Below are 72,089 nucleotides of genomic sequence, written 5' to 3' on the forward strand. Positions count from 1 at the left end.
CCGCTTGTTGCAGTCGAGCAGCTTGACGTTTCTCGTCTAGCATGTACAGGTCTTGTCGTCGTTCTGCCTCGTTCGAGCCAGCGTCGAAATCGGTTACTCACAATGATTCACTCATAATCTCGAGTGGGAGCACCGCTTCTGTGTCGTATGTCAGGCTGAAGGGCGTGTCTCCCGTCCCTGGCCTTGCGGTAGTGCGGTACGACCACAATACTATTGGCAGTTCTTCCATCCATGCCCTTTTTGTCTTCATCAGGCGTTTCTTAAGCCCGTTCACGATGGTCTTGTTTGATATTTTGGTATGGTCGTTCGCCTGGGGGTGTGCGACTGAGGTAAAGCGACGATGGATTCGCTTCTCTTCACGCCATTCTTTGAAGGGAATTCCCTCAAACTGGGTGTCGTTGTTGCTTATTAGGACCTTGGGGGTGCCGAACCGAGTTAGGATGTACTTCCATATGAATCTGATCATCTGCATGCCCGTGACCGTGGCTAAGGCTCCGCTTCCATCCACTTCGTGAAGTAGTCGACCCGCGACCAGTAGGAACTTCAATCCCCCTGGGGTTTTCAAGAATGGTCCTATGATATCAATTCCCTATTGGTGGAAGGGCCATGGGCTGCTGATGCTGGTCATGGTCGTCGCTGGTTGGTTTTGGAACGGGGCGAATTTCTGGCATTGCGGGCATTTCTTTGTGACTCTCTCCGCGTCTTTGTACACGTTGGCCCAATATACCTCTAAACGTAGTATTTTTCCCGTGAGTTCACGTGTCCCCTTGTGTGCTCCAACTTCGCCCTAATGGCTTTCCTCCATGAGAACATGGCCTTATTTGTGTGAGATGCATCTGAGCCATGGTGCCAGATATCCTCTCTAGTACAGTTGCATGCCTTTTACGGCGAATTGGGGGGCTTTGATTTTTATCTGCTTAGCCTCTTCCGGGTCATCCGGTAGGATCCCATGATGCAGGTAATCTAGGTATGGCTTTGTTCAATCCGGGGATTCTGTCAAGGCATCGACTTGCTTGTTGTCGATGCTCCTTTCTCCAAGGACCTCTACTAGTACCTTCTTAGTTAGGTGGTCAAAGAACGTCGAGGCCAACTTGCTAAGAGCATCGTCTCTTGTATTATCCCCCTGGGTATTTGTTTTATTTCGAAGTTATTAAACGAATGTGCTAATTGTCGTGTCTTTTCCAGGTATCTTTGCATCCGTCGGTCTTTGGCTTCGTAAGTGCCATTGACCTGGTTGGTTATCAGTAGTGAATCACTGAAGGCCCTGAGATGTTTCGCTCCGACTTCTTGTGCCAACCGGAGGTCTGCGAGGAGTGCTTCGTACTCGGCCTCGTTGTTCGAAACCTGAAAGTCAAATCTAAAGGCGTATGTTATTTCATCTCCCTTGGGGTTTTTGAGGATTAGGCCCGCGCCTAAGCCTTCCTTGCTTGCGGCACCATCAGTGTGTAGTTCCTATATGTCTTTGCTGGCCTCGGGCTCTAGTGGGTCTGCCGGTAAGACCTTTGGTATTCCTCTAAGTGCATCTGCTATTTCTACTAAGAAGTCTGCTAAGGCCTGGGCCTTGATGTTGATCCGTGGGCGATAATCTATGTCGTCCTCTCCCAGTTCTATTGCCCATTTCGCCAATCGTCCTGACTTTTTAGGTCTCAGCAGGACCTGTTTTATTGGGAAGATGGTCGGCACTTCGATTTTGTGTGCTTGAAAGTAGCGCCATAGGCGTCTGGCTGTGTAAATTAGGGCCAATACTAGTTTTTCCAAGACTAAGTAGTTGATTTCGGGACCTTGTAATTCCCTGCTTACGAAATGTATTGGTGACTGCTTCTTATTTCTCTCTACTGTTAGTACTGATGAGATGGCTTCGTCGGCCGTTGTGAGGTATACATGTAAGGTTTCTCCTGGGAACGGGCTAGTCATCATTGGTAACTGACGAAGGTCCTCCTTTAAACATTGGAGGTCCGCGTCGGCCTCTGTCGTCCATTTGAAGTGATTCTTGTCGACACACCCTTTCAAAGAGTGGAAGAGTGGTAGGGCTTTTTCTGCCGATTTGGCTATGTACCTGCCCAGGGTGGTCAGCCTCCCGCTGATTTCCTGGACCCCTTTTACGTTGTGTGGTGTCTTGGAATCAAGGAATTCCTGGATCTTGACTTGGTTTGGTTTTATTACCTCTTTAGTTATTCGGTATCCTAGGAATTGGCCCTCTTCCACCTCGAAAGTGCATTTTCCCAGGTTGAGTTTCATCTGTGCTTGCGCATGGGTCTGGAGGGTCTGCTCGACGTCTTAGAGCAACATTTCTTCGCTGCGACTTTTAATGACCATGTCATCGACATATGCTTCCACATTATTTCCGATCTGCTCCGCAAAGACTTTATCCATCAGGCGCTGGTATGTCGCACTGGCGTTTTTAAGGCCGAATGGCATTTTTTGGTAGCAGAACATGCCTCGATCGGTGTGGAAGGCTGTCTTTTCCTCGTCTTCCCATCGCATCTAGACTTGGTGATAGCCTTTACATGCATCCAGAAAACATTTGAGTTGGAAGCCTTCCAGAGATTCGACCTTCTGGTCTATTTCCGGGAGGGGGTAATGGTCTTTTGGGCATGCATTATTCAGGTCGGAATAGTCGATGCACATCTTGTTGGATTAGTGTCTAAGCCCATAGCTATAACTGGTATGTACTTTACCTGACTTGGCATGGTCCATTTGGGTTGCACTTCACTGGAACAATTTATATGGATAGTCTTTCGAGAATAGTATGTTTATGATTTATATTAATATATTATAAGTTCTAATATATTAATATGGAATCATATTATTTAATTAGTATTGATCAAGAATTAATTTAGAATTAATTTAGTGATCACAAAGGAACTAATTAAATATGAACTCTTATATATATATATATATATATATATATATATATATATATATATATATATATATATATATATATATATATATGGAAGGGGCCAAGTTCATTTAGGTTGGGCTAAGCTTTCATGGATAGTCCATGGAGTGTTTAACCCATGGATCCTATGGAAATGAAAGGTCATGGGTATTAGGGTTTACATGAATGTAACCCTAATCCTCCATACTATATAAAGAGGTCTTTGGCACATGAAATGGCACTAGTGTGTGAGGATACAAGAGTGGGCCGATTTCTAGAAGTGCTTTCTATTCTCTCAAGTTTTCCAAGGTGTTTTTTGGTGATTTTTGATTCCACTTGAGGCTTCCACACTATTGGGGCTAAGCTCTTAATGGTTCAAGACCACAAGCTCCTTTAAAAGGTATGTCATCTAACTAGGCTTTTGTAGTATAGTTGCTCCATATTATGCTAGTTAGGATGAAACCTTGGAATATTGAATATTTGCATGTATAACAGAGAAAACATAGATCGAAGGTTTATAGGGTTGCATGTACACCATAGGAGTGTTAGAATGCTCAAAACCCATCAGTGGTATCAGATCCTAGGTTTGTTTTTAATTATACTTGATGCAACTTGTTTTTCAAAACCAAGAATCTGCCCAGACTGAAAACTCGACGAGTTCATGAGTTAAAGCATGAACTCGACGAGTTCCTTATAGAACTCGACGAGTTGGCCTTCCTGTTTGCATATTTTCGATGTTTTTGGCTGAAATTGGACTAGAATCATTACCCTAAGCTGTTTTTTGAACGTGTAAACTTGTTTTTGATGTGGTAATGATTATGGTAAACCAATTTCAAGGTTATTATCAAAATTTCAAGTTTTATATGTGTTTATGTAATTCTTGAAATTGTTGATATGATTGTTCATACACTTATGAGTTTTGGTAGATCATATGAATTATTTGCAAATTGTTGTTGGTTAATTCTTGATCTAAATGTGTTTTAATAGAGTCCATAATTTTTCCTCAAGTTATGGATTACCAAAAGTCATTTCTTTTAAAGATCCATTAAAAAGCCATAGGTTACATAATTGAAGAGTCTTTTCTCATAAATAGTTTTATGGACTCCATAACTTGTCCTCAAGTTATGGATGTTCAAGAGTCTCTTCATTAAAGTTTTTAAAACCTTAATTAAACTCATAAGTTATGAAAATCCAAAAGTTTTTGAATAGTTCAAAACTAACCCTCAAGTTTTGGAATTTGTAAAGTCTCACACACACTTTAATTCCAAACCCTAGAGTTTTAAAAGTTAAAATTCAACCCTTATACTTTATAGTATTATAAGTTAATAATATATATATATATATATATATATATATATATATATATATATATATAAGAACAAAGTCAGTCTTACCGTTAGTAGGCCTCATTCACGAAGCCGGTCTATGTGGGGGGTATAAGGTTACTGCCTATAAAATGGCAGTTTAATGGGTGTCCACTCTCACCCACCGCTTCCTTGACTGGTGGAGGGTCGTTAGCCGAACGGGTAGGACAAGGACTATAATTCTCATTATAAGTATAATGCTAAATATAAAGTAACTAAACCTTTTATAAATTCCGAATCTTAGTTACTTTAGGAAAATGTGAATTTGGTGCTAACCCATGAAATTACACTTTGCACTTTGCTTAAGTCGTTAGTGGAGCGTGTGTGGTTAACCGGCACACTAACCTGGATTTAACAAGGTAGGAAAAGGGTAACTTAATGTTTATCATAGGATCGGTGGAGCGCGTGTGGTTAACCGGCACATCGATTAAGTGATAAATATTAAGGGTACCAAGTACATTTGCATGGTTATTCACACCTTGTTTGGTGATCCTCGGCATCACAGTCACAAAACTTGAGAGGGTACAATCGAGATTGAAACATGCCATTGAAAAGTTCAATGAATCTCAAAAGATCTAGGAATTTCAAATCCAATTAAAACCTAATAAATTATTTCGTTTTTTTTATGATGGAAATTGGTGAATCGCCATTCGCCTACCTTCAAATATTTTATAGCTTGGATTACGGCATCCCTCTTCCAAGTTATAAAATATTGTGTTGGGTCCTAGCCTTAATATTTCATTTTGGGTGTTCTATTAAGGATTTAAATCAACTAACTTGAATTTCTCCCATTGTAGATGTCTGGTTCAGACAACTATGATCTTCCCAAATATCTTGGAACAAGCTTTCCTAATGAAGATCATTTCTCGCGATTGGTTCATGGAAATCATTCTTCTCTTCCTCCGCCTCCTCCATTTATTCTCCCTGACCCACAAGCCCGAAGACTTGAAAAGTTCAAGGTCACTCAAGCCCTACTAGCAATGAAACATAAAGATGGAAGACCTGTGTGTACTCATGTCTTAGGAATGAAGTCACACATTGATAGGTTGAGAATTTTGGGTGTCGTTGTTCCAAGGAAGTTGGCTATTGACTGGGTTCTTCAGTCACTTCCTGAGTCGTATAGTGAGTTTATTAAGAACTACTATGTGACAGATCACGACATGACCCTTATTGATCTTACCTATTTACTTGTTGCTGCTGAATCAGAAATGTTTTGGCGCACTGGGAAAGTAAATATTGGTGGAAGGTCTATTTCTCAAACTTCCATGGACATGGACAATGGTAACATTGAAAGTCCAGAAAAGCTTTCTCTTCCCAATGGAAAGGGATCGGCCTTGGTCAACCCGGTTGACCAAAAGGTAAAGAGAAAGGATAAGTCTGTATGTCTTTATTGTCAAGAGAAGGGACATTGAAAGCGAAGCTACACTAACTACCTGAAGGATCTGAGAGAAGGAAGAATCAAAAAGTTTGACTCTGCTTCAGGTAAGTCCACTATCTAACTCTGTTAAGTTCCTAATTGATTATTCTTAATACAAAACGTGACTAGGTTACATTTTGGTGTTTGGCAGGATCACGCAAAGGGAAGGAAGCTTGAAAGAAGAGTATGTTGAATCTGATCGCGAAGATGGATTTCAATCGCATGGTTCGAAGATCGGATTCTTGAGCTACTTCTTAGGAGTTATGATAGATTGCTAGGAAATATGTAATAGCATAAGTTTTCATTTAAAACTGCATTGTAAGGAAAAGTTTTTCCGCATTTTATAAATAAATAAAATTTTGTTTTACTTTATTTTATATCTCCTTGCAATGACATTTATGGAAAATTGATGTTTGTATGTTTGTAGCAATAATGGAAATGTGAATTTGATTCTTTTATTTGTGGTAATTTTACCAAACAAGGAAAGATTCTCATCACCTAAGTTTTCAATTGGACCGACACTTGGAATCATGCAAGTTGTATGATGAATGAGAATTTTTATCTTTGGAAAATTAAGACTAATTCCTTGTTCACATGTATATGTGAGTCAAGTGAAGGACTAAGGGATCGAGTACACATTCTTGTGCACTGGTCAAGTCCACCACAAAAGATCGATAAGACTATTCGTCGTGATTTACTAAAACTTAGTAAATATGGTTATACTTCCAAGTGTAAGTATAATTCTAAAACATTGGAAAAGTTTTGATGTATGGCAGAACGAATGAGAAGAATCAAATTTGGCAGAAAGATAAAAGTTTCTCAAATCTGAAAAATGGGAGAGTACTTTAGTATCATGTTTTATGATCATCTTAATGATTATGAAACCATATCACAATTGATTCTCTAAGGACATCTTAGTGCATTTGTTTGACTAAGAAGAGGAATCGTGAATTGTTGAATTGGTTAAATCAAAAGATGAATCATACTTAGTTCCAAAACAAGTCTTAGAGTCATACTCCAAGATTGTAATTTGAGTGACACATCTTCAAGAAGGTTTATTAACACTTATCAAATGTAAGAGTAAAATGTGTCCTACTCTTGTACATTTGAAATTGGTAAGTTGTGATATTTTGGATAAAACAGAGACCAACTAAGGTCAATTGTGTGAAGTGTTTGTCGTGATAAAAATCCGCACTATCTCTTGAATATTTGTTTGACAAGGCATGGTACTTGGCAAGAGAGTCTTATATGTCAAGAGGACAGTGGGAGTCTAAAAGATTCTGAAAGAGTTTCAAGAACTGATCAAGAATAAAAACCTGTAGTTCATCACTAGCACACGACTTGAGGTTTATAACCTATCGTGTTGACATATTACTATTTATGTGCTCATTCCAGTTAAAGTTGGCTTTGCATATGAGTTCTGAGAATTCTCAATTGGTTGCATAACAACTTGGAAGCAATGGCAGGCCCTTGTGCTGCCAGGTGGCAAGAATTTAAGATTGCACAAGTTCAGTCCATATGAGTTTGGATTTGTCACTAACCTTGTCTTGTGATTATGGTTTTGACAAATTCACATGGATAGGAACACATACACCATAAAATCTAAGTGTCATAAGGTTTCTCTCCGATTCATGAAAATGATGGTGAGGAAACGCTTTCACTAAGTAGATTTTAAGTAGATAGCAATTGTGATATTTTCATTCTCAAAGTCGTTAGTGGAGTGTGTGTGGTTAACCGGTACACTAACATGGACTTGTGAGAAATGGCAAAGGTCTAAACAATTGAGACTATGATTACGGCATCCCTTTTCATAGTTCTAATAGAAGTCCAGCTGATTTCTGAGTACATGTCAAAGCTTTTGGGAGCATAAGTGTTATGCTAATAATCATCATGTTAGTGGGAGCCTGATAATTATAATAAAAGTTGTTTTGCTATAATTAAGGGAGAGGAAATTATACTTCATTTCAAATCTAAAAGCTTAGATCGTGAGATTTTAATCAAATTTAGTCAAGTATATATATGAATGTTATGTTGGAATGGTTCAACATAAGGAAATTCTATATATGGGAACATTATTTGCATTCTAAAATTCGATTGTGATTACGGCATCCCTTTTCATAATCTGAATTATGAGAACATGGAAAATAGAAATAGAAATATTATAGCAAAAGACTGGTCTAGTATCATGTATTTATGTGAGACATCATGAATCATGTCCCATATACTTCAGATATAGGATCGATTACATGTGCTATAATATTCATCTGTTCTAAATTTTTCCAAAAGCCTATGGCATTAACAGGGAAAAAGTACTAGAACTGGATGTGACTAAAGTGATTAAGCAATTGTCGAGGACAATCTAAGGTTTACCAAAGATTGGTTGCTCAGGGACAGTTGGAAGTATAGTGTAAATTTTGGAAGGACCATATTGACATATTCTGAAAGGAGGCAACTCTTGTTCAGAAGTGATAGTCAAAATGAGAATATGGAAATGTCTCCATGGGTGGAAACTATTCAATCTGTGTAATATTAGAAAACTTAATGCGTGAAGGATGTTCAAAGCAATGTACTTCGAATATGAGACTTCGTTTCCATGGAGTTGATCTCCATTGGAATACTCTGTAATGTCTGTTGACAAGTCTTTGTGACTTTGTGCATAATCATTACAGAGGATTAGCGCATATAAGTTTAAAGTCTAACAGATTTCGGTAAATGGCAGGATTTTGGAATTCTTGCATTTGCGGTAAGGATTTGGGATTCTGAAATGAGAATAATTGGAATTATGTTCAATCAATCTATTCCACAAAGTAAAGATCATAGAAACATAGTATGCATACTTGGTGTATGGCATGACTATTGTTTAGAAAACATAGTGTACATGCTTAGAGCATGGGACAACTATTGTTTTAATTCAAGTATAAAGTTGATAAATTTGAAACAGTATACAATGAATGATGTGTAATCAATATGGTGATAAATAAAAGGTGTTCTATTTATATTCATAAGTTCCGAGACCATATTGGATTCGATTATTCTTGTGTTTCACTTTTCATGTTTTGACTTCCAGAATAACTAGGTCATTCTTCCTGAATGACTAAGTTGTTCAAACCATCTACAGTCGATAATACGTTGGAAGTAGGTATTAAGGCAAGACTGTCATGAAGCTGGTTTGTAGATGTCTAAGGTACTGGACATGGCAAGAGTTGCTACAACATTCATGAGTGCTCATAAGTTCTGAGTATTGGATTAAACCCACATACATTTGAATCACTTCATGGATTTTATCATGAGTGATCATGAGACGATAATATCTTATATTCTTCAAACCTAGAGATATGAGTTGTTGACTATGAGTTGGTTATACATTGATTGCACGAAAACGCATTAGCTAACTCGATGTTATAAAACGTGCCTTTTTGTATGATTCAACAAGTAGTAGAACAAGCATATGAGTCGAAGTTTATCCATTCCTTTTACCTTTGATGGAATAAAAGCGATATATGTGGGCCCCTCGATGATTTAGTGATGACACCCCGAAGTGCTTGGCCAAGCCTGGACTGATTTGATTTATTCAATTAGTCGGTCGTCAAAAATCGGAAATCGGGAAACAACAAATGGACAGAGAGAATGATTATAATCCATGTCTCAGTCCATATGATATCTAGAATGGAGGAATATATGATCTCTTATCTAATGGAAAAGTCATTGACTAAGGTCAGAGTTCGACAGCGGCTTTAAGAGCTACGATTGCTAGTCGGGTTTTGGAGTCATACGCAATAATAGTTGGATTAGTGTCTAAGACCATAACTATAATTGGTATGTACTTGACCCGACGTGGCATGGTCCATTTGGGTTGCACTTCACCGGAACAATTTATATGGATAGTCTTTTGAGAATAGTATGTTTATGATTTATATTAATATATTATAAGTTCTAATATATTAATATGGAATCATATTATTTAATTAGTATTGATCAAGAATTAATTTAGTGTTAAAAAAGGAACTAACTAAATATGGACTCTTATATATATATATATATATATATATATATATATATATATATATATATATATATATATATATATATATATATATATATATATATATATATATATATATATATATATATATATATATATATAGGGAAATGATCAAATGAGAACACCTAAAAGGTTGAGAACGCGAGAACAATTCTGGACCAATCAATATATAAGGGCATATTAGTAATTGTATATTTTAATTAAATTAAAATAAAATAAAATTCAATCAAATTCCCTTAAATTTAGGAGCAGTTACCAAAAAAGAAATAAATATTCAATTTTTTATTTTTCTTATTAATGGAATATAAAAAAAAAATTTACCAAAATTTATCTTAAAACTGAAAAAAAAAATTAAGAAAATCAATTTTTTTATTCTATTTCACGGTTTTTTTTTTTTCAAAAAAATGAATAGAAATCGAACCCTAAATTAATACATTTGTATTCACAAATGAATTTTTTTCAAAAAACCTGATACTTCTCCAATCATTCTCCAATCACAAATGAATACACATCAATTTACAAGTAATCCAATTCCTTTTTTTAATCGACTGAAAAATAAAAAGAGTGTAAAAATTATCATTTCTTCATAAAAAGAATACCTCTAATCATAAATAAATACATTCATTAACACATGATTACACTGCTATTCACAAATGAATACACTGCTATTAACAAATGAGTTCCCTATTATTCACAAATGAATAAATGAATACCTCTAATCATAAATAAATATATTCATTCACACATGAATGCACTGCTATTCACAAATGAATACACTGCTATTCATAAATATATACACATTTTAACATTAATGAATTCATCAAAATATAATATAACTTACTTCTAAAAAAATATAGAACACAATACAATTTTTCATTCTCCTCTAGCTCAACTTTACCATTTGGTTTCCCATCAACTTTAGGAATAACTTTGATGTTAAGATCAACCACGGAGCTAGAAGCTTCAACAATTCGAGCATAAGACTTTTTGCTAACATCATTGACAAAAGTAACCACTGGGATGATTTTGATTTGGAATCATTATCAACAATCATCGGCTCATTATCCCATTTAAGATCCAAAAAACTAACTCCCTGTTTCATTTTCAAATCAGTCCCAGTATCTGATCCCATCTTCACATCATCATTTGAACCCTCATTCATTACTTCATCATTACCACTACCAGAATGCTTCACAATCGTCATAAGAATAAGAATCGTAACATGAGATGTTTCATGAACAGGGGACGTACCAGGAATTTTACCCAAAATACCCTTAGCATGGATTCCAGCATTCAAAGAAGGAGGCGATGAAGGTTGCGAACTGTCAGCCTTGGATTGGGAAGAATTGAACCCTTTAACCATATCAGAAGTAGCTTGTATCAAAACGAATCCCTTTTCTTCCACCAAATCATTGATCGTCTTATTATTTCCATAAATTTGAAAAGTATTCTGAATTTCAACGTTCTTACCACCATCGATAATTTTATCCATCGCTGCTAGTTCAGATTTGATAAAATTTGGATCAACATTCTCCTTGCCACATCCCGATTTGATTACATCTCTAACCCCATCTCGCAAAACATACTTTGAACCTTCCTCTTCACCAACAAAACAGAGAATCGATTGATTAACTGAAGCGTAACATATGTGTTGGTTGTTGTCATCGGAAGCCACGATACCGAAAGGTGTATCTATGTGTGTGTTCGTGTGTTGTTGGGAGGGCCAAGAAAGAAAGTGGATGAACATCAGAAAGAAATTGAAGTTGAGACTGGTTAAAATGGAAGCAATCAGGTCCGATGAACACAAATTGAGTTGTAGGAGTGCTCTTCCGCTGATTCTATGGCCTCCTCCGGCTCTGATATGTTCTATGAGATGAGGCGGTGAGATGAATAATTCTATGAGATTAGGTCAACAAAATAAAGCGACATGGAGTAATTATAGGAGTTTACAAAATTAGGGTAATGCTTATTTACCTTAATAGCCTTTACAATTTTTTTTAATTTAAAATTTAAAATTTAAATGTATTAATAATTAGAAAAATAGCAATTAATTATAGCCACACATCTTAAAACTTAGATGGTCCAGATCTGTTCTCGCGTTCTCAACCTTTTAGGTGTTCTCATTTGATCCTACTCTTATATATATATATATATATATATATATATATATATATATATATATATATATATATATATATATATATATATATATATATATATATGTGTGTGTGTGTGTGTGTATGTGTGTGTATGTGTGTGTGGAATGGGCCAAGTTCATTTAGGTTGGGCTAAGCTTTCATGGATAGTCCATGGAGTGTTTAACCCATGGATCCTATGGAAATGAAAGGTCATGGGTATTAGGGTTTACATGAATGTAACCCTAATCCTACATACTATATAAAGAGGTCTTTGGCACATGAAATGGCACTAGTGTGTGAGGATACAAGAGTGGGCCGATTTCTAGAAGTGTTTTCTATTCTCTCAAGTTTTTCAAGGTGTTTTTTGGTGATTTGTGATTCCACTTGAGGCTTCCACACTATTGGTGCTAAGCTCTTAAAGGTTCAAGACCACAAGCTCCATCAAAAGGTATGTCATCTAACTAGGCTTTTGTAGTATATTTGCTCCATATTCTGCTAGTTAGGATGAAACCTTGGAATATTGAATATTTGCATGTATAATAGAGAAAACATAGATCCAAGGTTTTTAGGGTTGCATGTACACCATAGGAGTGTTAGAATGCTCAAAACTCATCACATCCGCCGCGAGCCGTCATGTTTCTTTACCATTATCGGGTTTGCTATCCATGTAGGGAACATTGCTTCCCGAAGGATGCCTGCATCTACAAGCTTCGAGACCTCATCATTGATTGCCTTGTTTCTATCGCCTTCCTGCCCCTTTTTTTTTGCTTTATCGGAGTGCTGCTCGGTATGACGTTTAGATTGTGTTCGGTGATCTTTCGGTCCACTCCAATCATATCCGCAGGCTGCCATGCGAATACCCCGGTGAACTGTGTTAGTAGTGCAACTAGTTGAACTTTGGTTTCCGCCAATAGGTCAGCTCTCCGGTCTTTATTGCTTGTTCGGGCTGTTTACCATGTATCACGTGCTTTTCTAGTGGGTGGATTGCTTTAGATTTCTTTGGGGCGCTGACCATGTCTAATGTCACCATGATTTGGTGGCACGTCTGCCTGTGCGGAGTGTCGACGACAATGGTTGCTGATCCGGACCATGTACCAAATTTTACTGTGTCGTGAATTTTTGACAGCACTGCTTGCAGCTCGAAGAGCGATGGGCGTCCTAACAGTATGTTTTGTTCTGCTGGGTGGCGTATCATGGAGAATTCGATTATTCGTGTCATGCTCTCTCTCCCGTCGTAACTGACTAATGTTAGTAGGGGTGTATTGTTCCGAGGGGCTATAGGCTTTGTCCCGTAAAACCGACTAGAGGTCCACCTGTTGAGGGCTTCAATTCTTCCTTCCAGACCTCTGACATTTTCCGGAAGTAATGTTCGTATAGGATATCCGTGCTACTGCCATTATCTATGTAGATGCGGTGGATTTGTTTGTGACGTATGCACACGGTTATGAGAAGCGGGTCCCTGGGATTCCAATCTTGCGGTCTCGGGTCTTCCGTGGAGAAGCCAATGCTGTTGATTCGTCGGGTCAGTGTTTTGACGCTGTAGTTTGCCTCATGTCACTCATGTTTGTTGCACGATCTGTTGATCGTAAGCACTATGCCTGCCATTGTTGCTATTCTGATGTCGGCTCTTTGTTGACTAGGAAGGTAAGCAACAAGTACCCTACACTCGTCGCTAATTCATTGACAGTGTTGGTCGGCCCAATGCTTGGCGTCGGACGTCTAAGCCTGCTGGTTGACGGCGTTTCTCTGGCGGGTCCGGTGATGTCATTTTATGGCGGTGTAATTCTTGTGTTTACCATCATGGACATGTATAGTTGTCTATCGGGTTGTGCCTTACTGGGTGCACGTCTGGATTATGCCAACTGTTGTGATATGTCTTTGGTTTAACTCCTTCTCTTTGAGGGATGGGAATGAAGGGCCTGAGAATCACAGCAAAGAAAACAAAATCGTCAGTTGTCGTCCGGGAGACAGTCCCGGAACGAGGCTCCGACGATCAAGTCAGTTTGTTTTCATCGAGGATGAAAGGATGTTAGATAAGAGTTTAAGGGTGGTGAGTTTTCGATCACTTTTCTTGGAGGATAAGGGACCATTTTATACATGTGGTTGGGGGAACAGATCCCCAACATCATCTTTTACCTTTTCAGGTTTGGCAGGGATGGACGTGTTGGGTTTTAGTTCAAAAATAGTTTCATAAACTAGAAAAATATGGCAACGGAAAACTTTAACTTTTTAAATAACATAAACATTTTATACCCACCAAGGATCTTCTTTCAAGTTATAGAGTATTTAAACACCAACCAAAGGAAGGATGAATAAATAACAACCTTTGTAGTTCTTTGGGTCCTCTTGGGTGGCGTGGAAGTAGATAAAGAATGTGGAACCTTTGAGACACCAACAATGACTCAACTTGATGTAGATGCTAGTCCAAAACTCTTAAACCCTTAAGCTTTAAGTTCATAACCAATATGAACTTAAAGAGGGCATGAAGATGCAAGTGTTCTTCAAGTTTTCTAACCAAAACTAGAGAGAATGAGGGTGAAGGAAGAACTTTCGGCCATTTGCATCAAGAAGAAGAATGAATCCACTAGCCAAATGCAGCCCCCTTATTTATATTCATAAAGTGAAAGTATTAACCATTAGGTCTTAACACTTTAAGCACATATGTCCCCATGTAATAAACATGTCTCCCATGCTTCATTTCTTTTGAATAAACTAATGGAAAGCCCATAACTCTTTTTCTTTATTTAATTTTCGCAAATTCTATATATAAAAAGAAGAGTTTGTTTAAATTTTATAAACTCAAGTTTTATAAAATATAAACTTTCTCTTTTGAGTAAAAGACAAAAGGGTTTTAACTAGTCCAAAAAGTTGTGCATGACTTATTAATTCATACCATATGAATTATGTAATGTTACTTGCTAATGAAAATTATTATTTCCATGAAATAAATAATTTCCAATTTAATTATAAAAGTATTGAAATCAATTTCTAATAAATAATCAATTGTATCAAGTTGTTGTTAGTGTGACCCATTAGTACCATATGTTAATTAGCAATATCACTTTAATATGACTCTTGAGCATACTAGACCTTTCAATCTCCCACTTGTGCAAGACTTATATTAGACTGATATAGATAGTGGTGAACGTCTAGCAACATTTCACTGCCCCCAACAACATACGACATTGTGCCATTATATCAACGCCCAATTCCAAAAAAGCTCAAAGCTACAATTGGTGTATAAGGTAAGTTTATCAGTTTTCCCTTTGCTACAGACATCATGTTGAACATGAGATTCGGATCGCGATCAATCTCATTAGGTTTTCAACTTTTGGTAAGGCGCCTTAGATATCTAACTCTCAACACATAAGAGGAACAAATCCCATCTTGACTGCATAAGCCTCTTGCATAGTTCACACCATACCTGAAAATGGATTTTATAACTGCCCAGTTAAGAAACAACATTTGACCATATCGAAGCATAGTACTCCCTACATTCAAGTCCCACTATGTATCTCAGGTATTAAGGATACAAATATGGTACCTTTTAATCAAGTATCATTCATGATAGCGATCCATGAAATTATCTTGATGTGGGTCAGTTCAATACTAGTTCTCTGACAAGTACCTATGAAACTTGGTTACAACCACTTACTTACTTTCAGATAGTGAGAGTCAACCGATCCAATTCATAGTCTTACTTCATAATTTCTCCATCAATTATAACCGACTATGAACCTTTAGAATAATAACATTATTCATGGATTAAACATGTTAATATAGAACACAACAAGTATTAATGTGATGACTACATCCCAATATATCATAACATTATCTAATAGTTGTTGTTATAATGTTCCAATATCCAAATACTAAATCCAAATCAAAAAAACCCATTTCTAGAATTATAAAGTCTTGTAGCTGAAGTGTGACCATTCATACTTAGCTCAAAGGAACGACTTTATCAATGGATCTGACAAAATTTAATTTGTGTGAATTCTATGAATACTATCATCTCTATACTTAACTTCACTCTTGGTATAGTTAAATATCTTGGAGAATATGATTGGTGTTCTTTCGTGAAATAGAGTCTCTTAGCTTGATTAAGTATACTCTCGAAGTCACAAATATTTTTATTCGATCTTTGAATGACAGAAATCAACATAGTTTTTCAATGATCCCATTCATCCAATCATATTTTAATTCAACTTCTAAAGTAATGTATTCTTATTTTGTAGTAGATTGTGTCATTATGTTTTGCTTGGACCTCATTCCAACAAGTCTTACCCTTCATTCCATAATGAAGTCAAAATCCAATTATAATTCATAATTGTTTGTATATGTTTCGAAATTAACATCTTGTGTAGCTCTTTCCATAAAGATCCTTTCTAAACTAATTATATCATATACATTCTCTTAATTCTTCTTAAGTACTCTTAGAATGTTTCATAGTCATCTTGTGACTTAACCATGTATTCAATCGGTATCATATGCTATGCTCATAGCATGATCATATACCAGGTCCTATGCATAATATGGCATACATGATGAATTCATTTGCCACACAAATAGAATATAAATCATTTTATCTAGTTCAAACCTATGAATTATTTACTTTTGAGGCTAGCTCAAAATGGTTCCATATGACAATGTCAAGAATTCACCAAAACAATCTTGTGTCTTGATCCCTTTCAAGATATTTCCAATATATGTGTAAGGACATAAAACTTATAACATTCCTTTTATCTATCCCTTATAGATTTTACATTCCAAGAATGTATCTTCTCCTACCTAAGTCTTTCATTTTAGAAACAATTTCCGAGTCAAGGTGAAAACGACCTTGCTTAGTCAGGGTGTGATCTCAAATGATTAAATATGTCTCATTCATAAAATATTAGGAATTTCACTATGCTCCCACTAGTTCTTAGTAAACAGACATGTTCTATTCATTTTGATATAAAAACATACCTTGTGGTTTTACATTGAAATGATGATTGCAATTTTGAGATTTTTGCTTTATATCCACAAGTGGATCTCAAGTTTTACACATTTTGTTTAGGATAACATGGATTAAGAAAACCTCAAGGCTAATTTATATATAGATATCTTCTAGTAGATGTCTATTAAGAAAAGCGGTCTTTCTCGAAATCTATTTACTATATCTCATATTAAGAATATGAATTTATAGTAAATAATATCCTTATTGATCTAATCATAGCTACTTGTGAAAAAAAAATTTGATCACAGTCAATGTCATGAGTATGATGAGGACCATATTAATGATATGAGTATGAGGAAATCCTTTTACTACAAGTCTTGCTTTAAATGTGTATGGTTATCCATGTAATTTATTCTTTCTAGAAGAATTATTTACTCCTTCTAGCCTTGATATAGGGATAAATTTTAATCAAGCTCATACTTGATTCTCATACATAGATTACATCTCATGTTTACGACTCTAAGTCCTTTATCAGATTCGAGATCTGACATAGCATCTTGGTACTTGATTGATTTTCCAGAAACCAACAATAAAAGCTTATCAATGAGAGATTCCACATTTCTCAAGTCATAGATGATTTCTACCAGTAATGCAAATAATTTGTATTTGTGAATAGCTATTATTCAATTTTTACAATCCTTGTTAAAACTAGTGTCAACTATTACTACATAAGGTTATGGTTCTTGAGCTGCTTCAAGTTCCATGTACCACCCACTTGCTTTGTCATTAGAAGCTTGCTTTCTACTAACTTACCTTACACAAGAATTAAAGAACTTATTCTTGGTGGGTTTTCATATGATAATCTAAGCCACATTTATAGTATTACACAAATATGTATTTAGTAGATTTTGGGTTTAGAAGCTTTAGTCCAACATCGACTTCAAATCCATAAAACATTAAGTAAGACGAGGATGGAGCCTTTCCATACTAAATCTTATAAAGTGTTTAATCTACTTATTAGTTGGTGTTTGTATTAAAGATACAATTAATAATGATTGAGGTCTTGTCCTAAAAAGATTAAAGGAGGATATTCCTACCGATTAGAAAGTAAATCATACCAAGTAAGATTTAATTCATCCTTTATTATCATTAAGTCCTTAGATGGTTCTTACCGGTTTGTATCTCAACTTTTAAAACCTTCAACAAAGATTTCATAATTATGCTTTACCACGTAAAATATAATTAAAACTACTATAGTTTTTAATAAAGTTGATTTGGTATCTTGTGCTTAATCTCAGACATACACCAAAGTGTATAGTTCCTTAATTATTTTCTCTACACTTTAGTGAAAATATCAATAGTAATTCTTCACCTAAAAATAAGGTTCACATATGTCAAATAAACTACATTATTTGCCTTCAAAGATCCCTTTCTTGAAGTTGGAATATGTGAATGTCATTTATATAATAAAGATAACAATGTCAAATATGAGTTTGATTTAAAACAAGTTTAAGTCAAAAGTGCTTGTATATAGAACTTGATTTTGTTTATAAAAATGTTGATATTTACTTTACAATTCTATTAAGAGATCTAGTCTCATAAATAGAACTTAATCATTTCTGAATATGAATATTATCGTTATGAAAAACGATTGAGTAAATTATCAAACTTTTGAATAAAATAATTGAGACATAAATTTAGACATGCTAAATTAAAACATTCATTGTTCCAAAACAATTATTTTTTTACATTACAAGTAATTTATGTTCTAAGCATAAATAATAAACTAAACTCCGAGAGTGTAGTTCCAACTTGGTTGTGCTCAGCTGGTTACTCTTCAATAAATATATGCAAGCCATTTGCAAATATTAGATTAACATTTAAGTACCAAGTACCTAAGTGTTATATGAAAAGTATGAGTTCTATCTAGTAGATACTAGAAATACTAGTCTCTTCCAAACTTTCTTTCCAAATAAGAGGAGTAAATCCTCTTCCAGTGTCCAGTTTCTTCACAAAAGAAACAAGATACATCTATGTGGGCTTTAGTAGATTTCTTGGGCTTAAAGGTGTTCAGTCCATAAAACATGGGCCTTTTAGATCACACAAGGTGATTCTTTTAGCATTGCATTATTCTAATGTTTAAACTAGCTTTAAATAAAATATCACTGTATTTATTGGAATATTGCTTAACCTGTTATATCATTAGATATATGTTTAAATTATCCAAGACTTCCTAGAAGTCATGAATAATTATTCCTAGCTTGATGTTAGAAACATATTTAGCATCACAGTGATGCCTTTAGTAGGTATCATGTTCAGGTTTAATTGCTCAAGGTAAAATAGTTTAGGACTAGGACCTTTAAGTGTATACAATTTCATATCTCTTATGAGATTGTCTCTTACGACATGAACCCATTCATTGAAGTTGTATCTATTGAATGTTATTGTTTTATTAAGTCATAAAAGAAAATGACAATTCATGATAATGAGAATGGATTATTTAACTACAAAATTTTAACAAAATTCATTTAGTATTTTCAATATTCAATCTTCAATAATCAATACCCTTTTAGTTTCCAAAAACATTAATTATCAAAGTCTAGGATCCAAGTTGCAAAACAAATAAATGGTTAGGTATCCTTTATCCTATCCATTTGAATTTAACCCAGCAGATATCGATTATCAATTATATCTTGCTATATAATTCCTAGATTTATGGGATCTCTAATAACAAATTTAATTAGACATGTTTGATCCATCTATGCGTCGTAACTCTCTTGCTTAGGTATCCTTTATCACAAAAGATTTCCGATCAAATCGTCCAATTTGAAAAACTTGTGTAATCAGCCTATAACTTGGTTATTGAAATCGTGAAGACACCCCAACCATCAAAAGATAACACTAAGCGGTTAGGTATCATTTATCACACTAGTGAATACAAGAGATGTGCGAGTGTTCTTCAAAAGGATTGCATAGATTTGAGGTTTGTAAAAAGGGTATTTATATGTTTTATAATTCTAGTTTAAAAACATATGATATCATGGTTATTACATGTATATAATAAACCATGGTATCAATTTTCAAAAGAAAATCATTTTTAAAGTAACTATATAAAAAGCAAGTTTTTATATAATTTGACGCAATTCAACTTTAATAACCGGTATTAAGTTTGAGTGTATTTGAACCTTTTATATCTTTAATAAAACTTCATTTTATTATTTATATATTTGGAGTTTGTATAAGTTACAAAAATCACAATTTTAAAACTTATAATGGAGTATTTCAAAATTTATCGTTATTAACTATTTTATAAAACCAGTTTTTATTTTAAAATAATAACTTGTTACATCTTATGTCTAATTTTGAAAACCCAAACTCCATGTGATGTTTATTTTGTCCAAAATTATTTTTGCATGTGAAAAAACTAATTTATCAACCACACATAATAATTGTAAAAAATAAACAACACAAACATGCATAAAAAGATATGTGCACAAACATAGCCAACTAATGATATTTTTGTGAGCCAACACAAAAGATGTCAAGTCTATTCCTAAAGGGACATTTAAAGGGACCAAAAATCTTCTTGTAATGTTGTTGAAGTAGCTCTCACTTGAGTAAACACAAATTTCTTGCAAAAGATAGGAAAAACTTCTTGAAGACTAAAATTCAACAATTGTCGCTAAAAGTCCAACAGCCCTTTGTAAAAAAACATTAGCGCCACTTTTCAGAAAATGTCACTAAAAATCCTGCACACCTTTTAGACTTGAAAATTGCTCTTTTTTTCTTCAAAAATGGTTCCAACTTGATTTCTTATTACATTTTATACAAATAAATTAATTCTAAAAACTAATCTATTACTTTACAAAAATAACCAAGAAAAGCTAATCTATTTAATTATTACATACCATATGAATAAATAAATTATTACAACCATTTTATAACAAAAATAACCAACACAACAACATAACAACACATTGGTCCTTGGATAGTTTATGCATATCATATACATCAATATGCATATCAAACAACCTTTGTTTTTCTAAGACAACTTTAAATGACAAAAGATGCATGAAACTTTTGTCACATAAAATAAATAACAATTATAAAGTTGTCATAGAAAATATGTATGAACTTATTTTTATACAAAAAAAGTTATCCATATTCTCCAAAAACGAAGATTTCCAAAAAAAAACAAAAATCTAACCAAACTTGCAAGGTGGCTCTGATACCAATTGGTGGGTTTTAGTTCAAAAATAGTTTCATAAACTAGAAAAATATGGCAACGGAAGGCTTTAATTTTTGAAATAACATAAACATTTTATACCCACCAAGGATCTTCTAGCAAGTTATAGAAAGATTAAACACCAACCAAAGGAAGGATGAAGAAATAACAACCTTTGTAGTTCTTTGGGTCCTCTTGGGAGGCTTGGAAGTTGATGAAGAACGTGGAACCTTTGAGACACCAACAATGACTCAACTTGATGTAGATGCTAGTCCAAAACTCTTAAACCCTTAAGCTTTAAGTTCATAACCAATATGAACTTAAAGAGGGCATGAAGATACAAGTGTTCTTCAAGTTTTCTAACCAAAACTAGAGAGAATGAGGGAGAAGGGAGAACTTTCGGCCACTTGCATCAAGAAGAAGAATGAATCCACTAGCCAAATGCAAGCCCCTTATTTCTATGCATAAAGTGAAAGTATTAACCATTAGGTTTTAACACTTTAAGCACATATGTCCCCATGTCATAAACATGTCTCCCATGCTTCATTTCTTTTAAATAAACTAATGGAAAGCCCATAACTCTTTTTCTATATTTAATTTTCAGAAATTCTATATATAAAAAGAAGAGTTTGTTTAAATTTTATAAACTCAAGTTTTATAAAATATAAACTTTGTCTTTTGAGTAAAAGACAAAAGGGTTTCAACTAGTCCAAAAAGTTGTGCATGACTTATTATTTCATACCATATGAATTATGTAATGTTACTTGCTAATGAAATTTATTATTTCCATGAAATAAATAATTTTCAATTTAATTATAAGAGTTTATTGAATATTTATTGAAATCAATTTCTATAAATAATAAATTGTATCAAATTGTTGTTAGTGTGACCCATTAGTATCATATGTTAATTAGCAATATCACTTTAATATCACTTTAATATTTAATATCACTTTAATATGTTGTTAGTGGTCTTAAGGATAATTATGGACCAATAGATAAATAGAATGAATGGTCATGAGTTGAAGTTCTATGATATTACTATGAGATATCATGTACTATATAATCACATAAATTTTAGTATAAGGGTATTTAAGTCAATTAAACTACATTTAAAAAAGAAAATTTCGGATTTTTAGGGGTAATTAATTCTCGTAATTTTAAAAAATCTGATTTTAAAAGATAATAATTCTTTTATTTTGGGTCATACTTACAGAATATGTTTATGAGTATCTTGAAACATTCTTGAACCATAAAAGAATAAATATTCTCACAGGATACATATTTTGATGGAATGAACTTCTTGAAGAATAACAAATTCTTGAATCGTCACATGAAGAATAAAAACAAAAATTACACTAATTCTTAAAGAATATGGGTAACAATTGATAAGAATTACATTTATTGTTAAAGAATAAAACTAAGAACGATTAAAAATTGAAAAAAAATATCAAAATTTAACAAAAGACACTAATACATTCTAAAAGAATATTGTTGCTAAGAATCACTTTTAATTATGTGGTCCGTTCTTCAAGCATCTGAAGACCTGTGAATTGCACCAAAATCCGTAACCAAGAATTGTAGAAAATGCACAAATTAGTGACGAAATATCATGATTTCATTCCGATAGAATTTAAATTCGTGATTCCATTCTGATAGAACTGGATTCAATTATGGCAGAATGACCCCTCACCATTATTATATATCAATGCAAAATGAAAATTTAGAATGTTAAACAAACCAAAAAAGGGAATGTAACATGTAAGAAAGTAAAAGAAATATAAAAAAATGAAACAAACCATTAATTTGAATGGTGGAGATAGTCCAGATGGGTGTGGGGATCTTCATTTTTTATTTACATATGAACATAGCACAAATTAGTATAAGAAAAAGCGTTCAATCAACTAAAAAAACAAAATAACAAAGCTAGAAATAAAGATTTAATAGTATAACAAAAATCACAATTCACAAACGAATAAAAAAATCAAGCCTTATATGTTTTCTGTGGAAATGTAATAGATGAAGAAATTTTTTTTGTTAGGTTCAAAAGTTGGTGAAAAACACAATAATACTTAAAAATGTTAAAAGACCAATATGAAAATGGTAAACCACAAGATATTTGTATTCATTGAAGCAAATTAACAAACACATGGTGATCAAAATTAGTAGCCATATCATGTAAAATTATGAAAATAAATAGGGTTGAGATAATTTACCTGGTTTCCTAATTAAAAAGTTACCATCATATTTTGTAACAAACAAAAATAATTTTCAAGTTCCAATCAAAATATCTGAAGCCTAAAAAAATTATTACTAGAAACATAAAAAATTACCTTACACGTGTGTATGTTTTTTTGTATAAAGATTCATATATGCCATTACACAAAAAATAAAAGCTTTAGTTTCATCGAAAATGAGGATGAGGATGTATACATCATTGAAATTTTTCCAAAGAATCTAAAAATACACAAATACACTGGAATTTTGAGTAAGTCAACATCTAAACAAAAAAAATCAAAAAAAAAATCTCAATTTCACAAATAGCAAGAGTATATGACTAATTTAGTTCTAATCATGAACACGAAACTAACAAAAAACCATGTAGGGAAAAAGATTCAATAGCATTTAATAATATAAATTTTCAAGAAATTAAAACGGAGAGTTAATAATTGAAAGAATGTGATACTTACTTCTCTTGAGATTTTTTTTAACAAACCTTAACAATTAAATCAAACTTCAAATCAGTTTAATGCATAAATCAATCTAAAATATGAAATATTACCTATTGGATTGTTACGGTTGCAGGGTTGTTGCTGTAAAATACAAAGCAGGTTGCAAACTTTGAATTAAAAAGAGAGACATGGATAGGCGGGGAGAGATCGACAGTGGCACGAAGGAGACAGAAGTAGCCGATGAATGACGGTGGTATAAAGAGGTAGAAGCGGCTGACAGTGGAGAGGAAAGATGAAGAAGTGGGCGACGGTGGAAATCTTCCAGGAAGAAATTGGGTCAAGGTCAAAGTGGTGGTGGGTAGAGTTTTAAAGCATTAAACTAATTTGTCTAAATTAAATTAAAGGGATTAAGGATTTAATTCTTTAATTACCAAAAATAGTTAATAGTTAAGATTACAATTTTACCCATATCCATGATTTTGAAATGATTGGTCCGTATTAATCCCTACATCCACACAATAATTATTCATCTATATATATATATATATATATATATATATATATATATATATATATATATATATATATATATATATATACTAGCCGTTTATCCGAGCCAAGCGACGGGTGGTGAATTACTTTTTTCAAAAGTTAGTTTCTAGAGGCAATTAGTTTTAATTCAATGATTAGTTTTTCTTTTACGAACAATATATGTGTTATTGTATTTGTCGCTTTTGTGTATACTGGATATATGTTTTCCTATGTTTGATCCATTGGGTAAAAAATAGATCATTTCTATTTCATGATAACATATTTGATTCCAAAGAAAACAAAATGTTTTATAAATAGCATTCACCATTTAAATATATCATAAATGTATGTAAATAATTGTATGACATTTTGGAAAATAGTTTCATTTATTGTTTAGTATTGAGGGTTTAGGGTTTATGGTTTATGATTAAGATATGAATACTTTTAGTCGGATAATAATTCATTTTGAAAATTAGTTTATCTTTGGTGGGCGTTAGTTTTAGTTTAGCAAGGAGTCCTCTTTCAATGAATGGTTATGTTTTAGAAACATGTTAATTACAAAAAACATGTGTATCGGCAAATAGTTTCTTTTAGAGTATAGATTTTGTGATTTGCATTTGAAGGTTAGGGTTTTGGTCTTAGAGTTTAAGGTTTAGCGTTTTCTAAAAATGAGTCAAATATAAGTTAGCTTTGTAACAAAACAAGCATAAATTAGGTCAAAAATTGATGATTTTAAATATTTTAATATTTTGTCATCTTTTTAAAATGGCATTAGTTTTTAATTTTGAATATTAAGTCGTATTGCTTTTAAAATTATAATATTGTATTGTTTTTAAATTAAACATACATCGCTATTTAATTTTATTGTTAAATTTTGTTTTCCATGCAGTAAATTGCTACCATATGTGTGAATATACGTGTGAATAAAGTTTATGTTCTCCGATCTCCAGTTTTGTTATTCAATATTTTTAATTATGAAAGAATTAATACTCAATGTAGATGTATCTCATGTTTTTTGTTATTTGGAAATCAATAGTATTAAATGGTATATATAATTATGATTTTGAAAATAGTATTTAAACAATTTTTATCAAACCCAATGAACTAAATTGTGAAGGAACTTCAAATGTTTACTTGAAATTACTCGTTAGAATTAAAAAAATAAACAAAAAAATGTCATCAAAAACTAACATTAACCATTAATTTAAATCTTTAAAACATTAACAATCGACATTACTGTGAGAATAAACAAAATAATAATAATAAAATCAAAATAAAAAACAAACAGAATCCTCATTTTATCTTCATAATCAAAAAAACAAAGAACATAATAAAGAAATGGGTTGCATTGAATTCACAAATCAAAACCCTCTGACTTTGGTTCTCCATTATCTGAACCTTGCATTTTCCAACTACAAAATTAATCAATGTCAGGTCTTTTTTTTACTCCAACTCCTTTGACATACCGAATTTATGCATAAAATTTTGCAGCCTGCTGCTCTAAGTTGCTCTGCAAAAAGTAGAAGTGTTTGGAAACGTACAAGCAATACAAAAAAACAGCTAAAACAAAAAAATAAATTAAAAGCAGACAACTCCTCTACTTGTTCTTAGACTGGAAGGAGTGTGAGGGAAGCTTCTCTCACTTTTGGTGGGCCATACCCCTCTTTCCCTCGCCTAAAAGCCAAGGAGTGGGTGGGAAGTCCTTCCCTCACTTTTTTTTTTTTTTAAATAAAATTAATTTTTTTGTTATGAATTATAATTTTTAAATTAATACTAAACATAAAACTTAATTAAAAATAAAAAGCATTTCATTAATTAAAATAAAACTTACATTAAACCTAACATATAAAAAAGTAGAAAATTAAAAAAAAACACACATAAACTAAAAATCAAACAAACCACCAACGACCTACGGAAAATATTTTTTCAGAATTTTTTCCCTCTTCTTCTTACGAGCTCGAGAGCCGGTCCCAAGAGATGATCGACGTTTTCCATCAAAAACTTCATGTCTTCCATTTCTTGTCTCTCCGCCCGCTCCTTTTTCCTTGTTTCTTCTTTTTCTTTGTCGAAAGCCAAACGTTCGGAGAAATTTAGATTATATCGATCAAACGACGATGTTATCTTCCGCATTTCGTCAATGTCCACGCTAAAATCAGATGCACTCGAAGAAGTCCCTTTTCCCTTTCTCTTCGCTTTGTCCCTACCCATTGGGCGTTCAATTTCTTCTAGCTCGCGTTCGTCGTCCTGATTTAAATCTAGACCGACCCGAGCATCGGAGGAGGTTGTGTAACCACTAGACCTCGTTTTCGTTCGCTTTGATTGTTGGACTCCAAAAATAAAATCCCGCTCGTATTTTTTCCACCTAGGACTTCGGACCAATAATTTCCAACAATCGTGCCACTTGAATGGTTTTCCGACTTCCTCAAGGTAAAACTGCAACGCTTCTTGAAGTATTTATTCGTCGCCTTGGCAGCTTTTTCGTTGGGTTTTTAGGTTGTTGTACAACCCGTTAATTTTTGAAACCCCCTTTGCTATTTCTCGAAAGTTCGAGTTAAGTTGATGTTTCGTACGGTAGTCGTCATATTTTCCTAGCTCCTCTCGAAATCGTTCTAAAATGTGAAACCAAAAATGTTCTCCCGGTTGTGCGTTTCCCTGAATCGAAGCTTCAGAAATATCAACCCAAGCTTTGACCAAAACTAGCTCTTCGTGTGGAACCCATGTTGTCGGCTTTTGTCTTCTCGGTTGTGCGACACCCTCGCGCACTTGTTTTTTCCTTTTTACGTCTTTGTGGTGGTGGTGTTGGTTGAGTTTCGGGAACCATGTCTTCTTCTTCCGCGTCATCCGATTCATCGACAAGTTTGTGGTGGTGTTGGGTTTGGGTTTGAGTTTCAGTTTGAGTTTGGGGTTGAGGTTGATTTGGCGATTGTTGATCCGGAAACACAACAAAGTTTGAAAACATTTGCGACGGAACATTTGGAACTTGCATCGGGTAATATTGGCCAACATTTTGGTATTGGAATTGTAGTGGGGATTGAATGGGAGCATCGAGTTGGGGGCGGTAAACTCCTTGCGGGGATGAATCGATAGCAAAAATGTTGCGAGGAGGGATGTTTATACTCGAACCATGGCTTTTTTTCCGTCGATCGGAACTTGGGGTTTGCTTGTCGGGATTCATTTTTTTTTGTTGATATAAAGTAGAGAGAATAGAGAATAGTGTGATGTTTTTAAGTTATATGTATATATTTATAGTAGTGGTAAAAAGATAAAAAAAATAAAAAATAAAAAAGAAAAGTAGCCGTTACAGCCACAAAAAAAAAAACACTTTTTACCGTTATTCAACGGTAGTTTCTTCAAAAAAAATAAAAATAAAAATAAAAATGTCGGCCAATCGCAACAAGAGAGAGAGAGAGCGGGAGAGGCTCCCCTCTCCGTTTCCCGCACACACCTTTCCCGCGCCGACAGTGCGGTTTTCCGCCGGGCGGGAAGCTTCCCGCTTCCTTTCCCCGCACCCGCTCCGTCCGGCCTTAGGGCTTGATCTTCAACTATTGGTAAATTATGGGGAGCTCTATAGGGTTGTTAACTTGGGTCGGCTTAAAGGAAGAGGTTGAATTCACCATAACAGAGAAACTGGGACAGGGGCAGTATCTTCCAACATGGGGAAAGCCAACAAACTTATGTGTGAGTAATCTAAAATCAACCAGAACATCATAGATTGTACTTTACCATCTTTTAACAATCAGTAAATGCAATAAGCAGTGAACTGGCGACAAAAGTTACCCACACCCATTCCAAGGGTAAATTGGTCCAGATTGCCCCTTAATGACTGGACCATGAAGCCATAAGCTAGAGGCCAAATTGTCAATCCTTGCATCTTTTAAACTATTGGACTTATTGTTGGTTACAAGACCTTGACAACTTGGAAATATTACCATTACCACACCTGTCAGACAAAAATATACAAGCTAATCAACTGCTTTTTCTGAAATAAACATTATATTTTTAATAAAAAAACGGAAAACAAATATGAATTTGTGAAAAAAAAATCAAAGTAAAAAAAGAGTTCAAAACCAGCTGATAGAATATGGTAACAACTAAGTTTTATTTTCTTAAAAAGAACTCCTAATATTAAAAAGGCCAGTTGTATCATTCATGTTCAAAGGAAAATATACAATTACTTGAGCCGGAAAAAAAATAACTATCAATTATTTTCATCCATTTTGAGCCAAGTAAATTAGCTTTCTTTTTCATGTATGGACTGAAGTATATGCAACATTGCTACCAAATAGTATTTTTGAACCATAATGGATTAAAAAAATAAAAACATATGTAGATGTTACTGTTAAAGAACTCAACTTTAATAAAGAGAAGATACTCTTTCAAAGTAGATTTGCCAAAGCATGTGTGGGTATTAAGAAGGTCCATAAATCAAACCCCAAATCCTAAATCTTCCTAATGTCATACTACTTCGAAACCCAAAATCAACAAATTTGCCAGGAAAATAAAGATTTTGGTTACATTTAGGTCTGATTCATGGTGAGAATGATAGATCAAATCATCAAACTTAAAATGTCAAAGATTAGAGACGTTTTGGGCTTGAATCGTTGTGAGGGAGACAGATTGAGACGTAGATTTTCAATAATATGCTTAGATTGTTACAATAGACAAAGCAACAAAAACCAGTAGGGGTAAACACAATGCCTTAACATTTTGTGTCAGATAGCATATCAAAAAGAGACTAATAGAGTGAACCAAAGGAGAATCAAAAAATTATTTTTAATCAGCTGATAAATATACATCTGATCTAGAAAAGAAAGTTATAGCATTATTAAGAGATGGACAGAAGAAAAGAAAGTAAACACAATTATTTTTAATCAGCTGATAAATATACATCTGATCTAGAATAGAAAGTTATACATCTGATCTAGAAAACAATTATACTCCTAATACGAAGAATGAATATAAATTAGTATTCCATGTATTAAGAATAATAAAAGTACCCGTATCTAGAAAAGAAAGTTATGGATTGATGACTAAAATTGAAGACCTTAGTTTAAGAGTTCTAAAATGGCATATATGCTATTAAGTCGTTGTGATCATGTTTTCTTGGATATATATCTAAAGTTTATCCCATTCATGAATAGAATATATATATATATATATATATATATATATATATATATATATATATATATATAACAAAGAATCTTCGTGTTAACATAACACATTGTAAAATTATAGCATTATTAAGAGATGCATAGAAGAAAAAGTGAAAAAAAAATATACAGCAAAGAACCTTCCTGTTAACTTAACACATATTGTAAAATTATAGCATTATTAAGAGATGCACAGAAGAAAAAGTGAAAAAAAAATAATGAACTTACCCCTCAACCTAAGGAGATCATAAGCAAAATCCTTGTGTGCATGTAATTCATCAATGTCCTTCCATCGACAGGTAACTGCAAAAGAAAAAAAACCAATCCCAATCAAATACAAATTAAGAAACCAATATTTTCCCAATATTACCCTCCAACACCATATTATGCAAAACCTTGACATTCCTTAAGACGAACTTTTGTCACATCATGTTATTGTACTACTCCTCGAGAAGCTTCAAGTTCTGGAATTGAATTTATTATGAGTTAAACATTATATGATAAGAAGTATTTATAAAAAACCAATTAAAGGGCAACATGGTCATTTCTCTTATGAAATATGGACCAAAATCATTGAAAAACTCCAAAAAAAGGGGTTGAATTATAACCCGATTCCTTTAGGGACCAAAACCGAAAAATATAATTAAACTCAAGTACCAAAAATGTACATCACTATACGGAAAGCAAGAAAAATAGAATTGCTTACCTAAAAGTACAACCCGGTGGGTTTTAAATTTGTCTTGTCTTTTCCTCCTTCATCTCCATTCCATTCATATGTAATTGAAACACAACATTTGTTAACTTTTTCGACTATATTATCATTAGGTAATATTAACATACCTGTTTCCAAAGACTTTGAATTTTTGAAACTGAATCAGAAAGGTATAGGCTTCCAACAAATAAAAATATAAAGAGATTTAATAGCATATTGTGCTTGCATCCATTTCTAGTTCCTGGAAGCATCAAAAATCAAAATACTAATACGAACAGACTCAAAGCTGCAACTACTATTAGCTTAATGCTTAAAAGAAATCAACAATTGGGGCTCTGATAGTTCGAGATTCAGAGAGATCTCCACAAAGAAAGATTAAAGTTCATAATTCCTGTCCTGCCCAAGCCGGCCCTAGCCCTTATTAAAGCATAAACGAAAAATCACCATACTAGGAAACTTAATCACAAAAAATAAAGTCTATAATTAACTTTAATTAAATTACTAATCGCCCCTTACGTTGCGTCTCTTATAAACTCGGCCCCATCTCCCCTTATTCGTATCAATACCCCGCCCCTGAAAATCCACCGTGTCCCCAAGGTGGAAATCAGGAAATTGAGCTTGTATAACTTCGATATCCTCCCAGGTCGCCTCAACCTCCGGTAAATCCTTCCATTTCACCAAAACTTCCCGCTTTCCTTGATGTTTCCTCAACTTCAACACTTGTTCCGGCACTACCTGTACTTCCATAGTCTCTTCAATCCTTCTGGTAAATAAGATAGAGCCTCCTGGTCACCAATCATCTTCTTGAGCTGAGAAACGTGAAAAACCGGATGGATGGTTGCGGAGGCTGGTAATGCCAGGCGATAGGCTAATTTCCTCACACGAGCTAAAATGCGAAAAGGACCATAAAAACGTGGTGCTAGTTTAGCATTACGCCTTCCAACCACCGTATTCTGCCTGTAAGGACGCAACTTCAAATAAACCAAGTCATCAACTTCATATTCCACATCTCTCCTTTTGTGATCAGCTCGGGCCTTCATCACCTGTTGTGTTTTTGCCAACTGTTCCTTGAGTTCCTCTAACACCCTATCTCTCTCCCACAGGTAATTATCTACCTCAAACGTGACTGCCGTGCAAAAATCATAATTGAGCAGACGAGGTGGGTCACGACCATACAAGATTTTAAAAGGAGTTTCTTTAACAGATGAATGATAGGATGTATTGTACCAATATTCCACCCATGGTAACCATTTCACCCACTGTTTTGGTTTACCTGACGCAAAACAATGCAAATATGTTTCTAAACTACGATTCACAACCTCGGTTTGACCGTCCGTCTGTGGGTGATAGGCGGTGCTATATTTCCACGTGGTACCTTGGAGTCGGAAGAGTTCTTTCCAGAAACGACTCAGAAATATTTTATCCCGATCCGACACCACTGACAAAGGAATACCATGTAACCGTACAATCTCACGAATGAATGTGTTGGCAACAGTAGTTGCTGTGAATGGATGCTTTAAAGGAATAAAATGAGCAGACTTACTGAGACGGTCAACCACAACCAAGATCACGCTATACCCTTCCGATTTTGGCAACCCTTCTATGAAATCCATGCTTAAATCCTCCCAGATCCGTTTTGGTAATTCTAGTGGTTGTAAAAGGCCTGCTGGTGCCAAATTCGAATACTTATTATGTTGACAAATGCCACATTTGGCTACCCGTTCCGCCACGTCCCGCCGCATGCCAACCCAATAAAATTCTCGTGCTAATCGATGGTAGGATTTTTGAGTACCTTCATGACCCCCCACCACACCCGCATGCGCCTCCTGGAATAAACGGTCAATCCAAGAAGAGTGGGAGGGCAACACCAAGCGATTCTGATAGAAAACCAATCCATCTCGAATCTCATATTCATTCATCTTCTCATCTCCGGCTTCGATTAAACTAATCATGGCTAAGACATCTGGGTCCCGTTTTAAATCTAATAACAAGTCACCCTTATTACTGGTGTGAGAAACCACGAGTTCAGACAACCGTACCCCATCACCTCGTCTCGACAAAGCGTCGGTTGCTCCATTCTCCTTCCCGAGTCGATATAAAATTTCAAAGTCATACCCAGATAGTTTCAAAATCCACTTCTGGTACTCTCCGGACACCACCCTCTGATCCAACAAGTACTTCAATGCTCGTTGGTCAGTGATCACTCGAAAACGTTTGCCCAACAAGTAGGGCCGCCATTTTTGAACAGCTAGAACAATGGCCATCAGTTCTCTTTCGTAGATCGACTTTTGTTGAGCACGCATTCCCAACACCTGACTAAAGTACGCCACGGGTCGCCCCTCTTGCATTAGTACCGCACCTAAACCATGACCCGATGCATCCGTCTCAATGACAAACTCCTTGGTGCAATCAGGGAGAGCTAAAACAGGAACCTGTGTCATTGTGTCTTGCAACTTTCGAAATGCGCGGGCTGCCTCCTCATTCCAATGAAACTGATCTTTTTTAAGTAGATCAGTGAGTGCCCTTGCGATTTTTCCATAACCTTGCACAAATTTACGGTAATATCCTGTTAGTCCGAGGAACCCTCGCAGCTCACGCACAGTCTTAGGCTCAGGCCATGAGGTCATAGCTGATATTTTCGCCGGATCAGCCATGACGCCGTCTTTTGTCACTATGTGCCCAAGGTATTCCACCTTATCTTGACCAAAAACACACTTCTTGCGATTACAAAACAGGCCCTCAGTTCTAAGGCAGCCAAAAACCCGTGTGAGATGCTCCCGATGCTCATCTATCGACCGACTGTAGATCAATATATCGTCAAAGAAAACGAGAACGAATTTATGCATATACCGTCGAAACACCTTGTTCATAAGTTCTTGAAACGTTGATGGGGCATTGGTCAACCCGAAGGGCATCACGAGGAATTCATAATGCCCTTCGTGGGTCCGGAATGCCGTCTTTTGAATATCTTCCGGTTTCATCCGAATTTGATGGTACCCGGATTTTAAGTCAAGTTTGCTGAAAATAACCGCGCCATGTAGTTCATCGAGCAATTCGTCAATAACAGGGATAGGAAACTTGTCTAATATTGTTGACTTGTTAAGAGCCCGGTAGTCGACGCAGAATTGCCAACTACCATCTTTCTTTTTCACTAATAGCACTGGACTGGAAAACGGACTAGAACTTGCTCGGATTACCCCTGCTGTAAGCATCTCCTCAATGAGTTTTTCCACCTTGTCCTTCTGCAGTTGGGGATATCGATAGGGTCGTATATTGATCGGTTCGGTCCCGACCCTCAGATTAATGGCATGCTCGTGTCCACGAGATGGGGGTAAACCTGCAGGTAGCATAAAAACATCAGCAAAATCAGTTAGTAAGTCGTCCAAAGCCGGTTGCACTTGTGATGATGGCCCCGTAGCAACAGCTAAATTCTGAAACTCGACCAAGTAACCCTCGGTTACTCCTGGCAGGTCGCGCACTAGCGCTTGTAACGATGTCTCTACTCTAGTCAACCCTGACTCCCCCTTTAGTGTAACCTTCTTTCCTTCTGCTACAAAAGACATAGTGAGTTCTCTCCAGTTAACGCATGTATCGCCTAGAGTGCGCAACCATTTAATTCCCAGAATTAAATCTGTACTTCCGAGCTCTAAAGGATAGAAATCACTTGTCATTTGGTAGCCTGGAAGAGACAAAACCACTCGTCTACACAACCCATAACTCTTTTCAAATTTCCCGCTGCCCATCATCATCCCTGTTTCACGCGTGTCTTTGACTGCGAGACCCAGATTTCCCACTAAAGGTAGTGAAATGAAGTTATGGGTCGCTCCACTGTCAATAAGTACCACTACCTCGTTCCTACTGATCTGCCCTCTGAGTTTCATGGTCTGCGGTGTAGTCAACCCCATAACCGAACTAGCCGAAACAGATATCATGTCAAGATGAGCATGCTCCGGGTCCTCTTCCTCCTCTTCACTACCTCCTTCCTCGACCAACAACACCTGTAATGTTTTTCCAGGGCATTTGTGTCCCGGTCCGAACTTTCCATCACAACGAAAACACAATCCTTTGGCTCGTTTTGCGGCTATTTCTGCTTCTGTCAACCGTTTAAAAGGTGCTTTAGAGATTGTGGTTACCTTCTGCTCAGGCCCCGCGATCTGGGCAAGCGGTTTGGCGAAACTAACATGAGGTCGAGTGGTGGCGCTCCTAGTAATCCCCTTATCGGTTATCGAATTTGTGCCCGAGTGGCTCTCATCAATCAACAATGCTAGTCTGATTGTTTAAATAAGGCCCACTGGTTGAGACTTAATCACTAATGTTCTTAACTCGGGTTTCAGTCCTTTAATGAAATTTCCTTCTAGAATTGGTTCAGGTATACCACTCAGCTGGGCTGCCAATGCTTCAAATCTGCCAACATACTCACGTGCAGTGTCTTCTTGAGTAAGTTTTAGGAACTGTTCATGTAAACTTCCATTTAGCGATGGTTGAAACCGGTCAAGCAATCTAATTTTGAGTTCGTCAACTACGGCATGGCGAACGCTGCTCATTCCAACAATACCAAGCCAACACTGGTCCTTCCAAACATAATACCGCGGCCCTGAGTTTTTCTGTAGACGAAACCAAACCCTGGATCTCAAGGAAACGTTCAACTTTGTATACCCATCCAAATGCATCTTCACCCTCAAATAATGGCATCTTTAGCTTTCGCAGGCGATAATCTATTCCCTGTACCCATCCTCCTCCAGTTCTGTGGCCACCCATAAGGTCTTGCTTGAATACATGGCCCTCGTTATAACCCCTGGGTTCATACTGGTCTTCCCCCCACCCTGTGTCCAAGTAGGTCTGTTTACCTCGACTGTTACTTGAGCCCGAGACGTCTCCGACAGTAAATGGTGTGGGTTGGCGCCATTGCTCCTCCCTTCCAAACTGGGCAAGGTGGGGCTGGTGTTGGAACCATCCGTCCGTCAGGTGTGTGGTCAATGTCGGAATCGGTATAGATGTCACTGACTGGAACAACGTTGGTGGTGGTCGGAAAGGTGGTGGTGGTGGTAGGCTCGATGATGGTAGCGGTGGTTGGGTCTGACTTGTTGATGAAGAAATCGGTGGTGGTAGGCTAGAAGTTTACGAAACCTTCAAGAGCAATCCCATCAGTTCCGCATGCCTTTGGTCTGCAATAGTCTATCTCTTTTCTGCATCTGCCTTGATCGAATTAATCTCCTACTTCATCTCCTCCAATCGGTCGCGATCACCATCGGAGGTCGAATCTTTGGTGCCTTCAGAACGAGTGACTGGTTTTGTCATGGACCTAATTTATAAACCGGATGAACAGTGACGTCGTGAACAGTGCTCCAGGAACGTCGCTCTGATACCAATTTGATACGAACAGACTCAAAGCTGCAACTACTATTAGCTTAATGCTTAAAAGAAATCAACAATTAGGGCTCTGATAGTTCGAGATTCAGAGAGATCTCCACAAAGAAAGATTAAAGTTCATAATTCCTATCCTGCCCAAGCCGGCCCTAGCCCTTATTAAAGCATAAACGAAAAATCACCATACTAGGAAACTTAATCACAAAAAATAAAGTCTATAATTAACTTTAATTAAATTACTAATCGCCCCTTGCGTTGCGTCTCTTATAAACTCGGCCCCATCTCCCCTGATTCGTATCAAATAAATACAAAGATAACATTTTAAAAGATCAGGTTTAGGCTTCCACCTAATATTAGGCATAGACTGATCTAAATTGCATGAAAAGTTTCATTGATTATTAAAAAGAGTTGGTCACGGACAATCAGTTGAGACTGTTCTTTCCTATCGAATATTAGGACATTTGTGAATAGAAAATAATAAATAAATAAATAATATGAAAAATTAAACCTGCTATTAAATTTCCGCTGAGAACAAAATGAAGAGTGTATTAGGAGTGAAAATTGCAACACCTAGAAGAACAACTGTTTTATATCCTAATAAAAACAAAAATTAGACATGTACCTACATTGACAACAGATTTCAAATCAGACAGATCAAAAAAGGAACTTCCCAAATGAATTTTTTTAAAAAGCTGTTAAACGCAAACACACACAGTAAACAAATCCTGAATACACACACCTAATTTTTATGTATAGTGAAGAGAGGAAAATTAAAAGGAAACACATACCTGATTCATTTCTTCTTTGAACTGGGAATTATGGCTTGTTTCGGAAGAGTGGTGGTGTCATGGCTATTGCCTTGATACCCACCACCAAAACCACCTTATACCGCCACCATCACATCCCATCTTAATCACCACCAACCACTATCCTCCACCACTAAAAATCATAACCCATTACAGCCTCCCCACTAAGACCACTCCGTGTGAACCTCCTATTGCAATTCTCTAAACAATAAAAAGAGAGGAATCAGGAGAGAGAGAGAGAGAGAGAGAGAGAGATTTTACCTATATTTGTATGTGAATTCGATGGGAGTAACCTGAAAAAAAAAATCAGGTTGTTGTAAAATATCAAAATTTGATCCTGTGAACCAGTAAATTCCTGTAACCAAAAATCGGAATCAAAACATGAGGGAGAGAGATGAATCAGAAAAGATTGGTCGAGATGATGTGAGAATCAGGTCAAATAGGAAAAAGATTGGAAAAACTTACCAGGTAAATGTCGATAACAACTAAGGAATGAAGGAGAGAAGATGAATCAGAAATCGATGGCTTATCATTGTCCTTGTCCTCACCTCTTCGCTGGTGGTGACGGTTAGGGTTGTTGAGACTGTTAGGGTTTCTCGTCATAACAGAGGTAGAAGAGGGGCAACAGAGGGGGGGATGGTGGAGGTAACTAAAGGTTAGGGTTTCCAGTGAATGGTGTGTAACGAAGAAGGTAACATAGGGATACCGGAGACGGAAGAGAGTAAGGAGAGAGATAGAGATGTTGCTGGTACGATGGTAGTTTGGGAAGGAGGAGAAGCCGCATAGCGGACGGCTTAGGGTTTCTTGTTTAATTCCCAAATCCATCCATCCTAGGCACTAAACCACAATAGAAAATCAAAATGTGGGCATGAAATCAAATAAACCGAAAATCCAAAAGGAAACAAACACTCAAAATTTAGTTTACCTGAAAAATAAATCAATAGAACCTGTTATGTGGCTTTCATCGATTCCATGGTGACCATAGACAGAGCAAGAAACAGTGAGTGGTGGTAGTGGGTTTATTAGACGATGGAAGGTAGTCCGTTTAGCAGCAAGGCAAGAATGGTTGTTGGCAGAGGCTATCAGATTTTGTGGTCAGGGTTTTCCATGGAACAAATTTGAGTGAGACACCATGGGAGAGTACAGGAGACCAACTTTATGTTCTTTCGGTGGAGAATGAGGCGAGATTCAGAGTTTGGTGCGGGGATCGGGTAGTAGAGTTGTTAAGGGGAGTCTTATGTTGACCGATTCAACTGCTCTTTGAGCGATTCAATTGGCGAATTTGAAGATAAATTTTTTGACATGTTCATTTTACAGATAAGATTTAGTTTTTGTTGACCGGATAAGATTTTTTTTGCATAAAATAAATGTACATAATGTAGTAAGGCTTGTACCTCTTAAAATTCAGCAAAACATGCTAAATGCTTATTAAGGTATAAAGATATATATATATATATATATATATATATATATATATATATATATATATATATATATATATATATATATATATCTCCATGCTTAACAAAAACCTCCCTTAAATGCCACATGTCCATCTTTTAGACCCGCTTCTGCCACGTGTCCATCTCTCCAGCAATTCTCTCTATTTTCTCCCGCCCAATTCATCATTCAATATAAAATCTGTAATCAAATTTGTATCCCTATAATTCAGCTGCCGAATTTGGTGCAGTTTCGGTTTTAATCATCTCTATTCCTAAACATCAGCGATTAATTTTTAAATACAAGATTGATTTTTAAATACATGATTCCATACCAATTCATCTTTTAGACCTTCCTTCCTTTTGATGTTGTCGATCCTTAAATCTCGCCAATCCCTTATCTTTCTTCGTTATTTCCTTTTTTTTTCAACCCTAATCTTCTTTTTCCTCTGCGATTGCAAGGAACCCCAGGTATCATCGTGCTCTGAATGGTTTCCATTATAGGTTTTCCATGATTTGTTGTTGATTTGTCTAATACACGTGAATAGTGTTTTTGCAGCTTCTCAGATTAGTGATCTGGCTATTTCAAGGTTTGTAATTTTTCAAGTTCGTATTAATCTTCTTGATAGCAACTATTTCTTCTTTGACTTTTAATTCAAAATTTGAAGCTTTGGATTTAATTTTTAAATTGAAAAAACTGAATGATGGTATGAATAAGGAAAAAACCCAATGATATGTTGTTAAAATGTGACAAGTTTGATTATGCACACTAAGTGCTCGATGAAATGCTTGAACAAGACATGGTCTCAATCATAAATGTTAAGGGAAGTTTGGATCATCTGTCATTCTATTGGTGATTCTGGATCGTATAGGAATGGTTCCAACTCTATTCAATCTCAAATGTTTCTCATGTTCCCTTTCTTTATTGCTCGGCCTCCACAACCTCATCACTCATGACTTATTGTCGCCATTTGCTCTCCTTCCCGAAAGAGGTCCATGTAAAGCCCTCCCTTTCACACACTCCACTGACACCGTCTACTCTTCCAAGTCATGAAACATTCTAATTGACAAAGAAAAAATGGGAACCAGAAGATTGCTGGTATTTATCATGGAAGGACCTTCAATTTCTCCTTTCAAGAGTATAGCCACGATGTTATATTCTTTTCTTCGTTATTATAGGTTTTGATAAGGCTAGACCTAGAATCTTATAACTGATGTTGAAACCATTTGCAGTTGGCTCATATAAAAAACTCTTTAAGCTTGAGAGATATGAAAAAGTATACCATTTGATTTTTTATCTAAGTACAAATTTTTTTTTGAATCAAACGGTGAGATAAATCATATGTATATACCATGCCATTAATTCATCTACTTTATTCTTGGGTTTTTATTTACATGTAGATTGGACAAGAACATCCAACAATGAATACCTAGATGTAATTGCAGAATGGTAATATAGTGGCACCAAAGAAGGTAATATTTCACATATTTCATGCAAAAGCAGGTTGTACAACTAGGAGGTTTTCATATTTCTTTTGGAAACTATATATTTATTTTAAAATATTCATTATGCTTTTTGGTTCATTAACAATGTATGCCCATTCATTTTTTTACAACTTTTATATATGGAGAGACTCATGAAACATGAAACAGAAAAAAATCATAAGCAAGTCAAAAAGTTATCACCTATCTTAATTCATGTTAGTAAATATATTTTTTTGACCAATTCATTCAAAAAGTTAACTTCTTTTCATAATGCATGTTTGTGAAAGATCAACATCTGAATCTGATTTGGGTATGTTCTATACGGATCATAATGAACTTTAATAGTATGATATCCATTTTATATCTCTCTTCCTGTCTAGAAACGTTTAAGCATATGTTTTGTTTAAATTTGATGTTTTTTTTTGTGGTTTGCTAGGATGCATCATGTGTTCTTGCACGATTTATCAATGTCAAGGGCAAGATAAACTATGTTATAGCCATGCCACCTTCTCTTATGTCAGGTGTCAAAATTGAAGGAAAACTTCATGTGATTAGTAAAATAAATGCCTTGGCATCTCTTACTTAAAATTCTAATGCTAGCTTTTAACAGTTATGCATTAAATTTATGAGGATTTTGTTTTACTACCTTTAATATACACTTGCACGCCAAAAGAAACAAAAGTAAAAAGACAGTATTCCCCATGATTTTCAATTTTAAAATTGGTAAATTATACTTTTTTGTCCAAATTTTATGATGGTTCATGTATTAGATTTTTTATTGACAAGGCTATCTTATTTTGTTTGTTGTGAATAATCATTTGTGAAAAAACATTCAGAATCACTATGTACATAATGAGGGGTATGAAAACATTGATGGTCTAGATCTAATTGACTTATTTATGTTTTTATAAACATATGCATATCCAGATTTTATATCAAGTATCTTTGAAACTGTTATTGCTTATTATTATTGTATTCATGAATCACTTCTTCACAACTATTTTCCAAAATACTAAGGTAAGTTCATCTGTTTCCAATGTATTCAGTTTTCAAAATGCATGTGAAGTTATATATGATTTACTTATTAAATGTAGGATTTTTTTAAAGCATCATACTTTGTTTCTTTTTGTTAACATGCCTTTTAATAGAGTGAGTTACATTTTCAGTTTTAGTCCTTAAAGGAATTGGATTGCAATTTTAGTTCTTATTTTGGAGTTTTCCTTATGATTTTGGTCTCTGGTACAAAAGAAATGACCATATTGTTATAACATTGTACTTTTGGGGTTTTTTCTTATTTACACATTGTGCCTTCAAATATCAATCCAAGCATGGCTTTGTACTTTTAAATCGTGGGCAAACTATTTCATCCATGGTATGTTGTACTTGGTAGAATTGCAAGCTATAAATGCACAAATAAACAATTAATACGTCTATATGTTTTGCATTTGTCCTATTTAGGCATCAAGTGAATATATGACATTGTGGTTTTGAGATGCACATACATTTGTTTACCCCCAAAAAAAGATAAGCATGAACACGTTTCATAATTAATCATTAAATTCAAAAAATCAAATTAAATAAAAAAAAAATTGCTTCAAAATCATAGCTCACGTTTGAAAATCTTTACATTTTAATATTCAAAAGTTGAAAAGGTAATGATAACCATATACTCTCTTTTTCTTTTGCCACTAAGTTTTTATTATTATTAATTATTTTATGAAAACATATGGCTGTGTTTGTGTATGTTTGAAGCCGATTTTTTGAAAACACATGATCGTTTAATTCATTTTATTTAATGTGAAATAAAAATATTTTATATGTTTAAAAGGTTTGTAACCGATCATCTCCTTTATCATATCATCATGGTCAAAACTATTGTGACAATAAACATGGATATATCTATCTTATAAAGATTATGAACAAATGTTTTTATTTATTTATAATACTTTATGTTAATGAGAGGGTTACATAACATATAAATACTTTAATTATTTATAGCTTATTATATATACTTAATCATATTCTAATAAGTCTTATATAATATTTTAATAATAGCATTCTAACATGTAAAATGTAAAACATAATTTTATTGTATATAAAGTGATATTTTACATGTTATATAATGTTAAATAAAAAAATTATTATAAATAAGAAATAACATCTTTTAAAAAAAGATTTTACATGGTTTTGTCTTTTTTAAATAAAAAGCGAAAATAGAATGCTAAAATGCACAAGAAATGAAATCACAATGCTATTTCCTATTTTTAAAATAATATAACTTTTCTATAAATAGAAGTACAATGCTATTAATAGAAATTGAAGTACAATGTTATTATCTAAATTTATTTAATAAGTTAACCGTGTAGCACACGGGTTATAACCTACTATATATATATATATATATATATATATATATATATATATATATATATATATATATATATATATATATATATATATATATATATATATATATTCAGTGTATTCATGTCAACATTTTTATTCTTATTTATAGATTTTTGATTATAAAGTTTGTAATCAAATATGATTGAACTTTTATCATAATATTATCAAATACATGTTATTTAATGATTCGCAAGTCGGCACTTATAGTACTTTTAGGTCGTATTTTATTGAAGTGATAAATTGGTAAAGTGATAAATTATTATTCTAGTTGTTTAGTAACACCTAAAGTCTTTTAAACTTGGTGTTCGTATTTTAAGAATCAACATGATATACGTTTTGATAAAAAAAAAAAATTGGAAACGAATAAAAGCAACGTTTTCATTAGTGATTTATAAATTTGATGTGTGAATTTGGATCCAACTCTTTACAACTGAAAATCCAAATTTGGCCCAACGTTTAAAAAAAAACATTTATGGCCCAAACTCTTGTATAATATAAAAATATAAAAAACCTTCAAAATCTTTTTAAGGCCCAAATAGTTTTGAATATGGCCCAGAAAGCCTACCCATTGAAATTATGGGCCAAAAACTCAAGAAAGGCATACAGATTATCCATCGCCTTCGGTAGAAGTCAACGACAAAACTGGTTATTCAAACTGGATTTGGATCCGTTCCGAAATCGGATTGAGTCGATACCAGTTTGTGTGAAGTTGGTTCAGTTTGGTGTGATTCGATCGGATTTAATTATGATGGATACGAACTGAACCACCGAAAAACCAAATTAAAAGGAAACTTCGGAAAACTGATTTGACCCGTTTACATGTGTTTGTTTAAAATTCTGTTAATAACCAAAAAGACTTTTTTGTGGAAAACCACTTTACCACTATACCCTAAAAATTAAACTGCTTATAAAACTAATTTGGACCGATTTGTTTGCCTCTGACCTCAAAAGACATATTTCCAATTTTACATTATCGTTATGCTAGGATAATAAATGTGACATTACAAAATCTTGTATAAAACCACACCATGAGCAGTATGATGATTACTGACTTTCGCATTGATTTCTTAATCCAATAATTACAAATATAGATACAAATACAATAAACAAATAGACAAAGCCCATGAGCCTAGTATACAATGTGGGCTAGGGAATTCGATGGATTGTGAATCACACTAACAAGGCCAAGCGCAACTTTGTCCCCGACAAAGTAAATGTCAGTATTTAGTGCACTGATGCTGAGCTTTGTTAGATGACACGTGTATTGCACTTGTAGTATACAAATCGTGGTTTTTGTAGTGAGGTATCTCAATTCTTGCATAAGATTGAGAATCCAACATGTTTTAGCGACAGTGTTTGCGACCTCGTAATATTTTGCATCCATGTTGGATCGGGAAATAAGTCTATGACGTTTGGAGGACCATGAGATGACGTTATCCCCTTAGGAAAACGTAATAACTAGATGTAAATCTCCGGATGGTCGGGCATCTACCCCAATCAGCATCAGAGTAAGCGGTAAAAAGTATATACATGAGGGGACATGTAGTTGGAGACCCTGAACTAGGGTACCACAAACATAATGCATGATTTAAGATCATGTAAATGTGGCTCTTTAGGATCATGCATGTATAAGCTGATATGTTGAACTATAAAAGAAATGTAAGGTCAGGTGAAGGTAAGATACTGAATATCACCGGCTAAGCTATGATATAAAGGTGGTTGTCAACGAGAGAACATGAGGCATCCAATTTTGAAGTGGTTTAACCGAGGACCTGTATGGATTTTAGTGAAGCATATTAGCCCTTTGTTGGATCTCAGTAGCATACTTTTGGTGAGACAATGAGGTATTGGTGGATGATCGAGTGGCTGAGATGCCCAAGAAGAAATTAAGTGGACGATGGTCTATCAAAACAAACTTACGATTGAGTTGGGTAATGATCTAGTGAAGTAAGTTAGTAGATAAGGTCGTGAGGTTGATGTAATCAATATATAATGGAAGGTACAATGTAGCATGTGTAGACTAATAAATATATAAAGAAGAATCTATATGGTTGTACTGAAAGCCAATGTGAGATGTATATTGAGTAAACATATGATACCATGCATGTAGGAGGTGTTTAAGGTCATATAAAGATCGATGCAGGTGACACATATGGTTCTGATATCAATGATAAAAAAAATCATGTTGGTTGATGTATGTATATCGTCATTTGAAGATGTCCTGAATAAAAGCATTCACCTCAAGTTGGTAGGCGGTGTACAACCAGACTAAAGATCTCATCATAATTGACCCCTACTATTGATTGTGACCGTTGGCTACCAGTCTGGCCATGTATCAGGGTATAGAACCATCCTCATTAAACTTATGGTGAAAGAGCTACATAGATCTGTCAACATTTAATCCTCATGGTCTCGTAACAAGTATGTAACTGCCATTTGAGATAAGAGCATGAAAATCATCATTCATTTCCTTTTGCAAGTTAGTGTTCTATATAGTTTGTATTTAGGATCTAGGTATGGGGGATATGGAATATGTATAGAGGATAATGCATCAGATAGTTTTGATAATCCTATTTTGTTTATGTGAGTGATCATGTAATGTATGGGTCGAGAGGTGATAATGGGTGGCACTGAGGATATGTGGAGAGTAGGTGAGGTCTCAGTTTTAATTGAGGATGATTTGTGAGTGGGATGGCTCTTAGGATTGGTTGTGGTTAAGTTGGTGGTGGTCTTGAGTTTAGGATGGTGTGATGATTCAGGTTAAGCCAATGATGTATGTGAGTCTGTGAATAGAGTGTATGGTCGGTGTTGGTGTAGAGGATAGTGTTGGTGTAGGAACTAGAAGAATAGTTGGGATGTTTTAGGAATGTCATCAAAGAGGGAGTATGAGTGTCTGTCGGTTGGGTTAACAAAATCGAATATAAATATAGAGTTGTCAAAGCAACATGGTTGGAAATAATGATTTTGAGAGAGGATATGTCAAGAAAACGATATTTGTAGTGGTTGCTTGGGTTCCTGATGAAGATACATGGCTATGTACTCGGTAGTAGTTTGTGATGAGTGAGGACATGAGGATAGTATAAACAACCAAAGAACCAAATGTAAGAGTATGTGGAGTGATGTTGGAATAAAGGATAGTAAGGGCTTTGATTATGGATAGATGAAGACGGTAGGATGTTTTGGTGTTCGGTTTCCATGTTGAGAGATTCTACTAACAGATTGGGGGTAGGTTGGAGTGGAAGAAGAGGTTCGCATGATCTTATTAATATTATGGAGCATTCGCTCAAATTTCCAGTTTTGTTGGGAGGTATGAGGACACAAGAAACATAATTGTAATCTGTTACACCCCCAAACCATGATGGCGGAAACATCTGGGGGTGGATGACTTCATGAACAGTATCACAACATAATGTACAATAGTGATCAAAGCAAATACAACCATCATAAATATGATTGAAAATGTTACATTGTTTCCAACTATTGTATGTTTCAAAACCAATTACATTATGATGACAAAATGAATAGTACGAAGCCGTAACGTCCCATCCTCAAAAGCCTTGTGACTACCTGTTTAACGGTTTCCTGAGAATATAAGTAGCTTTGAAAAGTGTCAACAATTAAGTTGGTAAGTTCATAAGTGTTTTGTATGAGAAAAATCTGTAATTATTTCCTTGTAAAAAGATAGTGTTTGTTCCCAAAAAATCCAATATTTCCTTAAAAATGAGTTGTAGTATTAAAAACCCTAAGACCAAAAATGTATAAGTATTTCTATACTTAAAATAGTATTACGTAGTTTTATTCTTATATAAAACCATTTGAACACATGTTACCCCGTAAACTAAATGTATTGTTGATTTCCCATGTGAGTTATTACAACCATGCTAAAACCGAAGTTGGCATGCTGCGACGTTCTTCAGGTATCAGAGTGTTAGACATTTGTCACTCCAGACCTGTCGCTCTAGCTGTAGCTAGCAGTTTAGGTGCGGGATTGTCAGTCCTGTTTAGATCTACACACAAGTATCACGCTCTCTTGCTGAGATTCTGGTTATAATTCAGGACTTTAGTGTGTACTCTAGTAGGTACGGTGAAGACTTTGTCTCACATAATTGTTTCAACAAGTTTACGTTTTGTGTAATGAAAACCCTTATATGTGTAAATATCACTTTTCCATAGTATTAATATAGTGTATAATAATTATATTATTTTATATAATTATTCGTCTTGTTCCGAAATGTTATAACAGTGTTAATGACCCATAAACTACACCTATTATAGTTTATTATAAATTTTTCGTTGTTCCTATATATATATATATATATATATATATATATATATATATATATATATATAGGTTAACATGTTTAGATGTTTATAAATAACATATATTATACATCTAACACAAGTATATGAACTTTTAGTATGATAAAATCAGTTTTCTAGTTTTTGTCTTTCTTTACGTCACCAAACGGTAAATATTGAATTATAAACTTTGTAAAATTTGTTTTTACCTTTTTCGTGACGTCTAAGTCAAGTTACATTATATGTTTAAAACAACATATTTTAGGTCAAATCTCACAAAAATGGTACCATAACCTGATTATGTCCATTTTTGTTATAAAACCCAAAATTTTACATAACATAATAGATTTTTAGGTTTTCTTTTTGTAAAACCAAATCATTGGTATTTATAACTAGTTTCATAAGATATGTCCAAAATAACATATTTTAATTTATATCCCACAAAAATGGTGTAATAACTTGGTTATAACCATTTTTGCTATAAAAGTCATATTATGTTCATAAAAACCATAGTTTTTTTTATAGTTTTGTTCTTTTTTTTATATGACTTTTTCTTAAGAATATATAGCATGTTTATACTCATTTTTTATAAATTTGTATATTAAACAACATACCACACATAAATGTTCTTAATACTAGGTAATAACATTATTTCATGTAGATAACATTTTTACACAACATGAAAATAAAGTATGTATAACAACTTGTACAATTATACAAGTTTACTTGTATTATCCCCCTAAAACTTGGATAAAGATGAAAATAAGGGGTATGAACTCACCTTGAGTGTGTTTCTTGGTGGATAAAGAGATGAAGATGAGAGATTTCAAGCTAAGAACACTTGAAGATTGGAAGATCCTATGGATTTTAACACATATTAATGTGTGTAATTGTAACAAAACTAGTATATATATGTATAGAATCACTAGATTAGTAAGGAAAACTTACCAAAAGATCAATAACCAACTTCTGCCAACTAGTCTTGAGAGAGAGAGAGAGAGAGAGAGAGAGAGAGAGAGAGAGAGAGAGAGAACTTGTCTTTGAGGGAGGAGATGAACAAAAAGATGAAGAAGATGGGAGGGGCGTTTCGGCTGAAATAAAGGGAAGAGAGGGAGGGAGGGTGAGGGGGTGGGGGGAGTAGGGAATGGTTTCTTGAATTTAATATTCAAGCATGACTATTTTAATTAAATAATAATACTTTTAAAAAAAGAGGTAATAATCATATAGGTTAAAATGTGTCTTTAGTTTATTTGTATAAAAAAATATATAATATTTAAAAGAGTTGGTGATTTTTATAAAAAGTGTCGTAAAAATAATGTATAATTACTTAATTTGAATCATCTAAATTCAAATTATTATAAAAATCATTATGATCCAAAATAATAACACATTACACGAAAGTTAGGATGATTCCTAATTCTTTTCGTTAAAGTTTGAATGTTTAAGTCGGGTATAAAATCTGTCGCATTTGGATTCACCAAAAATCTGAATATGTAACATTTGTTATGAGTTTTTCATGTAGTATAAGGTTTATGAACTCAGCTACATTGTGTTATGAATATTATTTATACATACATAATATATAATTGAATTATCGAATTTTTATGTTACTAACCCTAATTAGGGTTTATATTCAATAATTGTTAAAAATAGAGGTACTTTAAATTAAAACTTTCCAATAGTACATTATTAACATTAGGAAATATCACATTTCTCCTAAAATTCTAATACGAGTTGAGTTGACCTGGTTGACTTTTGTTGACTTTGTTTGACCGAAATTGACGGTTGTCACATCATCCCCCTGTTAGAAGGAATTTCGTTCCAAAATTAGCATTCCGAGTGGGTTCTCAAGAGTTAGGGAAAAGATGTGATTATTTCTGTTTCATTTGGTCCTCACGTTCCCAGGTAAATTCAGGTCCTTGCTTCGCGTTCCAACAGACCTTTACTATTGGTATGCGGCTTTTCTTCGTTCTTTTGACTACCCTGTCAATGATTTCCATAGGTTCCTCGACGAAGTGGAGACTTTCGTTAACTTCGATTTAGTCAATCGGAATGACGAGAGTCTCATCGGATAGGCATTTATTCAAGTTGGACACATGGAAAGTGGGGTGCACGTTGTTGAGTTCCTGCGGTAGCCGAAGTCTGTAAGCTCAAGGATCTCGAATGGCCCTATATACCTTGGATTTAGTTTCCCACGTTTTTCGAAACGTATCATTCCCTTCGAGTGTGAGACCTTCAACAATACGCGGTCTCCAACCTGGAATTCCAAGGGTTCGTGTTCCAACATACCTTTACTATTGGTATGTGGCTTTGCTTCGTTCTTTTGACTTCCTGTCCATGATTTCCACAGGTTCCTCGAAGAAGTGGAGACTCTCGTTTACTTCAATTTCGTCATGTGGAATGACGAGAGTCTCATCCGATAGGCATTTATTCAAGTTGGACACATAGAAAGTGGGGTGCACGTTGTTGAGTTCCTGCGGTAGCCGAAGTCTGTAAGCTACCGGGCCAATCTTGGCAAGGATCTCGAATGACCCTATATACCTTGGATTTAGTTTCCCATGTTTTTCGAAATGTATCATTCCCATCCAGGGTGAGACCTTCAACAATACGCGGTCTCCAACCTGGAATTCCAAGGGTTTGCGTCGTTTATCCGCATAACTCTTTTTTTGGTCTCGAGATGCTTTTAGTCGTTCACAGATCTGAACGATCTTCTCTGTCATTTCCCGTATGATCTCAGGGCCAGTAAGAGTGTTGTTAGGCACTTGTCCTCTAGCTAGCTGAGTGTTACCCACCTCAGCCCGGCACAGAGGTGATCTACACTTGCGCCCATAGAAGACTTCAAATGGAGCAACTTTAATGCTAGAGTGATAACTGTTGTTGTAAGAGAATTAGATGAGTGGTAAGTGGGTATCCCAAGCTTTACCGAAGTCTATCACACAAGCTCTCAACATGTCTTCCAGCGTTTGAATAGTTCTCTCACTTTGCCGTCGGTTTGTGGGTGATAGGTTGTACTCATGTCGAGTCTGGTTCCCAAGGACTTTTGTAGTGATTGCCAAAATCGTGAGGTAAACCTGCTATCTCTTTCATAGATAATGGATATTGGCACACCATGTAATCGTACAATCTCCTTGATGTACGTCCTTGTTAGTTTCTCCATTTTGTCTATCTCCTTTATTGGTAGGAAGTGCGCGTATTTGGTTAACCTATCGACAATTACCCATATGGTGCCAAGCCCACCAATTGTCTTGGGCAATTTAGTTATGAAGTCCATGGTTATCATCTCCCACTTCCACTCGGGTATATCCGGTTGTTGTAGCAAAACTGAGGGCTTTTGGTACTCTACTTTAACCTTGGCGCAAGTCGAACACTTACCCACGTAAGTAGCAATTTCCGCCTTCATGTTTGGCCACCAATATAGTTTCTTGAGGTCTAGATACATCTTATCCGACCCGGGATGAACGAAGTACTTGGTCTTGTGAGATTTGTTCATGATAATGTCTCTGTACCCGCCAAATCTTGGTGTCCAAATTCGATTCATGAGGTAACGAGCTCCGTCACCCTTGACCTCAAGGTTTTTATTCATTCCTCGCAAGGCTTCACTTGCGACATTCTCAGGTTTCAAGGCTTCAAGTTGTGCCTCCTTGATCCGAGTGGACAGATGTGAATGGATAGTCATTTTCAATGATTTTACTCGGCGGCCCGAGTACTCCTTTCGACTTAGGGCATCTGCTACCACGTTGGCCTTGCCCAGATGATAACGAATTTCGCATTTGTAATCATTTAGTAACTCTACCCATCGTCGTTGCCTCGTATTGAGCTCTTTTTGATTAAGGATGTGTTGGAGACTCTTATGGTCAGTGAATATCGTACACTTTGTACCATAAAGGTAGTGTCTCCAGATCTTTAAGGCAAACAATAATGCCCCTAATTCAAGGTCGTGTGTGGTGTAGTTGACCTCGTGAGTCCTAAGTTATCTTGAGGAATATGAGATGGCCTTTCCCCATTGCATGAGTACGCAACCTAGACCCTGCTTGGACGCATCGTAGTAGACCACAAAGTCTTTCGTTCCTTCTGGAAGGGACAAGATCGGAGCACTGCATAAAGGTTTCTTTAGCATCTAGAAGGCAGTTTCTTGTTCATCCTCTCAGTTGAAGGTCACTACTTTCTGGGTCAGGGAAGTAAGTGGCTTTGCGATGTTGGAAAAGTTCTGTATGAACCTTCGGTAGTAGCCAGCAAGGCCCAAAAATTGGCAGATCTCTGTTGGTGTCCTCAACGCTTCTCAGTTTTCAATTGCTTTGATTTTGGAGGGATCCACATGTATCCCTTCCTTGCTGACCACGTGTCCCAAGAAGTCTACCTTTCGAATCCAAAATTCACATTTTGAAAACTTTGCATACAACTTCTCCACCCTTAGAGTCTTCAAGACTTGTCGCGGATGTTGACTATGCTCTTCCTTACTTCGCGAATAGATTAGTATGTCATCGATGAATATTATCATGAATTTATCTAGGGAAGGTCGGCATACGCGGTTCATTAGATCCATGAACACCGCCGGTGCATTAGTCAATCCGAAGGGCATCACAACGAATTCATAGTGGCCGTAATGAGTCCTAAACGCCGTCTTAGGAATATCTTCCTCATGGACTCTAAGCTGATGGTATCCCGACCTTAGATCGATTTTCAAGAAGTATCTCAATCCCTAAAGTTGGTCGATGGTGGTTCTCGAGGCCAACAAAATATATACCCTAAATTTTACACACTAAAATAGTGTATAGTGGTAAAGGGATCGTATCCACGGAGATTGGTTCAATTTAAATCTCTATGTAAATCACTTGTTCAAGTACTTGTAAAACAAAAGTAAAAGTAAAATGGGGGGGGGGGGTTTAGTTCTTTTTGATTGTTTGACAAAATTAAAATTAGCTAGAATGTAAATATGACAAGTAAACAAGTAAAAGATTTGATTAAATTCAATGAAGTGAAATTGGTTGATTTTGCGTATACCACATGGATGACATGGTTGAATTATCATTAGACTAAATAGAATAACGCTTGTGAATTAATTTAACTTGTCTATAGCCATCCATAAGCACAAATTACCTCAACTCTTCATTGTTATCAAAATGGTTAGAGTAGCTCTTAACACATTTCCTTAATTAAAGCCACAAAATCAATGAAGCATATAATCTTGTGAAAAATCAATTAGCATTAAGTTCTAAGAGTTACCAAGTCCAAAAGATAATCAAATGGTTACATTATCATTATGGAGGAGACATTTCCATGGTCTACATGAAATGAAAACATGCATATAAACCATTTTTTGCTTACTAATTTGAGGGTCCATTACTTAACCAAGAAATTAGTCAACAAAAATAAGCATTCATTCATCTAAGCTCATTGATCAAAGATAAATAAACACAACAAGATGTTTAACTAGAAAACATTTCCATAAAATTTAAACACAAGATAATAAAAGTCTTCAAAACAACCAATCATCCATGGGATTAAACCCTAATCAACCAAGTGAGGATTTAGCCAAGCATGGCCAAAATAAAAGAGATACAAGGTAGTTTAGTGATACGAAACATTGTTCTAAGTGCTAGGTGGAAAGAAAATAACACCAATCTTCAATTCTTCAACTTCCTCTCCAATGTTCTTGAGAGCAAAAGAATGGTTTTCTCCAAGTGTTCATGATGAAAAATCCTCCAAAAATCCAACAGATAAGCCTCATTTCCGGATTGAAAAAGTTGCCCAAAAGCTACCCACCAACTTTCCACAAGTAGAGTCAACAAGTCAAAACTCGGGATCAATTCAGAACAATTCACACGAACCGCGTATGGGTCCACGCAGACCGCATGGGTCTCGCTGATTGTGGGAATTGGGCCATTTAAAATACAATCTAGCCCAATATTCTCATTTACACTTCAGCCCACATGAATAACTCTTGAGAGCCCAATTGTGCCATTCCAAAGCCTCCAATGATTGGTCCAATGCTCCTTCAATCTTCCATAGCTCGAGTCCGTGTCGCCTCATCATCTTTCTCGCTCAAAAATTAAGTCCAACTTGATTTCTTGTTTATGCTAACACCAAGCTCAATCGCACCACTTCAAGTCCACAAGCAAACCGCAAGCCTCCAAAGTCCCGCACTCCTTCCATATCTCCAATAACAATTAGTCTTCGAAAAATCCTGCAAATAAGCTCAAAAAACTGGAAAGCACCCGGTAAAGGAGAAAAATAATAAAAAGAGAAGATATGCATGAAGATTAACTAAAATGATATGGAATGTGCTAAAATAAACTATAAAAAGAAGTAAATAAAATGAAACTATCAAATCACCCCAAGCTTAAACCTTACTTTTCCTCAAGTAAGACAAGACCAAAATGAACTTGGGATGAACTATCCTAAAAAGAAAAAAAAAGAATGAACACCTTAGGTAGAGATTCACGACACGCCCTTAGAATAAAAACATAAAATCCATTTTTATAGTAAGAATCGCTTCAAGGGACGAGCCTTTGTTGATCAAGATGCAAAACGAGCATGCATACTTCACTAGCATGGTTTATGTGACATTGTTTCATGGTCCGATCTAGCACACTAGCCATAAGAAAGTGTCCCTCGGTTAAAATGTTCCTCACTCCTCACAACTTCAACCCCACGCCAAGAAATAAAACCTAGAAAAAAGATAACTCAGGCCAAAAATGGCAAGAAACGAGCTATGTACAAAAGTTGGCAAAGTACAATCATCTAGAAGAGTAAGTTCTTCCACCAAAATATGATCCATGTAGAGAAAAGAGCCGAGCACGTGATGAGTGAAGGGCGCCATCGTAGTTGCCAACAAAAATGATATCTAACTAGAAAAACATCAAACTAGAAACTAATTACATGAGCTAGAATCAGAAAAACTAAACATTTCCAAAAGCAAACAAATGGATACAACTCCGTGGCCCGCGCCCCCCCCCCCCTTTTTTTTTTAGGCTCACTTTTTTGGTTTACCACAGGAGTTTTACAAGAATAGCCTGAAAGTAAAAATACAAAACTATATACAACTATAAGTAGAATCTAAGTCTAACCCAAACAAGAGGCCAAACAAGCACAACTACACTAAGGCTAATTCGAGATCAAGTGGGAAAAATATGTCTAAATCATAAAGTAATGAGATATGATATGAAGTGTAGCTGTTAGACACTAAGGATCTCAAAATAGCAAAATCTAACTTTTATTCATTTCTTTGGGGTTTGATTGTGGCTTGTGAGGAAAATTCAGGTGAGGGACTAGTCGGCACGGGGCTAAGTTGTCCCCCTACTTATGCCACACTTGACATGGGTCGATTCATATGCACAACTACTTGCACTCTCTCCCCACGTATATATAAGAGAAGAAGAAACAACTGAAAGTCCCTAAGAAAGATTCTTATTTGTTATGTGAGTTTCCAACAAAATTGTATTTAAGGTGTGTCGTGTCTTTCAAGTAAAGATGTTCAGAGATGAGAATAAAGAGATAACAAAAATGCATGAATGCTTATGCCCTAGACTAAATGCCATGCAAAAATAAAAGTGAAAAAGAAGAAAATAAAATCTTTTTGGAATTTTTATAAAAAAAAATGAATGCAATTTAAGGCTAAAATGCTATGCAACCTAATTAAAATGCATGAGAAATCAAAAAGAAAAAGGGAATACCCCACCCCCAGCTTAGAATAATCATTGTCCTCAATGCTTGGGGTGAGGCGAAAGTACCTAAACCGGGGGATCTAGAGGAGGGTATGGGTACTGCGGGTAAGGGTAGGGGTAAGGTGGAGGGGGATAAGGGTGGGTGGGCGGTGGGTATGGATAGGGAGGAGGAAGTGGGACGTTTTGGAAATGGTTTTGGGATTGGTGCCACCCCCACATATGGTGCATCTACTGGGACATGATTTGGTTGGAGATGCAAAGAGTCTCGAACCGTTCGGCAAAATTGGGGGGGGGGGGGGGGTAATATCCGGGAGGTGCTTGGGGCTGGGCGTGTTGTCGACCATGGGTGGGCTCATCGCCGGGCTCGTCATCCACATGCATCTCGTCATCATCTTGATCCTGGAGCGCATCCTTATTGACTGACTGAGTGATGGTCCTCGCGAGTCTCCACTGAGTGGGATCGTGGAAGGTTAAGTTGGTGACTCGAGGGTCGGGAAGAATGAGATATCCGACCCCTTGAGGACAATACCATGTGAAAATGCTCCTGTTCCTACGATGGATGTGATGCATGTTTGTGAGAACACGCTCATCCAAAAGAGTTTTATTGTCAACAGGCTGGTATTCGTCTGGGAGCTCAATGTCAAGACCGCGGGCTAAAAGGGTGACAAATCCACCAATGCAAATATCACCGGACGCTTTGGTTCTCATGAGTGCGCATTTATGGAAAAGGAACGAAGCAAAGTCCGGGATTGGTGGGTTTTCACGTCGTGTCATGCACCAAAGGAAGAAAAGCTCATTTTTTGTGACCTGACCGGCTTCTTTTCGCGCAAAGACAGTGTACACCAAGATGCGATGGGCAATACGGAGGCACGGGTGAATGATGGAGGTTGCTTTATCCCGACCGGCACATGAAAAGATACCCTCGGTGATCTCCGTCCAAAAGGTCTCATGGTTGAACTCGGCAGGTAAGATGTTGAAAACCGTGGATGTATTTGAAGAAGGTAAGCCCAAGATGTCGTTTATTGTTGCAAAATCAATATACCTACAGTCCCCCAGAAGTTGGAATGCGGCTTTGTTCTTTTCGCTATCGTACCTGCAATCGGCAAGAAACTCTCTAGTAGGGAGCTCGTAAGTGTGCGCCATGAGATTGAGAAGGTGTTCCCACCCGATGTTACGGAACAATTGGGTGACCCCCTCAAGAACCCCTAATGAGATAAGCGTGGATTTGCACACAAATTTGGTGGATGCAACCTTTCTAGGCAGGCTTTTCATGTAGTTTTCAGCCGCCTTGGCATCCCGAAATCTTGGAATGTCGGGTGCATCATTTTGATTTCTAGCTGGGGCTTTGCCTCGGGCGGCAGCCGGGCGTTTTCTAGACGTGGACATGGTCTACGTGCAAGAAGAACAACAACTACATGAATCCAATCCCGACACATGATGTTTTCAATTCAATTTCCCAACCGACTCCCTATAGACTTCTAAAACAATTCAAAAAATCAATGCAAGAAACGTTTCCTAGACTCAATAGATGCAATACCATACAAATTGTTGTTCTAAAACATGCATATAAGTCAAGGAAAGAATGTACCCGTTCTTTGAAATTTGGAAATTTTGCGCGCGAAAATTCGGGATTTGAAAATCTTGCAACTCTCCACCCCAAGCTTAAAGCTTTGTTCAATATCCCATGAGAAGCAATTTACCGCGAAAACCCGAGAAATTCGGCAACGGCTTGAAATTCCGGTGAAATTTTCCGGCGAGCTTTGAGAGATATTTTTAGTGGGGTTTGTAGCCTTGTCCAAGAGGAGCATAATGGTGGTGTCGGAATCGTGAGAGGTGGCCGGAGTTGGCCGGAAAACGGCCGGAAAGTGGCGGTGGAGTGGTGGTGGCGCTCGGAATTCCGGCTATGGATCGGACCGGATTTTGGGTGGGGTTTGTAGAGGATGAAAAATGGTGAAGAATGGCGGTGGTCTCGCGAAATTCTGACTGGTGGTTTGACGGGAAACTGAGTTTTAGTGGTGGAGATGGAGGTGCTCTAATGGAGGTTAAGGGAAAGGAAGAAGAAGAAGTGGGAAGGAAGAAGGGCCGGCTGGAGACTTATGAGGGTTAAGTTGCGGTCAAACCTAGTCAAGATGCGGTCAACGAAAGTCAACATCTCACGCGGACGCGTCTGCGAGTACACGCGGTCCGCGTGAATAAACCTGGAACTATTCTGCTTTGCATTATTTACACGTGGTCGAACTCGGAGGTGGTACGCGGTCCGTTTTAATAACCCACGCGGCCGGACTTGCGAGTATACACGGTCCGCGTGAATAAGCCTGAAATCGTTCTGTTTTCTGATAATGGACGCGGACACTTTGGGAACCTTACGTGGACCATTTGTTTATTAACGCGGACAGGCCCTCGAGTACACGCAGTCCGCGTGAATGCTGTAGCACTTTTCTCAATTTTCACCCTTTGACCAAAACGAACACTGGGCCTGAAAATCCAACATTCTCTTAATGCAAGAAAGAAGAAGAAGAAGTGTGAAGTGCAAAAAGGATCTATCTACGACTTTTATTCGGGATTAGAAACGATGAAAACTTTATGTTTTCCAAAAATGCCCTTCTTTAACGTCTTTGGAGAGACGTCCTTCCCTTTCGATTTCAGTATACCGGGGCATCCAATTGGATGAAATCTAAGACATTTGCGTTAAAACCTTCATAGAAAGGTTTCAAACGATGTCCATTGACTTTAAAGATTTGCCCCGTTTCTTCACTCTGGATCTCAACCGCTCTGTGCTCAAAGACTTTTAGCACAACAAATGGACCCATCCATCTTGACCTCAACTTTCCGGGAAATAATTTCAATCTCTAGTGGTAAAGCAAAACTCTATGTCTCGGCTCAAAATGCTTGCGGGTAATGGACTTGTCATGGAAAAGCTTCGTTTTTTCCTTGTAAATTCTTGAGTTCTCATAGGAGTCATTTCTTAACTCCTCCAACTCTTGAAGTTGAAGTTTCCTATGCCTTCCCGCCTCATCAATGTTGAAATTTCATTGCTTGACCGCCCAAAATGCATGGTGTTCCAATTCCACGGGAAGATGACATGGTTTTCCAAAAACCAACCTAAATGGAGACATTCCTATCGGGGTCTTATACGCGGTCCGATAGGCCCACAAGGAATCATCAAGCCTTGAACTCCAATCTTTTCTTGAAGGATTCACGGTTTTCTCAAGAATACTCTTCACCTCGCGATTCGAAACCTCTGCTTGACCATTCGTTTGAGGGTGGTAGGCGGTAGAGACACGATGGGTCATGTTGTACTTTTTTAGCAAGGCCTCCATCATCTTGTTGCAGAAATGCGTCCCTCGATCACTAATCAAAGCCCTAGGCACACCAAATCTCACAAAGACATTAGATTTTAAAAAGTCAATAACTGTGTTGGCATCATCCGATCTTGTGGCTTTGGCCTCAACCCACTTAGAAACATAGTCAACCGCGAGCAAGATGTAAACGTTGCCAAACGAAACGGGAAATGGGCCCATGAAATCAATCCCCATACGTCAAAAATTTCACAAACAAGGATTGGATTTTGTGGCATTTGGTTCTTTTGCGAAATGTTTCCCGCCCTTTGGCACTGTTCACAACATTTACAAAACATATAACAATCGCGTGACATGGTTGGCCAAAATAGTCCACATTCAAGGACCTTTCTCAGGGTCCGACTACGTCCGAAGTGTCCCCCACAAGCAAATTCATGACAGAATTGTAAAATGGATTGATGCTCTTGTTGGGGCACACATCGCCTAATGATTTGATCGGGACAATGTTTCCACAAATAAGGTTCATCCCACACATAGTATTTTGCATCACTTTTGAGCTTGTCTTTTTGAGCACATGAAAATGTGTCGGGATACCTCTTTGTGACCAAAAAGTTAACCATATCGGCATACCAAGGAGTAGATTGAATAAGGGAAAAGAGATGCTCATCCGGAAACTCGTCCCTTAACAGGAAAGGTGGTTCATTTGAAGTGATCCGGCTTAGGTGGTCGGCAACAAGATTCTCACATCCACTCTTGTCCCGGATTTCCAAATCAAATTCTTGTAACAATAAAATCCAACGGATGAGTCTAGGCTTTGCATCTTTCTTCGTCATCAAGTACTTAAGAGCTGCGTAATCCGAATACACAATGACCTTGGTACCAAGTAGGTATTGTCTAAATTTCTCCAAGGCGAACACTATGTCCAGTAGCTCCTTCTACGTAGTAGAGTAGTTTCTTTGAGCATTGTCTAGTGTTCTCGATGCATAGTAGATCACATGGGAGGCTCGTCCATTCTTTTGACCCAAAACGGCGCCTATTGCATAGTTGCTTGCATCACACATGATATCAAAGGGGAGATCCTAATTTGGTGCTTGCATGATGGGGGCGGATGTAAGCAACTCTTTGAGCTTGTCGAAAGCTTCTTTGCACGCCTCATTGAACTCGAAATCAATATCCTTTTGCAAGAGTTGGCACATTGGTCTTGTTATCTTTGAAAAGTACTTGATGAATCATCGGTAGAAACCTGCATGGCCCAAAAAAGAACGAACTTCCCGAACACAAGTCGGGTAAGGTAAGCTTTGAATAACATCAATTTTGGCCTTATCTACCTCAATTCCTTTTTTAGACACAATGTGACCCAAAATGAGACCTTGACTCACCATGAAATGACATTTCTCAAAATTTAGAACCAAATTCGTTTCAATGCATCTTTTTAAAATTTTGGTGAGATTGGTCAAACATTCTTGAAACGAGTTCCCGTATACCGTGAAATCATCCATGAAAACTTCAATTATATTCTCGACATATTCTGAATAGATACTAACCATACATCGTTGGAAAGTAGCCGGGGTGTTACACAATCCGAATGGCATTCTCGGGTATGCAAAAGTGCCAAATGGACATGTAAATGTTGTCTTTTCTTGGTCTTCCGGTGCCACCGGGATTTGGTGAAAACCGGAGTACCCGTCTAGACAACAATAATGGGATTTCCCGGCCAACCTTTCTAACATTTAATCAATGAAAGGCAATGGGAAATGATCTTTTCGTGTGCTAGCATTGAGTTTGCGGTAGTCAATACATACTCTCCACCCGTTTTGCACGCGGGTGGGAACCATCATACCTTTGTTGTTTTCAACTATCGTGATTCCTGTCTTCTTTGGAACGACTTGCACCGGGCTCACCCACTTGATATCCGAGATTGGATAGATCATTCCCGCATCTAGGAGCTTCAAAATCTCTTTCTTGACCACTTCCATCATTGGCGGATTCAACCGTCTTTGCGCGTCTCGGCTCGGCTTGCATTCATTTTCCATCAAAATTTTGTGCATGCAAGTGGAGGGGCTCAATCCCTTGATATCCACGATCGTCCAACCCATTGCTTCTTTATGTTCTTTCAACACTTTGAGGAGTTGCTCTTCTTCACATTCGGTTAAGTGAGTTGAAATGATGACCGGAAAAGTCTCGTTGTTTCCCAAGTACGCATACTTCAAATGTTGAGGAAGGACCTTCAATTCTAATTTCGGTGGTTGAACGAGGGAGGGTGGCAATCTCGTGTGAGTTTGAGCTAATTCAATTTGCTTCACACTAAATTGAGTGGTTTTCTTGATCTCCAAATTGTTAACCAATCTTTCAACTTCGGGGTCTAGTGAGTAGAGCTTCAACTTCTTGGCTAATTTCCCACAATCAAACCCTTTGCTCAAAACCATCTCCAACACGTCACCATTAGACAACTCGAACAACTCTTGGGTTAATGGTTCAATAACATCAACAAAACACAAAGATGAAACATCACTAGGATATCTCATAGCATCGTAGATGTTAAAACTTATTGTCTCCCCATCAAACTCCATCGTTAAGCTTCCCGCATATACATCAATCTTTGTTCTAGCTGTCTTAAAGAATGGTCTCCCAAGTAGAATTATACCCGAATTTGAGGACACTTGTTCATCTAGATCAATCACGTATAAATCCGCCGGGAAAACTAATTGTTTTACTTGTACTAGGACATCTTCCCGAACACCTCTAGGAAAGGCACTTGACTTATCCGCAAGAGAGATTATGACACCGGTTTCACTTAAAGGACCAACATTCAATGATTCATACACCGAATAGGGCATGACATTAATAGAAGCACCAAGATCAAGCATGGCACAACTAAAAGTGACATTTCCTATTTTGCAAGGAACCATAAACATTCCCGGACCTTTACACTTAGGTGGAAGCTTCCTTTGTAAAACCGCGGATGCGTTTTCATTCATAGAAATTTTCTCATTTCCCTTCAACTTCCTCTTGTTGGTACAAAGTTCTTTCAAAAACTTTGCATACCTAGGGATTTGCTTGATTGCATCAAGTAGAGGGATATTTACTTCCACCTTTCGAAAGGTGTCCAAAATCTCTTTCTCCTCCATTTTATTCTTTGAAGCTACAAGTCCAGAGGGGAACGACGGTTGAGTAGCTATTGGAGTCACTAGAGGGGTAGTCTTCTTTGGAATTCTGGCTTGTGTGACATTCTTGACAATGGGATCTTCAATGCGAATGACCTCTATTTCTTCCTCTTCATCCCTTGGCTTCTTCTTTGTACTACTTTCTCTGGCTTATTTACCATTTCTCAAGGTCACCACATTGACATTTGGGTTCTTTTCGGTTTGATAAGGCAACTTTCCACGGAACTCCAACTTGCTTATGGATGTAACTATATCTCCCATTTGTGCTTCAAGGTTGGAGATACTAGTCCTTGTATCCTTTTGGAATTGTTGGGTACTAGTGGCTAGGGATTTGATAATGTCTTCAAGAGACATCCCGGAGCTACTTGGTTGGGATTGGGGAGGTTGTTGGTGATGTGGAGGGTGTAGTTTGGATTGATAGTGTGGTTGTGGATGTTGGTAATGAGGTTGTGGTGGTGGATAGGAAGGTCTAACTAATTCATTTTGAGGCAATGGTCTTGAGTTGTAGTTCATGTTGGGATTTGGCTTCCAACTTGAATTGTAAGTATTTTGGTAACCGGATGGCTTGTTGTGGTAATTTTGGAACTCTCCCGTGGCATTTACATGTTCCGCATCTTCTTGAAGAATGGGACACATATCCGTAGGATGTCCCATTGTTGCACATATTCCACAAACCATCACTTGTGGAGTTTGTCCCATGGCTAACTTTTGAACAACGGAGGTTAAGTCTTTGATTTGAAACTCGAGGTTTGATGTTCCCACTTCATTGAATTTGTGTTGTGTCTCTCTCTTCATATCTTGGCGCGGGCCAAACTGTTGAGAATTCGCGGCTATGGTGTTGAAAAGTTGTCTTGTTTGTTGTGGAGTTTTACTAAAGACATCACCACCACTTGAGGCATCAACTAGTCTTCTCTCCATCGGTAACAATCCCTCATAGAAGTGTTGAATGAGGAGTTGTTCCGGAATTTGGTGTTGTGGGCAACTATAGCACAAGTTGTTGAACCTCTCCCAATAATCATGAAAAGTCTCATTTTGACCTTGGCGGATTCCACAAATCTCATTTCTGAGACCTGAGACTCTTGAAGCGGGATAGAACTTGTCAAGAAAAGCTCTTTCCATGTCGGTCCATGAGTTGATCGATCCCGGGGGAAGATAGAATAACCAATCCTTTGCTCTATCGGCCAATAAAAAGGGGAATGCCCTTAGCTTGATTTGGTCATTGGTTGACCCTTGTGGCTTCATACTAGTGCAAATAATGTGGAACATCTTCAAATGCTTATGAGGGTCTTCATTCTCCAATCCATGAAAACTTGGGAGGTGATGGACTAAACTTGACTTCAATTCCGAGCCTCCTTCCAAAACCGGGTAATTGATACCGGTTGGAGTTTGTGTAACATCGGTTTCCATCATTTGCCTCAAAGTTCTTTCGGGAACTTCTCCTCCGTCCACCATTGCAATTGGTTCGATAATGGGTGGATTTTGTTGTAGGGGTGGTGTTTCGGGAATTTCTTGGCGAGGGTCGGGACTAGAATTGGGTTCCATATCACTTGATGAAGCGGTTTCAACTTCTGGGTCCCCGTGAGGGCTGGAAGTTTGACCACGTTCAACTCGCTTTTCCTTCGCCAAACGCCTTGCTTCTCTTTCAAATTATGGGTTGTAAATCAAGTCACCTATACGGTGAGATCTGGGCATAGAGAAACAAATTGAATAAAAATAAACCAATCCCCGACAACGGCGCCAAAATTTGGTGGTTGTCGAGGCCAACAAAATATTTACCCTAAATTTTACGCACTAAAATAGTGTATAATGGTAAAGGGATCGTATCCATGGAGATTGGTTGAATTTAAATCTCTATGTAAATCACTTGTTCAAGTACTTGTAAAACAGGAGTAAAAGTAAAATGGGGGGGGGTTAGTTCTTTTTGATTGTTTGACAAAATTAAAACTAGCTAGAATGTAAATATGATAAGTAAACAAGTAAAAGATTTGATTAAATTCAATGAAGTGAAATTGGTTGATTTTAGGTATACCACATGGATGACATGGCTGGATTATCATTAGACTAAATAGAATAACACTTGTGAATTAATTTAACTTGACTATAGCAATCCATAAGCACAAATTACCTCAACTCTTCATTGTTATCAAAATGGTTAGAGGAGCTCTTAACACATTTCCTTAATTAAAGTCACAAAATCAATGAAGAATATAATCTTGTGAAAATCAATTAGCTTTAAGTTCTAAGAGTTACCAAGTCCAAAAGATAATCAAATGCTTACATTATCATTATGAAGGAGACATTTCCATGGTCTAAATGAAATGAAAAAAAACATATAAACCATTTGTTGCTTACTAATTTGATGGTCCATTACTTGACCAAGAAAATAGTCAACAAAAATAAGTATTCATTCATCTAAGCTCATGATAAAAGATAAATAAACACAACGAGATGTTTAACTAGAAAACATTTCCATAAACTTCAAACACAAGATAATAATAGTCTTCAAAACAACCAATCATCCATGGGATTAAACCCTAATCAACCAAGTGAGAATTTAGCCAAGCATGGCCAAAATAAAAGAAATACAAGGTAGTTTAGTGATACCAAACATTATTCTAATTGCAAGGTGGAAAGAAAATAACACCAATATTCAATTCTTTAACTTCCTCTCTAATTTTCTTGAGAGCAAAAGAATGGTTTTCTCCAAGTGTTCATGATGAAAAATGCTCCAAAGCTCTAGCAGATAAGGCTCATTTCTGGATTCAAAAAGTTTCCCAAAAGCTACCCACCAACTTTCCACAACCAGAGTCAACAAGTGAAAACTCAAGATCAATTCAAAACCATTCACGCGGACCGCGTATGGGTCCACGCGGACCGCGTGGGTCTTGCTGATTGTGGGAATTAGGTCATTTAAAATACAATCTAGCCCAATATTCTCATTCACACTTCAGCCCACATGCATAACTCTTGAGAGCCCAATTGTGCCATTCCAAAGCCTCCAATGATTGGTCCAATGCTCCTTCAATCTTCCATAGCTCGAGTCTGTGTCGCCTCATCATCTTTCTCGCTCAAAAATTAAGTCCAACTTGATTTCTTGTTTATGCTGACACCAAGCTCAATCGCACTACTTCAAGTCCACAAGCAAACCGCAAGCCTCCAAAGTCTCGCATTCCTTCCATATCTCCAATAACAATTAGTCTTCGAAAAATCCTGCAAATAAGCTCAAAAGACTGGAAAGCACCCGGTAAAGGAGAAAAATAATAAAAAGAGAAGATATGCATGAAGATTAACTAAAATGATATGGAATGTGCTAAAATAAACTATAAAAAGAAGTAAATAAAATGAAACTATCAGTCAAACAGATCGTCAATTCGGGGTAGGGGATATCGGTTCTTGACGGTGAGTTTGTTCAACTCCTGATAGTCAATGCACATACAAAATGATCTGTCTTTATTGTTTACGAATAAGACTGGTGCTCCCAAAGGTGAGAAGCTTGGTCTAATGAATCCTTTACTTAGCAGGTCGTTCAGTTGACTGGACAATTCCTACATTTCTGGCAGGGCCAAACGGTATGGTGATTTGGCTATGCGGGTGGCTCCAGAAATAAAGTCGATTCTGATCTCGACTTGTCGCACGGGTGGTACTCCCGAAAGGTCTTATGAGAATACGTCGGGAAAATTGCAGGCTTATGGAATATCCTTGATGTCCTTCACTTCCCTATTCTCATCAACAACCTAGGCTAGGAATGTGTGGTACTTCTTGTGCAGGTACTTTTGAGCCTTGATGCAAGAGACGATTCGAAGGTTTGTGTCGGGTTTGTCACCATAGATGACACGGGTTTTGTATTCGGTGGGTTCTTAAGAAGAAAAAGAAGATCCTGGAGTTCTCTTTCTAGGTTGAGGATTCTAGCTACTGATCTCCTCGACCATCTTCCTTCTGGTATAAAGGAAAGAGCTTCCCGAGAGCCCTTATGCGACCTTCCACTTGCAGAGAGTCATGTGAAAGTTGGGAGATAACTCGTTACCTTGAAGCGATTTGTGTTCATTCCCCACACGAATAATTAGAAACTGACTTTGTACCATACCATATAGCTAATACCCCACATCGAAACCTATCCTCGTTGATTAGGGCACTCCCCTCCCTGTTTTTGTTGATTGAACAGTGAAGATTCTCATACTTTTTAGGTTAAGTCGGACGACCCTTTCGTAACACATGATATTGGCATGGTGAGGGCTTAACCAATCCATGCCAATGATCACATCAAAGCTTCCTATTGTAACAGACATTAGGTCGATTTAGAAGGAGTGATTGTTTAGGGTTAGGGTGCATCCTATGTATATGTCTTTGGTGCTTTCAGTTTTTCCATTAGCCATCTCTACCGTGAATATTTCATTGAGTGATTGAGGTTTTGTTTGAGTATGTGTTTAAACTTGTGGCTCACGAAACTCCTCTCTGCACCGCTATCAAAAAGTATTCATGTATATGAGTTATTGAGGAGAAACGTACCAGTAACCATAGCGGGGTCCTTCTTTGCTTCCTCATGCCCCATTGTCAAGACCTTTCCCGCGCCTCCGACATTCTTGTTCTTTGCCTTTGGGCACTCCCTTTTGAAATGCCCTGTCTCCCCACATCTATAACACGCCTGACTCACCCCCAACATTAGTGGCTTAGGTGGTCTGTCGAGTTGGCGCCTTACATAAACGAGCGGTATATCCCTTATTGTTATAGTTGTTGCAGTGTATCTTCCGAAAAGCTCCATTGTGATAGAAGTTGCACTTGTTGCATTTAGGCAGACTCCCACCGTATTGTTTAGTCGGCGTTGGGTCAGTAGGGAAAATGGTGGCATGGACTGCCACAGTTTGTTGTCTTTTGACAGGCTCTTGAGTCGGTTGGCCTTTTTTCTTGTTATCTCCCCTTTTTGGTTGATCAGGTGTGGGTGTGATAATGCCCTGGCAGACTCCGTGGTCGACAATCCTTTATTCCAAATGTTTGGCACTATCGTAGGTGGTTGGGTTAGCAGATACAACCATTCCTTGAATTTGGGGGGATAGTCCCCAGATGTAGCGTTCCACCTACTTGTCTTCCGGGGTGACCATCCCGGGGCAGATAACTGCCAAGTCGTTAAACCTGGTAATATAGGCGGTCACATCAGAGCTCGTCACTGTATGGTTCCAAATCTCTTGTTCTAATTTCTGAATTTCGCCTCTCGGGCAGTACTTCTCCAGCATCATGACCTTCAGATCTTCCCAACTCATAGAGTTGGCCACGGCAAGAGTCTGGGTTTTAACATGTCTATTCCACCAGGATAAGGCCGAGTCAGCAAAAGTACAAGCTGCGTACTTGACTTTACATTCATCTGGGCATGAACAGATTTCAAACACATATTCGGTCTTCTCAAACCATCTCGTCAAGGTGAAGACACCATCGTCGCCATGAAAACTCTTGGGCTTGCAGTTCATAAAATCCTTATAGGAGCATACTCGTTGGTGTCCTTGGCTTTCGCCATGATTGGATCTGTTGGCACCATTCCCGTTTCCGATCCCGTTTCCATTTCCATTTCCGTTTGTGCCATTAGCACTAAGTTGTGCCATGGCGGTTGGTACCGCGGCTGCCACAACGGCTTGGAACATAGCAGGGTCCACTTGTGGAGTTGGTGTTGGTGGAACTGTTGGGGTTACGCTGGCACATCGGTTACTTCTGCATGGTGGCATTCTTCTACCACAGGGAGTAGATATGCAATGATGGTATTTCCTCAATAATAGTTATAAATCGGGTATTATCGAAATAGAACGTCTTAGCTATATGCTTGTTATGTATCGCCTTTATTGAAACTTATAAAAATTTCATATAAAAAATAATTACTATAATAAGTAAACAACTGCATAACAATTTATGAACTTAATAGTAATACCCAACGAAATAAAATGCAAACCATTCCATTGATAATGTTTCATAGTAGTACATAGTTTTGAAAAATTGACCTTCACGAAAGTCTATAATACACCTGAAACCTAAAATAAAACTGGAAGCATAACGACCCTTAGAATAATGTAATCACTTATTCGCAGGGCCGGACCTACATACATGAGGGAGTAGCACCAACGCTTACTCAAAAGACCTAGTCTCTAACAAAAGTTGAGTAGCATAAACACTACTCATGGCGAGTGACATCCTCTGGCCCTCAAAGTGTGGCTATGAATGCTCGCATCTCATTTGTTTCCTCTCTGGTCTCCTCAGCTCGAAGCTCTGCCTCGATCATCCTCTGCTCCATATCGGCATGCCTGTCCATGAGCTCCCTAACCTCAACTTGGGCAATCATGACATCCTCTAGAAGACAATCGATAATCCTGCGTGTCTGATCATGATCTTCATCTAGACGATGAAACCGGGTGGCAGTGACCTCAGTAGTGGCACCAACATCTAGGATCTGTCTAGTAGACGCCCTAGCATGCTCGTTAAGGCGTGAAATGCGGAAAATCATGACAAGGAGAGCCTTTTCAGCTGAACCATCGTTACAGAGGTCGTAGAACTCTCGGCACATACCGTACAGAGGACGATGGCCATGCTCGCGGCTCCATCTGTGTAGGTCCTCTGCCCAACGGGGTGTCGGTTCCTGGAGTGGTACACCTGTCAGAAAAATCTCATGTCTACGAAAGGGAGGTATCCTCTTACGAGGAGCGCACATCCATAACGGAACACCTGGATAGCGGTATACCTGAAAGCTCAGCTAGGGTATAGGATCGTGCAGGTTGCGGACGGAAAAGCGTGCGTCACTGACCTCAAAATCAGCATCAGAGTCCTCCTCCATCATGTCCTCGTCAATGTCCTCATCATCATCTAGATACTCCTCTGGGTCCTCCATATCAGCTGGTGTGTCAGCCTCGACCTGCTCCTCGGGCTCCTCCTCGAGCCATCCACCATTCCCATTATCGGGAAAGTAAGGATCTCCTGGTAGGTGAAATCCGGCCTTGTCGACTGTGCAAAGATAAAGGTATAAGAGGCACATAAGGAGTCTAGGTGTATGGTTCTATAGTATCATAAAATACCCTATAGTATTTTAAACTTTATGTTTGGTTCTATAGTATTTTAGACTTTTTGTTTACTATGACTATTCCTAAGCACATGCCATTCATATCTCGGATAAATATAGTTGACCAGGATCTATCTATCCTAGATCTGAGTACATAACTACCTAGGCTTATTCATAGTGTTCAATTTATCTTGTTACTTTTGTATTGTTCTTGTTATGACACCGTTCTAGTATGTAGGTATGTACTTATACCTTATAAAAATATCATTATATTTTAAAAGTATACTTGTACGAAATGTTTTAGTCAGAGAGTTTTAGTCCCATTGTATTCATAGTTGTATATCTTACATGGTTTGATATACTTAGTTTACTATAAACAATGCTCTGATACCAATCTGTCACACCCCCCCAAACTAGGATGGAGGAAACGTTTGAGGATGGTTGACTTCATGAACAGTATCACAACATAATGTACAATAGTGATCAAAGCAAACACAACCATCATAAATATAATTGAAAATGTTACATTGTTTCCAAGTATTGTATGTTTCAAAACCAATTACATTATGATGACAAAATGAATAGTACGACGTTATAATGTCCCATCGTCAAAAGCCTTGTGACTACCTGTTTAACGGTTTCCTGAGAATACAAGTAGTTTTGAAAAGTGTCAACAATTAAGTTGGTGAGTTCATAAGAGTTTTTGTAATGCCCGTGTTTCTAGGCTAGGCATTAATATTGACGTTATAGTCTAGGTTAACCTTTGTAACTCATTTTGAAGAAATGAATAGGAATTATGTGAATATTATGTGAATATGTGTTTTATGCTTAATTATTAGGGTTTAATTAATTAAGAATAAAAATGAGCGTCGAAAATAAATATTAGATAAAGCCGATATCTATTAAGAAATTTGTAGTGGTCGTGACAAGGATTACGGATATATAAACAATACCAAAATCCGAGTTATAACGAAGAAGTTATGACCTGTCGAAGTTTCGCGACAAAACCGGTACAGTGCCGAATGACGTAAAAAGTGAGTTTTTGATAAACTACTTTTTAGCCTTAGTGATCTAAACGAAAGTTGTAGTGTTCGTTAAACCGAGAGTATGTATAAAAAGAACGCCCAAATCTGACTTCGTATGAGGAAGTTATGATTTTTCGAAGTTTCAACTTAGCAGTAGACAACTAAAAACTCGAATTTTAGATCGAGTGATTTTTAGCCGATACAACCTAAACGAGAATCGAAGGGCTCATCAATAGTAGCACAACGGTAAAATAATCATATAAAAATTAAAGTCAAAATTAGCCGACGAAGTCTAAACGAAAGTTGTAGAGCGTAATTTTACCTACGCGTGCATATAAAGAACGTAAAAAACGGAGCTCGTATGCGAAAGTTATGGATTTTAGAAGTTTTGGCACGAAAATCGAGAAAAAATGTCAAAACCGAGAAATGTCGCATACGTGGACTTTGGCCACGTCACCCTCGCTCAAAACGTGTCACGTGTCCGAAATTGCTGTGTCATCAGAAGCATGTCCGAACCGGAGAGCCATCCGAAGTGGTCCACTAAAAATCTGACGGGTGTCCTTTCTCGCGTGTCCGACCTTCGCACCAAGTGCCACGACCGAAGCCTCAGACCTAGACCTCGGTCCAATCAGGAGGCGACACCAGACCCTCGCATGCGCAACCCACGTGCTGCCTCTTCGGATCTGCTGACGCGTGAAGGCTTCTCAGTCCTTGGATCAGGAGCCTCGCCCCTATAAATAGAAGGGTGCGAGACCTCCCGGTAATACTTTGAAAACTTGTCATTTTTAGCCCCTTTTTAAATATTTCTTTCATTCCAACTTCCCCTAAAGCCCCGGTATTATACTAAACACCCGAAATACGCCCCGAAGTGCCCGAGAAGCCCGAGAAATTTATCTTTTTGGTTTCGAAGCCCAACCTTCGCAGAGCCCGGTTTCTCAATAAAATTCTTGGTTTTATTAGAGACGATCGTTTTAGGAAACGAATTGCTGCCCGATTATCATCAAATCATGTGAGTGTATAGTCACCTTCATCTTACACCTAGATATGAAGTATTTTCTATAAAATACGTGCTATGTGTAATTATATTAATTGTTTAATTGAGGTGACTTTTGAATAGATGTTTTATACATGTTTTAAACTGTATAAGTATTTTTATCTACAAATATGTTGGGTGAAACATGGGTAGATAGTTGATGTGTGATGAAATAAAATGATGAGAGGCCTCGATGTGATAGTGATCCAATCATCTAGCGGAGTATGGATGACGACCACGGACTTTTCTAGACAGTCCAGTGGAACGCTGGTAGGCCCGCAACCTGTAGGTGTTAATGAACTTGGGTGTTCATTTGTTGTACTCCATTCCCCTCATGGTTGCCTTTAGGACATGTATGACTGATGAGTCCCCTTAGCAGTAGTGTCCATCCCGATGATATTCTTTAGGCTAGGTCCCTTGTGATAAGTGTTTAGGGACGTAAAGTGAGGATAACGAGAAATGGTAATCAGGGTTATTGTTGATTGATGAACTTAATAAGTTTATTATTATTGTGGGTTGAAAACCCTATATGTTCACCAGGTTCCCAAGCCTGACTGTAACAAATCGTAATTTCAAACATATGTAATAGTTTAGGTCAATGTATAGTTCTTCTTATAATAATAAAGAGAAATTTTAGCATAATGTGCATATTTACATAATTGACCCTCAAAAATAAATTATTTAGCAATCTCGATTGGGATGAACCAAGTGATGGAGATTGTAATAAGGTTTCCAAAAACATAAAGAACGCTAAAATCCGAGTTATAACGAAGAAGTTATGATCAATCGAAAATCCGCGACAAAACCGACAAAACACTGTTCAGTGTAAAAATTGAAATTTTGATAAAATGCTTTTTAGCCTTAACAATCTAAATGAAAGTTGTAGTTTATGTTAAACCGAGAACTTTCATAAAAGGAACGGAAAAATCTGACTTCGTATGAGGAAGTTATGATTTTTCTAAGTTTCAGTATAGTAGTGTACAGCTAAAAACTCGAAATAAAGATCGAGCGATTTTTAGCCGACACAACCTAAACGAGAATTGAAGGTCTCGTCGGTAGTAGTACAACGGTAAAAAGACAGACGAAAACGGACGTCGGATGAAGAAGTTATGATTTTTTAACGGATTCCCGTCCCGGTCTGTTTAACATAATAATATTAAAAATAAATTCAAAATTAGCCAACAAAGTCTAAACGAAAGTCGTAGAGTATGATTTTACCTACGCGTGCATATAAAGAACGCCAAAAACGGAGCTCGTATGCGAAAGTTATGATTTTCGCAAGTTTGGCACAAAAATAAAGAAAAAATGGGAAAAAAACCGGGCAATTTCGCATGCCACGTCACCCTCGCACGTAGCAGCTACTGAGTGGACCGAACCCATGCGTGGCACTTCCTGATTGGACCGCAGCTGAGGTCCACTTAGAAGCGAACAGCTTCGCAAGAGATGCCCCGGAGACACCCCTCGCACACACCTCGGACCCTCCCCTTCTCACGTATCTCCTTCCCATTGGACCGAGGGTTGGTCCAATCCGAGCCAGCCAGCAGCGAGCCTCCGGTCCGAAGAAGCCCCCTCGCCTCGCCACCTGTCTAATGCGTGTCACCTTCGCGCAGCTTCGGGTTCGAAACTTCGGACTATATATAGCATGCGAGGGTTCCGGATTTTTTACACTTTTTCACCTCAAAAATCATTCTCTTCCACATTTTCCACTCCCCTAAGCTCATATACAACCCCTAAAGCCCCAGTATCAAGTCTCGAACCCTAAGCAAGCCTCGAAGCCTCGAGATTCCCGAGAACTAACCTCTCTCCTGTCGAAACTCTGCCCAATTTGAGCCGGTTTCTCGACAAATAAACTCCTTTTCGTGAAACGAAACTCTGTCCGGTTCAGCATCTATCAAGTGAGTTCATACCCCCGTATTTTCATAATTTCTACTGTTTTAGGGGGGGGGGGGGGATACAAGCATAACACAAGAACTTTGTGTTATAAAATCATGATTCAAATCATGATAAAATAACATTAAATTATCTAAAAATACTCAACACATCAAACTCTTTTATAATCTTATATTTTTCCCCAAAATTCATATTTGTATATATATATGTATATAAATAAGATTTAAAAGGCTTAGGACTGATAACTCATTCTGGGTCCTTTTCCTTGTTTGGATGTGGGCTTAAAGTACCAGTTACTTGTCCGAGTGTCGTTTAAATTTTACTTATATATAAAATTGTATATGTATATAAATATAATAGTTATTTCATCAGTTTAACTACCTTTGTAACATGCTGAGCAAGGGATTACATGCAAACATGGTTAAATACACAATCAGGGAGTACATATAAATTATAATAGGTATAATTTATACATAGAACAATAATTCATGATACAAGTATACTAGAATACACAAGAAACTAGGGTTTTGATACAGAACAAATCAAGGTTTACACTTATCAAATACATGTTTGGAAATACTAATTCAAGGACATACTGTCAATCATTATTTCAGAATGATTGGGTTTTGATTCAAAGAATATACTGTCAATCATTATTTCAGAATGATTGAGTTTTCAAACTAATATACATGTAACGTTTATATGCTTTTTATGAGACACTAGATTCAGGTTGTTTAATTCATTTTAGACAACATAGAAAAGTCCTGACATTATAACCAGAATCTCCAGCCGGGGATCGAAACAAGCGTGTGTAGATCTATATCGGGATTGACAACCGCGCACTCAGGCTGCTAGCTACAGTTAGATGAGTGGCAATTGTTATCACCAGTTTAAACGCCCATAAAGCGTTTGTTTCAGGCCATCAGTCATAGTATGGTTATAATAACTCATTAAAAAGATATTAACAATACGTTAGTGTATAAATAACTAAACGAAAGTACACCTTCAAAGTACTAGTTTACAGAATACAAAATACAAAGATTCAATACAGTTTTCAACAACAGCTGGTGGAGCCAGGCACACTCTCAGTTACAAGTTTTCATAAGTAA

The sequence above is a fragment of the Lactuca virosa genome, chromosome 8 (genome assembly GCF_052849685.1).
Source record: "Lactuca virosa cultivar CGN04683 chromosome 8, Lactuca_virosa_CGN04683_v6, whole genome shotgun sequence".
NCBI lineage: Eukaryota > Viridiplantae > Streptophyta > Magnoliopsida > Asterales > Asteraceae > Lactuca > Lactuca virosa.